Here is a 72,089-nt window from a genome sequence, read left to right on the forward strand (position 1 = left end):
GTTCAGTATGACAAAGAACACATCACCAAGTGAAATGTGATTAAGGTTCAGTATGGCAAAGAACACGCCACCATGAGAAATGTGGTTTTTAGTGTCTAGTGAGCAAGTATGGTGTGTATTCATCTGTAACTTGATTACATGGATTCAGGTTCAGCATGTCAAGAAAGAGCAGTAGTGCAACGTATTAATGTGATTGGATGACCATGACCAGTATGTCAAAAGCTTCATCTTACCAGTACACTTCAGATAGTAGTATAAACACTGTCCTTGTAGGACAACAAAGTGAGGAAGCCAGTCATCGACATCGGCGTCGTCTATGATAGGTGGCTCCCCAGGAAGTTGAGTCCATCTCTGCAACGCACAAGAGATCATTTAGAGTCACCAGTCTGTTGAACAGCTGTCACACAAATGAAGCTGTTTTGGGGGCAAGCAAACAAAAGTGCACTGGTTTCTTACGTACACTTCTGATATGGAGGTACCCGGAAAGGAGTGCATATCTCAAGGCTTCGTCAATATTTTCTAACCTGCAATGCTAAGGGCCTCTTTGATTCAAAGGATTTTCATAGGATTATTGAAGGATTAGAATCCTTAGGAATTTTTCCTACGTTGGTCGTTTGATTCGTCGGATTGAATACTATAGGATTCTTTCCTAAGGATTCATTTGTACTACATTTCACAAAAATTCTAACATCCACTTCAACCTCTTGGAAGAAATCCTTTGTTTTTTCCATGACACAATCAAACAAACTCAAATCCTATAGGGATCCAATGGACATGCCATTCCAATCCTACGTTTTTCCTATTCCTGTGTTTTTGCAATCCAATGAATCAAAGAGGCCCTAAATTGTATGAATCACATCTGACGGAGAACAAAACACTGAATATAAATAGACACTTAGGTTCAGGTGAAAATCCACACAGACGTTGAGGCTGAATATTGAAGGGGTACTTCATCATACCGGGCTTTTAGCTGGGACACCCTTTCATCGGCATCGGCAATTTCGCTTCGTAATGATTCTACTTCAGCTCTTGTCAATTCGGTCTGATAACAGTGAAAACCGTCGGTGTACTTGTAAGACAGGATTCGTGATACATGACAGAAACAGAGGTCCGATATAGTTAGAAAACATTGTAACCTTGTCATCATCCTTGTTGCTGGAAGACCACCTAATGCAAGGAATAGACAACAGAAGCGATAAACTCCCTTGACTCGTTTCGGGGTCCAAGAACGCCTATGTGGACTGTTTATTACAGGACAGGAACAGCAAGCTAAGCGTGTCAGTACACCCAGAATTAAAGGAAGAGGTTGAAAATTAAACAAGCCTTTGACAGCCATTGTTCGTTCTGCCATGAGTATCATCACCTTGGTGACGGATCCATGTTGCTCTTACTTGTGGACAGACCATCAGCACCGTCCATGGGCTCTTTCTCGGGCGTGAAGTGCTGCGGGAAGACCTCTATTCTTCCGTAAACACCATCCATCCAACGGCGCAGGTGCTAGAAGAAATTGCATAGTCTGTTTAACAATGATACAATGTAGCATAGAATTAAGAAGTGCAAGACAATATCGATAGTGAAGTGGTACGCCACATATTAGACTATCCAGTGCAGGTATTATCTGTTGAATGCATAGTTTCGGCAAAGGTATTCTACGCAAATAGGAAGGCTCGTAATATGGTCCAAGCATCGGCTGAAAGCCTCAGATTGCTTCCACGAGCATGTTTGGGTGTTCTTACAATGCTGAAATTCTATTATTAAGACCAGTGCAATAAGCCATTAATCGACAGTTTTATTTATTATTCTATCATAATGGCTATACTATCCAAGAGCTATCACTCCCCCTAATTTTCTGTCTCGGAGAAGATGCACATTGGTCCATCAAAATAAAACACTAAAGCCTGGAGCACATTAGTTTGCAGTGATATATATAAATGTAGGTTTTTGGAACCTAGCTAAATCTGAGAATTGGCTAGATAAGATAGATGTGCAGGGGTAAGAAGAGGGGGTGGAGCTCACCAGGTTCAGGAGGGTAGGAGGAGGGAGGAGCCATGAGGGCTCGTGCCTCGTCCACCTGCAGCAGTTGCTAAGAGGAGCAGGGACGCGTCCGTGCACCTGCGTGACCAAAAGCAGCAACAACGTGAGGGGAGGGGAGGGGATTAGGGTTGGAGCAGGGGGGTGGCATCCCGAGCAGGCCATTGCGTGGGCGCGGAGCAGGCAGAGCATAAGCACTCGGAGGCCAAGGTCGGACGACATTGCCGGCGAATCTACGAGCACCTTGGCCGCTGCCTGACCTGCTCACTCTCCCTCTTCTATTCCCTTCCCTTCTGATGACGAGAGGGCGAGGCTGCGGGCTGCTACGCCGCCTTGGCCTACTACTGCTACTCCCCGCCGCCGCCGCCGTCATGCTCCTCGTCCTCCCTCCTCTGCTGCTCGTCGTCGTTGGGGGGGCGCTCTGCTGCGGCGGATCTGGCCGCCGACGGCGCCGTTCGAGGCGGCAGCGGCGATGTGGGTGGGAGGAGAGGAGGCGCGCGGGAGGGGAGGTGAGGGGAGAGGAGGCGCGCGGGAGGGGAGCGAAGGCGGCGGCGAGGCGGGAGGAGCTGGGCGCGGGGCGAAGGCGCGAGCGAGGGAGGAGGGAGGCGGCTGCAGGAGCGAGCGAGGGAGGAGCGGCTAGGTCTCCAGCGCCCCCTTTTATCCCCCACCACGCGAAATGACCGAAATGCCCTGGTGGGGGCATGGTATTTACATTTTGTTGCCATTACTATTCATTCCAGCAGTGATTCTTCCGGATCCGACGGCCCAGATCCTCCCACCTCTCGATCCAACGGCCCAAAACCCATCAAGCATCGCGATCCGACGGCCCACGATCGCTGAACTCTGTGGAGCCTTGTAGGAACATCCTTCTCTTATCTCTTGATGTCCAAGAATCTCCAATAGCAGCCTTGTTTTTGGAAAAAATAAGGTGTTATAAAAAAATTTGGGCACGAAAACACGTTTTTTTTTGGCACAACAAGGCGATGTCTCCAACAGCTGCCCTAAAATAGGGCACAACTGCTCCAATAGCTACCCTAAAATAGGGCACCACACCACAAATTTGTTCTCCACAATTGCATATGTATTAAACAAAATATGAAGTTTGAAGAGAATTTAACTTTGCAAGATCACCGCGCACATAATAAAAAATATATTGAATTGAACTACAAATCCATCCATCAATTCTTTTTGCCATTCTCTTTTATTACACATCTACTTGAAGGAGTATATGAAACATGACATTCATAATTTGGTTGAATCAAGGTATTTGTGGCATGCATAATTACATGATTCGACAAAATAGAACCAAATGAGTATGTTCAGTTACTAAATCAAACAACAGCAAGGAAATCCTTGTCCAACGGATGATGAAACTTGATTTTAGAAAGCATGTGCAGCTTGGTCAACTTGAAAATTACTATTTTCTTGTCAGGTAAACTTACAAAACACCAAATTTGTAAGAACAAAGAACCAACTGAACGTGCAAAAACTCTGTACATTCGCTAGCCGGAATGTGCCAAAACTCTGACCACAATACTTTGTACTGAACTGAACACTAGCTAGCCTGAACTCTGAAGGTGCATCGGTTTAGTACTGAACTGAAAATGCATAGAAGGCAGCGGAGGTGCATGTCCGGAAGGGAATCCGAGGACATCTACGGACTGAACTCAAACAGCATAGAAGGCAGCGGAGGTGCATGCCCGGTTAGAGCCGCCAGATTTTTGATGCAGCAGCCGCAGTGCTGTATATTTGCAACACTTAGAGCTGTATTTTACGGTTTGGCTGTTCTTGGAGGATGTTGGAGTTGCTCGTAGCTGATGGCCAAGCCACCGCTAAATGACATATTAAAACTCTGGTGCCAACAAAGCCATGGTGAGTACTACAGTGCTACAGGGAGATCAGACCAGCGACTGAAAACTGGTGCAAAATGCAGCGCAAGACCAGCTCAATCGGCTCCACGCAACAGAGGACACAGGCACACGATGCATGAAGACAGTATGATTAGCACTCCAGTAGTCCCCGGCGCTTTCGTTGACCGCCATGGCCCAGCCTAACAAGCCACGAGACAAAACCCTATGCGCGCCACTGCCCACTGTGCCGCGCCACCACAAATCGACGAATCCTTGCACAAATCGACGTTACTACTTACTACTACAAAGCAGCAGAATTACGTACAGGGAGCGACCGAGCGAGCGATTAATCAGTGCGATTACTACATCATCAGCCATGCGATGCGGGTCTCAGAGCAAGAGGCAGCAGCAGAGCAGCGCGGAGGCCGACGGCCAGAGGGCGCCGCCCCTCGCGATGGCTCTGCCGGGGGAAGCGCCGGAGCCGTCGCCGCCACCGCAGACGCCCACGCCGACCTCCTTCGTGGCGGCCCGGTCGTCCACGCACAGCCCCGGGTTGCCGCTCAGGTCGAGGTTCCGGCCGAGACGCCGGAGGAACGCGCCGTCGAACGGCACGGCGCCGTCCAGCCCGTTCTTGCTCAGGTTCAGGTGGTACATGCGCTTCAGCCGGCTCAGCCCCGCCGGGATCCGCCCGGTGAGGTTGTTGTTCTGCAGCGACAGCGTCGTCAGGCTCGTCAGCCGCCCAAACGTCTCCGGGATGGACCCCGAGTAGCCGGAGTTGGCCAGCCGCAGCTCCTGCAGCCGCGCGATGCCGCCCAGCTCGGGCGGCAGCGGCACGCCCATCGGGTTGTTCTCCATGATCAGGTACTGGAGGTCCCGGAGGCCGGCGAGGCCTGCGGGCAGGCGGCCGCTCAAGCCGTTGTTGCTCAGCGCCAGGAAGGTGAGGGAGCTGAGACCGGAGAAGGTGGCCGGGACACTGCCCGTGAGGTTGTTGGAGCTCAGGTCCAGCTTCTGCAGCTGCGCGAGCCGGCCGAGCTTGCTCGGGATGGGGCCCGAGAAGGAGTTGTAGCTGAGGTCGAGGCCCTGGAGGCTCCGTAGCTCGCCGATGCGCGCCGGGATGGGGCCGGTGAGCGAGTTGTAGCTGAGGTCGAGGTGGACGAGGCCGGCGAGCTCGCCGATGCCCCGCGGGACCTCGCCGCGGACGAGCGGGTTCTGGGAGACGGTGAGCACCTGTAGCGACCGCAGGCTGGCGAGCTGCGGCGGCAGCGTGCCGGACAGCGAGGGGTTGGAGCGGATGCTGAGCTGCTGGAGGCGGGACGCGGAGAGGTTGGCGGCGGGCGGGAGGGCGAGCGCGGCGGTTTTGGCGGGGTTCTTGAAGCAGTCGACGAGGAAGAGCGACTGGAGGTGGGGCAGCGCGGAGAAGGCGTGGGTCGGGAACGCCGCGGCCTCCCTGCAGGCCGGGTTGGGCGGCACGCCGAAGTCGAGCCGGGTGACGCGCATCAGCCGCTTGTCGGCGGCGTCCGGCTTGCACTCGAGCCCCGGCCAGGGCGCGGCGCAGGGGTCGGTGCCCGAGGAGGAGCGCCAGTCGCGGTCGGAGGAGACGGCCTCCATGACGCGCAGCAGCGCCTCCCGCTCGGCCGGGTCCATGGCGGCGCCGGCCACGGCGAGGAGGGAGCAGAGGAGGAGCGCGACGGCGGTGGCCGGCATCGTGCCGCGCGTCCGTGTGGGTGCTGGCTGGGTGGCTGGGTGGCTGCGTCTGCGGCCCGGGCCGGGGGGTGTCGCTTTTTGACGTCGTCTCGTCCGTCCGTCCATGGTTTATTGATTGGGCTATGGGAGTGAGTGAGGGCGGTGGGGGCGTCTGACTGACTGACTGACTGACCTGAGGTGACGGGACTGGGGCCTGGCTGCCCCTGCCCGTGCAGGCTACAGAAACAGGCAGGGGAAGAACAGCGTTCGTGCGTGCGTGCGGGCTTTGCCGGGGAAATCCACTGTTACCGCCACCAACCTTTCTCTCCATTTGATTCGATCGGGGCCTCGCCGGCCGGCCGGCCGGCACCGGATGTGATCGATCGATCTGCTGAAAGAAACCATGGGAAATTCCAAGAAATGGCCCCGTCTTTCCCCGATTCACACGCGCGGAAATCGGACTGCTCCCCGTAATATTTATTCACACTGGCCGTGATGGTCTGTCTTTCGCTTGGGGCGTGTTTGGTCTCTCTTTCCTTGAGGCGTGTTTGGTTGCCGTAGTCTACAGTACCAAGGTGCACATGAAGAAGATTGGCAATGCTGTAAAGACAGATTTGATAAGTATCAATCTGCCATCATAAGAAAGCATAGTAGAGCATACAGTGAGCCTTCTTTCTATCCTTTGCATCATTGGAGGAAGAAGACAATGATGACTTCAAAATGGCCATTAGCATGGATCTTTAATATGGATTTTCGGCGGCCGAGAAGAGAATCACAATTCGGCCATATACACATGAACCGGGATAGAGCAGAGGGCCATGCCAAGATTGTGAGAGATTATCTTGATATCAATCCAACCTATCTAGAAAAGTATTTCCGCTTGTGACTACGGGTGCATACAAGTCTCTTTCTCACCATTGCAAAGCCGTGGAGAAGCATGCTGATTTGCTCAAACTCAGGAGGAGTGCATCGGAGAGATACGTGTGAGCCCTTTGATAAAGTGTATCACGACTGTTCGAGTGCTAGCATATGGGTGTTCGGCCAACGACGTTGGCGACTATGTCCGCATTAGAGAAGATACAATCTTGATGGCTGTTCAAATGCACCCAACGCCGTGATTGAGATCTTTGGGCCAGAGTACCTGATAGCACCATATGATGAAGACACCGGGCTTTAAGCCCGGAACGAGGATGACATAGGATGCTTGGATCAATTGACTGCATGCACTAGACATGAAAGAATTTTCCTACAAGATGAAAAGGTTAATACAATGGCCACTGCAACAATCCAACAATCATTTCTTGATGTTGTTGCATCGGACGATCTATGGATTTCACATTCGTTCTTTGGATTGTTTAGCTCTCATGCATTGGCGGAGCTATAGGCACAGCTCTGGGCGAGCCAGAGGAGGCTAGATCAAGAAAATCCTCTGAAATTTCGTACTCTGCCACAAAATTTGCTCTACTCTTCACTGAATTTTCGTTGGGCTGGGCAGGCCATAGCCTGGTTTGGCCCAGCCGTAGCTACGTCATTACTCTCATAATGACCTGAATGTGCTGTCGAGATCACCACTATTCGCTAGGCTTGGCAGAGATGCTCCTCTTGCAACTATGCTGTCAATGGTCACGAGTACACGAATGGTTACTACCTTGCAAATAGCACCTACCCTCCATGGACCATATTTGTCAAGACAATCCCACGTCCTAAAGGTAACAAGAGATTTCACTTTGCAATGCCTCAAGAGTCGACAAGTAAGGATGTGAAGACAACTTTTCGATGTGCTTCAGAAGAGCTTTGGCATCAGTCGTGACCATGCTGAGTATTGGAACCCCAAGGTGCGATGGCAAATCATGACATGTTGTAGGGATTTCCATGCTGCATCATCTTGCGTAACATGATCATTGAAAATGAGAGAGGCATGCCTGAGAACTTTGGGTACATTTTTAACTAGGATCATGTTGAGCCAGAGAACGATGAAAAAATGATATAGAGATTCCTCGCAAGGCATCGTAGCATTGGAAACTGAGAAGTTCATACCCAACTCGAAGATGATCTATTTGAGCATGAGTAGCATCTCCATAGCACTTTGTAGTTGCGATTTTATCATGCTCTTTAATTCATTTGAACCATTCATTGTGTTTGAATTTGAATAATTTGGTTTCTAAACTATGAATTTGTAATATCTGTGATTTGTGTGAAACTTATTTTTTTTTATATTTGGATTAATATGTAGTTGAAATGTAGTATGTAAACAAAAATTAGAAAGATTTGGCAAAACAAATTTACTCCGCTAACTTTGAGTGGGCCGTGTCGATTAGAAACGATACTTTTGTAAAAAGTAAGGGCTTCTTTGATTCAAAGGATTCTCAAAGGAATTTTGGAGGATTCTAATCCTTAGGAATTGTTCCTATCTTGGGCCTCTTTTGGTTTGTAGGAATTTCATAGGAATTCTAGAGGATAGGATTCTTATAGGATTTTTTCCTTTAGAGTCCTTTGGTTCGTAGGAATAGATTTCTATTCCTACATAGGATTGGTTCCTATCCTCCATATTTCATAGGAAAATAAGGCCTCCTTTGGTTCATAGGATAGAAATTTTATAGGAATAGGAAAATCGTAGGAAGTGAGATGACATGCATCTCAATTCCTATAGAGGAAGAGATGTCATTTGATGCATAGGATAGGAATTTTTTCATTGAGTCTAGGCTAATGTTTTTTTTCCTCCAAAATGTGAAGGATTGAATCCTATCCTACATAGGAATAGGAATCCATTCCTATAAACCAAAGGGCGTCAAAGGAATTTTTCCTTTGCAAATCCTATCCTATAGAATTCCTATAAAATTCCTACAAACCAAAGGAGGCCTAAAAATGAGCCTAGACTCAATAGAAAAATTCCTTTGGTGTCAACCAAATGACATCTCGTTTCCTATTCCTACTAATAGGATTTGAGATACATGTCATCTCATTTTCTACAAAATTCCTATTCCTACGATAATCCTATCCTATGAACCAAAAGAGGCCTTGGTTGTTTGATTCGTAGGATTGTAAACCATAGAAAGTTTTTCATAGGATTCATTTGCACTAGATTTCATATGAAACATCCCATCAATTCAAACCTCTTTAAAAGAATCATGCGTTTTTGTATGCACAATCAAACACTCGTACAATCCTGTAGGATTCAAGACGATGAAAGACGACATTCCACTCTAAGGCTTCATTAAAGGATACTAGGTTGCCTAGTGATGTGAGCCGGGACACTGGACAGATGAGGTTCGCATGGCTTGTTAATTGCAGTCTTGCTGTCTCGGCTCTTGCCTGGCCACAGCAACACGAACTGTGGAAACCCAACCCTGCTGAGTGGTACAGCTACAGCATGCAGACTACAGAGATCGATCCCGAACAGTGGCCGGTTTAGTACGAGCTAATATAAGTCGACATCTATCGATCGCACGCACGTACGCATTGTTTGCTTGTGCATGCATGTGGGGATGGACCGACCATGTATACAGTAGAGGGAGAAGCTAGTTTCGTAGCCATGCACATGCACGTGATCGATGTGCCTCTAGCCGCATGACTCTGAATTATTGAGGCGAGGGTTCCTTCTCTGTAGCCTGTGCTCTCTAGTCTGTAGACGTATCGACCGGCCGGCTCCACGCAACTGGAGCTCATCGACCCGTTGCTCATAGGGCTGGTCGACAGTATTCGTCGGTCGAGCAGTTGCAGTACGTGCCGCCGATCGATGAGTTTTTGTAGGATCACAGTACGGTGCATTTGCATGCGGCTGAGCTGAGAGATCACCGCCCGAGTGCCAGTGAGTGAGCGAAGCATCATATGATTGGTCATCTACTCATCTGGGAGCCACCTCCTGTCCTGGACGGCCGGCTTTCTCCTCATCGCTCGTTGCCACAACGAGAAGACTAGCTGCAGCTAGCTACATACTGGCTCTACGATGCGTACACACATACACATACGTATGCATGGAGGGTACGTGCGTGCACATGCAGTGTGGGATCGTACGTACAGGCGGGAGACAGGAGCATCTGGGGACACTGTAGCGAATTTTTGTTCGTTTTGGGCCGGAGTAAAGCATGCATTCAAACCGGAGGAGGGAGAAAAGGTGCCTGAGTTTTCCAAAGACAGATCGGCGCACATGTGGGTGTGGTGGATCACCCACTATCCGACGGACCAATCTCTACAGGGAAGACGCACAGTGCGGCGATCGATCGATCAGAGGCTCGTGCATTGAATCGCTCGTCCGATATACCCCCTCGACCCGGCCGTCGTACGCCGGACGCAGACGAAGCTAGACGAGGAGAGCTGAAGCTCGACCTGGAGCTCGTGTGTGTGCCGTGGAGGGGCAGGCAGGCATGCAGTGCAGACGCGGCGCCAGGGGGCCATCACCTCACCGGCCGGCCGTATCATGGGCATGCATGCATGGCGAGGCGAGGCGAGGTCCCAGGTGATGTGACAAAAGATACCTGACGGGCCCTCCGTGTTTGGCGAAAGTTGACCGGAAAAGCGGAGGCTGAGATGACCGATCGCGCCCTCACCTTCACGGCGTGCCGCTGCAGGCGCAGGCCGAGACGAGACGGACAGGCGCCATGTGCGGGCAGCGCGCACGTACCCGGACATGGAGCCATGGGCGTCGCGCGTCGCGGGCCGCGAATCATTCCGTCCATTCCTAGTTTTCTACGCCATGCCGGTCCGTCGACATTAACGCACGATTTTGGAGCACGTATGAGCAGCTGGGGGCCTGTGCACGTACCATTCCTGGCCGAGAGTAGCTGAGTTCCTGATAAAGCCAGGGATGGGGTAGGTATGCTAGTAAGTAATAGCCGATCTGAACTCAACTCCGGGAATGATTGTGCGTCGCGCTTCAGCGCTGAACCAGAGTTTCAGAGTCGGCCGGGCTTCAAGTAGAGTCATGGCGTGTCACATGAATGAGGTTCAGAGCTCGGCCATCCGACCTGTAAAAATCGATTCATCTCCAGCTTTTTTATGCACTGCTACGCTACTCTGACGAGTTGTCGATGGAATCCGGAGGGCTAGACCAGGCCCCTACCTCCAGCAGTCCAGAAAGAGGCCACGTATACATATCAATTTGATGGTAGGCCTTGTTTCAAGTTTGAAAGCGGAGGTGCACAGCGCAGATCATGTAGCATATGATATCAGAACGAGGCAGGCATGCTGAAAGTGGGCAGGCCATGTTTATACACGGACGCGGTCGACTGTGCATTGGCTCATTCAGATCCCATCAGCTGCACGCGAGCCTCATTCAGGGCGTAAACAGTCTCGTGCCAGCAAAGAAGAAAGAAGTTTCACCGGAGTGGAACCCGACGGCGGTCGGAGCAGGAACGGAAAGGAAAGGGAGGGTCGCAAGTCACGAGCTGCAGCGCTGTAGCAAAAGTAATGGTGCTACCAAGAGACATGTCTGAGGGCACATGATTATTCATTCAGTTGCAAAAAGCAATGGCTGGCGTTTGGCGCCGTAGAAAATGAAATAAGCTTTGGACGTATGATTTTCGCAGGAGTGTTTCGATCTTTCATTTCTAAAGCGACCATATATTTATATTTTTGTACAGAGCAAAAATGAACAAACAGGAGAACCTATAAGTAGCTATGAACCCATGCCTGAAAATGTGCATGGGCCTTCCCACTAGCTCTGTGTCTGTGGAGCTTAGCCTCGTTTCCGAATCTATGCCTACAGCTGTACAAATTAGGCACTTTCCCTGTAAAGATAAAATCATTTCTTGTGTACCAAATCGCCCAAGTCATAAGAAACACCACCTCCAAGAAGAATGGTTTTGCTAGATTCTGCCCGTTGCACTTTCTACCTTCGTTTTGATCTCGACTTCTTTCTTGGACATGTATCATTATTTTTCATGTCCATCTTCTTTTGTGTCAACGTTATACTGATAGTTTCTCTTTTTACTAGAGTCTTGGGGGAGGGGAGAGCTTACAAGAACGAGAAAAAACTCATCCAGAAAATTTCTTCCAGTTGGGAAAGAAGACCCCTATATATAGGCCAACCAAATCTGCCTCTTACCCAAACAAAAAATTGGTCACATCCTGTCAAGAGGTCCAAGCTAGATAGTCTGACCTAGAGACCGAGCGACCTACTGTTGCTTCAATTAATAAGACTAGTAGAATGCCCGTGCGTTGCCACGGGCATTTGAGTGCTTTTACCGGTTGCATATATGAACATATTGCATATCAAGTTTTACATGTAACAAAAAGATAGCTAGACAGAAAAATAATTGAAAATCCACTTCACATGCAATATTCTTGGAGACAAATGTAATTCGATGACGCATATACATAGAAAGACAAAATGTAATTCGATGGCGATACATAGAAAGATGTCAGATGCACAAAATAAAGAAAGTGGTACAGAAAGATAAAACTCTTTATTGTGCACTATATTACAAAAGAAAGATAGCATTTCAATTGTTGTTATCCATTAATTAAAGACAACACATGGGAGGATTTTGTTATTACCTTTGAACAAACACTTTTGCTTCGATCCCCCCCCCCCCCCCCCCCCCCCCCCCAAACACATTGACGACTGAGATAGGATGGTCTTTTCACCCGTCTTTTCCAGCTTCTTTTTAAGTGAAAGAATAGTGCAGGTAACATGAATCAAACTCAAGACCACTTGTTCTAAGGAGGACCACACTAACCAACTAACACATCATAATGCTTGTCCATATTTACTTTTTTTTCTTCTACTTCAGTTCGCGGCTGGGCCAGCCCATTGTTGAATCGATCATTTATCACTTTTTTCGTTTATTTTTTATTTTTCAAAAAATTCTCACGCTTATAAAATTTTGTTCAAAAATTTAAAAAATCTTCGCTTTTTAAAATTTTGTTCATAATGTACAAATATTCACATTTTTAGAAAATTGTACATATATGTCAAAATAATTGTGTCTTCCAAAATTGCTCAGAATGTCATAACACGAACATATTTTAAAAAGAGCGAACAAAATTTTGAAGACAATCATTTTTTGAAAAACACTCCGAAATTTGAAATGTCAAGCAAAAATCAGAAGATATGTACAAAAATTGAAACCAATTTATTTTGAATTTCTGCCAACATTTTTTGTATTTGTGTAGAAAAAAATTGAATACATGATTATTTTCTAAATTCCTAATAAAATTTGAAAGCACGAACATTATTTCAAAATGCAGAATTGTCGATATCACAAAAACTTGGCATGGTGCCTTGGAATGGTGATACAAGGCCCTAGAGTTTTTTTGGTCCATTTGAACGATGTCGAAAAAAGGTACTCTGAGACAGAACCTCCCGCCCAACCTGGACGCCCTACCCGAACTTTTTTCCATTTAAATTCATGAACATTTTCTTAAATTCGCAAACTTTGTTTTCAAACTTTTTTCCATATCCATGAAGTCTTTTCAACTTTTACACACGTTTTATAAAAGCTCGCAATTTTTTTTCAAAATCATAACATTTATAAAAGCACGTTGTGTCACATTCAACTAGTGGTGTAGGATTTTTTTTTTTGACCGGTCGACCGAGGAGTTGCAACTAGTGATCTGATTTGCTAGAACCGGCAAACGGTATTGCTAGAACTAAGGAGTGAGCCAATGATGATGGGGCGCGAGAATGTTGCAACCACGATGCTGAATTGCTGGAACCGGCAACGGCAGAAGCTAGCAACCCGCAGCGCCGTCGCATTTTTTGCTGCAACCGGCAAACTGAAATGGTACAACCGATGAGTTGTTTTGCTGCGATGGTGACTGTGGGAATGGTGACCCAGTAGACGACGGCGGTGCGTGTGGCAAGCGTCGACGACGAGGACGGCGGAGGGTGGTGCACCATGCTGCAACTATAGAGACGGCGAGCTGCAACAGCTGTCGGCCGAGGCTACGTGTCAGTGCCATCCACGGCTGGAGTTGCCGGAGCTGCAAGCAGCCATGGCCGAACCACCGCCCGGCGACAGCGGGGTGGTGCAGGGAGGGCAAACGGGCGAAGAAGATGGATAGCGAGGTGACGGGGAGGGGGCAGCGACGCGCGGGGATCCTGGAAGCTGGGCGGCGCTCTGTCCTCTCCTTTTTTTTTCTTCCTGTGTGCGCGTCGGGGAAGATGAAGTAAGGGGCGAAAGGAATAAATCAGACGGTCAGCAGTTGGTTGATCTTTGCTAAAAAAAAGCAGTTGGTTGATCTGACGGATCGCGCGCGACCGGCCTGAAATATTCGGCCGGCCAGCCGGCGCCTAGCGCGGGCCTTCTTCATAGCAAAACATGTCACGTCCTAGCCAACGCATGCACATACGCGCGGGTGCTGATGACGCCGCGAGCACGGCATGGATGCACGTTGCGTGCCCCAGAGGGAGAAGCGCGTGTGTGATCCCGGCGCCGCGTCCGGAGCCCGCGGCGGGACGGCGCCAACGGGATCCACACCTCTCCCCCACCGCCTTCATACCACCAGACGTGCGGACTCCGTCGAGCGAGCGCCCGGCCGCCGTCGCGATCGACCAGACGCGGTGGGACGGAATGCCATCCGTTTACCCCGCTGATATATAGCGCCGCGTCTCGAGCACTGCTCCATCGCAGCTCTGGGCACGCCTCCTCCTGGCTCTCGCCAGTGCCAGCCGCCACCCCGTCCGATCCTACTGTGGTGGCGGTTAATCAATGGAAGAGCTCGACGAGTTCGAGGTGCTCTGGCCGGAGTACTACGTGGGCCACGCTCACGCCGACGATGACCAGTACAAGACGCCGGCGCCGGCGTCAGCGAGCGTGCAGAGCCCGGCCACGTCGTGGCAGCGGCGCGCGGCACGGTCTCGGCCGGTGGACGTTCCTCCCACTCCCAGCAGGGCCGCCGTGCTGTTGCTACGGTGGAAAGACGGCACTGATCGTCAAGACGACTTGGCGGAGAAGGACGGCGGCGGCAAGATCGTCGTGCCGCCGCACCTGCTGGTCTCCGGCAGGCGGCTCTCCGACGGGGAGGCCGCCGCGGCGTACACGCTGCTGCGGTCGGGGGCGGCAAGGCACGGCAAGCGGGCGCGCGACCTGCGCCACCTGCGCAACTCCGTGCTGCGGATGACCGGCTTTATCGAAGGATGACACGTCCTATGTTTGGGGCTACCACTTCAATTTGTAGATCAGAAATGGTCAAATGGATTTGAACCGGTCTGTACGTGGCATCAATCTAGTCTATCTAGTAATTTAGTACGCGTAAGCACGTGCATAAATTCCTCGAAAATAATCTTATGCGTGCGTTCAATGAATATGTTATGAAAGTGCAAAAGAAAAAAAAACTTGTTGCTATCGATGGGATTTGCACCAAGTTCCGAACCAAGGTATACTACTTATCTTGCCGTGTGAGAATTCTGTCAAATATTGGTCAAACGAAGCAAGTTTACAAAGGAGAGAAATCCGTCATTGGTCAGTAGGACAATACGCGTGCAAATACGTACACGTACACGACTTACTCCGAGGCTCGGAGGGCTAGAGCGAGCTTGCACGTCCACGTGGCAGCCGAGGATAGGGTGCACCGCACTCCAACTCAACCCCTTCCTTCGCAGCCACAGCCACAGCTAGCAAAGTTTGTCCTAACGCGCCACTACTCCTCCGACCCAGTTGCCAACTCCCCAAGGAAGTCTGCTTGCTCACCAAGACACGCCAGCTTCTCCCTCTCCTTCCCCTTCCTTCCACAGCACACCTACCTCCGCTCGCTATATATCCCCCTCGCCATGGCAGCCCCAGCCCTTGCCTTCCCGGACACACGGCCGGGGAGGCCATGGATCAGGAGCTCCAAGAAGCCGACGTCCTCTGGCCTCAGCACAACTCCGACCACCGCCGCGACGGCGACGACGGCAGCAACGTCGACGGGGACATAACAAAGCTATCCTCGCCGGAGCTGTCTGCCCCGGTCCCCGTGCCTCACCGGAAGCGGCGGTCTCGCTCCTGGTCGACGTCCGACGGGAGCGGCAGTGGCAACGACGACTGCAGCGACGGCGACGTCCGATGCACCAACGACGCAAAGAGGAACGTGCCGCCGCACGTCCTGACCGAGCGGCGGCGGAGGCTCGCCGGGAGGTCGACGGCGGCCTACTCCATGTGCAGCGGGAAAGGGAGGACGCTCAAAGGGCGGGACCTCCGCAACATCAGGAACCTCGTCCTCAGGTTGACCGGATTCATCGAGAAATGAAATGGATTCAGCACCGTGGATGTGGATATATTGCTGCATTGCTTGGGAACGTCCATGTCCATGGACGTGTGTGAAAGTTTGTGGCAACCTAATTAGAGTTTTCAGTGAGCGCAGAGGTGAAGAAAGACAAGAAATGTAGCAATAACTCTCTGTTTAATTAATTAATTTTATCTGTTTAATTGAATTTAGCATGTGTAGCGTGCGAGCAGCTTGCTCAAGAATAAATGTACATTCATAAGAAACAGAGCAAAAGGGGTGGAGGATTAAAATGTTAACTGGAGCCGAATAATAGAGCTACTACTAGCTATGTAAAAGCATTTTATTAGCTTGTGATCCTTATGTAAGCCAATTGTATGTAAGCGGCCGGTGTTTACTCGTTGCTAAATACAGTATATTGAGAAGGTACTAAGTAGTGCAAAAAAAGAAGAAGAGGTAATGGCATTCTTCTGTAACATGGTTGCCACTTTTGCATCTCTTTTTGCCACAACTCCCATTTGGCTTCGTCCTCTTGAAAATTAAGGAAGAAGGTGAACATTCGTCGAGAGGAGTCTTGTTGCAGCATGGGGTGTGGGGAGCAATGCTACACCTACGTAATGTTTGTTACGTATCTTACGTATGAGCTAATTTGGCATATTTTTATTGGCCATTAGTTGGGGACACGGGTCTACCCTTGAAATCAGGGGGGCAGTTTGATTGGTGGGGAAAGAGATTACGCAGGTTACGTAGAAGTTGTATGTAGGTGTACCATTTTTGGGTGCGGGGGGTTAGGGTCGGCGAACTAGTTAGCGCTACAAGTATGGCTGATATGTACCTTCATCGGATAGATCATATCGTGCATGACACGCATCACATAGATTTACAGGTCGAGCCATACAATTAGAGAATTTATTATTTGGTGAACCCTATAGAAACTGGAAGACTTTAAAACACAAAGTGTAATTCATAATAGTACTGCAAAGTACAAGTTTTCTTTTTTCTTTTTACATTCACAAACAAACAAAAAGTATTTTACATTGAATTTGTAGTAAAATGAAAATTGGTCCTTTTTAATTCCTTGCATTTTCTTTATTATTCTTTGAGAACTACACCTTCCAAAAAAATGTAACCAACCAAACTTTTATTGCAATTATCTTACTTCCACAAATATGACAATCATGCTAAGGCCCCACAGGACCAATACAGCAGAACAGCTACCGCCGCCGATGAAGAGAAGTTTAGATCGGAAGAATCCGACTTGCAGACGCATGGACGCACACGAAGAAAGACCAGATGCAAGCGGATCCAACTTCGACAAACGCCGATCAGATCCCACTAGATCCGCCGAAGACGCGCCTCCACACGCGCTCCGACGACGTTAGAAGCACCATCGGGATAGGAATAGACAGGGAGAACCTTATTTCATCTTCAGAAAGTCGCCACCATTTCGTCTTCATGAGCATGACAAAAACCCTAACGAGGCTCGAAAAAACAAAACGGAGCCCTCTCGCCGGCAAGGGCCTAAATCCACCGTGTCTTCATGGTCCGAAGACCATAGGAGGTCTTCACCTCGCAGAAAACGATTCACAAAAAAGTGCAACTTGACAACACAACACCAGACGTCTTCAAACACTGGAATGCTCGTCGACCAAGGTTGATCCGGATGCAAAACCTAGAGGTGGTAGAAGGCTAACCGCAGGAAGAAGGGTTCATCGTTTGCTTCAAGCCAAGACATGCTTTCGAGCCACCACGTGTTGGACATGGAACGTTTGGGATGAAGAACCAGCAAGTATACTGTTGAAATATTATTGTCTGCCTCTCTCCATGGAAGCATTCCATCATGAAAAGAAGCAAAGCACAAAACCAGTCGTCGACGAAGCGGAAGTGAGAATGTCGAATGGTCTGCAGGTTCAGTTTTTTTGTTTCCGTTGTTGCTCTTCCGAAAACGAGTTTGGACTTCTGAAACAACTAATTGAAGCATGGATTCTAGTAACAAAAGAAAAACTGAAGACTGGATTCAGTGTATATATAATCCGGCACACATGACAATATAATGTTTTTTTATATAATTATGTAAAAAAGATCTGCAGCAACGCAGCCAATTATGCCGTACTATGACCATTTTAGGGAGAGGCCATGTTTTCTGAAGGAGAGGAAAGTTTGCCCGCGAGAGATTTCTTAGCGTAGAGTGATGCAGTTTCTCTCCAGCAATTCCGTAATTGAGGGGGGCAGTCTTTGGGCAATGATTTAGGGGACCCTGGCCTTGAGCTAGTGCGGCAGATTGCGTGTACGAGAGAGCACTCGATATGCACTGTAGATTATTCGTTCAAGGAATATCATGTTGCCAGATCGGGACGGAAGCGCGTCAGGTCTTGATCGCCACCGTGGCGGACGCAGCTCCATCAGCACAGATATAGCAATATTCTATCAAGCGCAAGATCACCCTGGCAGAAAATATAACCCAATCAAACAAGGAGAAACGAAAAGCTGCAGAAAAAAAAACAAGGAGGAACAAAAAGCTTTGAAACACAAGGAGATACGAAAGCAAGAGAATCAAATCAAAACAAAAATCCAGGTCCAAAACAAGCAAGGGAAGCAGGCAAACGAAAACCAAAGAAATCAAATAAAAAAAGTGTTCAAAAAGGAAAATATTCAAATTTTGAGTTCGGGATCAGATGGTGAATCACGGGGATGCCCCAGTGTCGTAACAGGCTTATTGGGGCGGGCACCCCTCTCGCATGATTAAGCGAGCCTGTACCACTCCTCATTTCCCTTTGCTGCCTGAAGGATCATGCTCTTCCACGGCGCACCCCGTCCCCTCTTTAAGCGCCTCGCCTCCACTCGCTCGCCCCCTGCGGCCGAGGTGGGACTAATAATCTTTCCAACCCCGCTGAACCCTCTCCTGGCCGGGTGCTGGGCGGTTTTTCAGGATGCCGCGGGCCGTCAAGGCCTGTAGAACAAGTCGGCCGGTACTCCCGAATCACAGGGTGGCCCATCGCGCTTTAGTCCTCGCGTAGCAGAAGTAAATTATGATTAGAACCGTTTTATCAAAGCTGCAACCAACGGGGATGTAGCTCAAATGGTAGAGCGCCCGCTTTGCATGCGGGAGGCACGGGGTTCGATCCCCTGCATCTCCAAATTTATTTTCGTCGCTGGTCTTTTTCTCTATAATTTTTCTCCTCTTGCCTTGTTGTTATCGTTCTCTTCCTCCTTGAGAGGTTTTTAGTTTTTACCATTCGGGTTTCACCTATCTATTTGTCATTTTTACCATGCCACTGTCAAGCTTCTCTTTTCCTATCTTTTCATGCCACCATTAAGTTTTGTTCCATCTATCATGTCATACCTTTTTATGCCACCATTAAGTTTCCTTTTCTCCTTGGTGAAAAAAAAACTCCTTTTCCGAGTTTTTGTTGTCAAGTTGGTGTCCTTGTTTTCTTCCTCTTTGAGAGCAGATGTTTCCATGGTTTGTGGATCCAAGCCTCCAACTTCTTTCCTTTTTTTCTGTTGCTATGGCAACTGATATTCTTTCTCTTCATCATGACATCCTGCATATACATAGGAATTGTAGAAAAGAAATCAATCCACGTATATAGAATACTACTGATAGCCTAGACAAACTAACGTCCGAACAACTATGCAAAAAAAAAAACTAACATCCAAACATGTCACTCCATGACGCTCAACTTTGACTAGATTGACCCAATTGAAAAAAGTTTTCTCCTTCTCCAACCACCTATGTCTATTTTGCCATATCTTTTTATGCTACCATTAAAAAATCATATCTATTTTCTCATATCTTATAATGTCACCTTTAAGTCTCCTTTTCCATACCATTTCATGTCGCCCTAGAGTCTCTCTTTTCCATGTTTGCTTTTTCGTATATACTCATGTCACCATTAAGTCTTGTTATTCCGAGTTCATTGTTGGCTCCTTTTTTTCTCTCGTTCTCTTACTCTTTGAGGGTAGATGTTCTCACCATCAGGTTGATTCCTATATGTTTTGTCATGTATTTTCATGGCAAATGTGATGTTTATCGTATTCATGCCATCATTAAGTTTATCTTTCCCTTCTATTGTGTCATATATTTTTGCCACCATTATGTAATTCATAAATGACACTCGGATATTCAATAAAATTATAAAGTTGGCTCCAGGTTCATTGATGCAACTTTTGTACTTCCTCAATTTTTGAAATTGGAACATCACTCGGAAGGGAAAATGTAATGCATATTTCAAAAAATTGCCTCCAAGTTCATTGATGCAACTTTTGTACTTCCTCAATTTTTGAAATTGGAACATCACTCGGAAGGGAAAATGTAATGCATATTTCAAAAAAGTTGCCTCCAAGTTCATTGATGCAACTTTTGTACTTCCTCAATTTTTTCTATACACTTGGCCAAACTTTATATTATTTTAAAAAAAAGAACCGAGGGCCCACTTTGGATTTTTTTTGAATGCCTCCATTAGATTTAACTCCATCATAATTCACAACAAATGTAGATGTCACTTTTTCTGTTGAAAACCGAGAATTTAATTGATCAGATAACAGGGTTGCAATCTGCAGCCAATAAAACAACAACACTAAGGAGTCGTGTAACCACATGTCGGTTGGATGACCCCTCCTTGAAAGTTTAGTTAAGAAAGTTGCAACCCTATTTTGAGTACAACCAGTCCTTACTAGATCAAGTTCTCGATCTCCTCTGACTAGTACCTTCATTTCCTCCACAAGGTGGCCAAGGCTGGATCGATCCAAATTGTTGCCCGACAGCGCCACTATAGTTTTGCCACTATCAATTTGTAACACCAATGGCAGGGATGTATATGGTTTTGCTACTAGTATGCCCTCTTTGATTATATTGCCAATAGATCCTCTTTAAAAGCATCATCACACCTAGGAAGATGTTTGCAGGCGCACACTATAGCTTGTTTCATATTATTTCTGACGATTACTAAGGGCCTGTTCTGATTCTCTCCAGCTCTCAAATTCAAAAACTCCACACGTGAAGTCCCCCCGAACGTCCGAGCTCCGCGGAGTGAACTTCTCGGAGCTGAGCGCTCGCGCAGTGCAAAAAACTGAAGCAGCGTCGGCCCAGCTCCACCGAAACCAAAAGCTGGAGTTCGCTCAAATTACACCTGAAATGCCACTGCCAAGTATAACTGGTTCTGGCCCATTATGGCGCCAAGGCAGGCCACCCATGCTGCAGCCCATAGTGTCAATGGGAGAAGCCAGCGATCGTTGTCGAATGAAGCTATCTCGTTGTGTGGAGTGAGAAGCTGGGATGGGAAGCTGGAATCGTGGAGTTCGTGGAGTTGGGAGGAGATCAGAACAGGCCCTAATACTCCACCATCTCTGGTCATTGCATCAAAAGATCCATCTACAGAAACAACATCCCAATCCGAGTTAGGAAGTGGCCACTTCGGTTCTATTTCATGATGATCATTTTATAACACGCTTGATTGTCATCTCATATGCAAGGACATTTTTTCCTTTGATTGGATCTTTGATTTATATTAAGTTACTCCAATAGCCGTTGAGAAATCTTTCGCGCAACTTCGACCGGCGGAACATCCTTTCCATGGGTCAATTTGTTCTAGAAGCGTGACCATGAGAAGAAGGGGGAGGTGAGGAAGGAGGATGAGGTTGGCCCCTCGATGTTGATGAACCTCGAGTCAGAGTTGGGGGAGGAGGAGGAGGAGAGTTGAACTCCTCTAAGGAGGAGACCATGTCGCTTTGGAACTCCGTCGACACCGACTATATGTCGGACGATTAGAACCTTTATGTTTTATAGGTGATGAAGAAGTAGTGATCTTTATGTCTTAGGGTGATCAAGTAATAGGATGAACTTTATGTTTAGGGTTTAAATCTTTGTAATGTTTGGATGTTTTAAATGTTTAAAATAATCTATGCAATGTTCTTTCAAAAAAAAGTTTGCATGTGCCCTATTTTAAGGCACATCTTGGGTTGGACGTATTTTAGTGCCTAAAAAGCATTGTTTTCGTGTTGTAAAATTTACACCAAGCAGTTTTTGGTGCCCTAAAAATAGGGCACCTATTAGAGAGGCCTAACCTGATGTGGATGTAAGTGGTATTGGATCCCACTGAGTAAATTGCTCAGAACCACCATATTTATGGCCAGCGTAACAGGTTGCCATCGTTTTTGCCAAAATCCACAAATAATCACCAACTTGTGACAAGTGAGTAACAAATCCATTGATCTGGAGTTGATCCGCGACTAAGCACGAAAATGACAGGCTAGTTCACCTGTGGGGTCCATGTGGCTCAGGCAAACGGAGGCACGCAAACGACCGTCACGGCCGGCCAGCACCACACCTGCCTAGCAAGGCTGGCGCAACAGCAACTGCAATGGGCAGCGGCGGCGCTAGCAGCGACAAACATCAACACCAACGCACATAGTAGCAGCGGGCAACAACAGCAGTGGTGAAAGGATTGATACGGTCGACTAGAGGGGGGGTGAATAGGAGACTACAAATTTTAATCCTTCTTGTAGATTTTAAGGCTTAGCGGATAAAAGAGTTCACTAGATATGCAACTAGATGAATGCAACCTATATGACAAGCAAGCTCCAAGAAGAAAAGCTAGGCAACAAACTACTTAGCAAGCCAACAAGCATACAACAACAAAGAAAGGTGCGGGAAATAATTAACCACAAGTGAGACGAGGACGTGGATTTTAACCCGAAGTTCACTCTTCCTTGGGGAAGAGCTAATCTCCGTTTGGAGCGGTGCCGGAGCCAAAGCTTGCGGAATGCCACCAAGGGCTCACTGTATTCTCCTTCGAGTCACCCCCAACGGATGAGCCTCGAACCACTCGGGGTTGGTCTTGAAGGCGACCACCACACCTTTACAAACTTCTCCGGAGCACACCACAAGCAAGGAAGCTTCCGGAGGAACCTCTAACCGCCTAGGAGCCCAAGCTCCAAGAGTAACAAGTCAATGGAGAAAAAATGTTGCGGGGAACGCGATTTGGTTTGGTCAAGTTGTAGATCGGGTCTTGCTCTCCCAATCCCCAAAGTTTCAACAAGTTTGGGTGGAGGGATTGAGAGTATTGAGCAAAATGGGGTGTAGCAATGGTGGAGCTCAACAAGACATTAGGGTTAAGGGTTGGAGGTGGAAGAAGGGCCTTTTTATAGTGTTCATGGGCTGGTGGGGATTTCTGCCCGTTGGACCCCGTGCGCACGGGCTAAGTCAGCCCCATGCGCATGGGGTATCTAGAGACAATCGCACCACCCCGTGCGCACGGGGGTCAAAAGACCCCGTGCGCACGGGGTACCCAGTAACTTACTGTTGCAACTTTCTGAGTACCACAGCACACACACTAGGTTCATTTGAGGTGGTCGGAGTGGGAAGTGTAAGAGAGTAAGGCTCGGCAAAGGCATTCCCACACGACATTTATCCACACAGACCCCTCTTAATAGTGCGGTCTTTCCTATGATTCGAAGCAAACCAAAACTAAACCTTCGAAGCGTCGAAAGACCACGCCTTTATCCTTTTTGAAATGGGGGGGTCGCACATCTCCATCGCGGGCACTTAGAACCAATAACCTGAGATAAAGTTTAGCAACCGATATTAGTTCAACTAACCACATTGTCATCACACCAAAATATAGCTTAAGTGCCATTAGCACTTTCAATCTCCCCCTTTTTGGTGCATTGATGACAACGTGGTTAGAGCATGGCAAAGAGGATAAATAGATAGAAAGCCATGGAACAAATAATGATCATGATAGCTCCCCCTATATGTGTGCCCGAAAACAAGAATGCATCTAGTACGCCCATAGGAGGTTCGACCAAGATCATTATTGATAAGTCATGAGATTCATCAAAATAAACCTATAACGGTGCCTAGATCTCATGACACAGTGTGGTGAGCAAATAATGTGAGACCCAATAAGTATAAGAGGATAATAGCAAGGTTCAATAATAAAGCTAGAGTCTCACAATAACGCTAGAGGCTCACAACCACACAGACGGAAAGGAAATAAGAGTATCTCAAGCCAACTAAAACCAACCAACAGCGAGAAACACGAGGCTTGAGATCTCAACACACCCACGAACACACAACCACACACACCACTTCTCCCCCTTTGTCATCAAGACAACAAAAAGGAGACAAATGGTGACTTGAGACCCACTAGACAAGAGGAGGAGCACTCGAGGCATCATCATCATTATCAAAACGCCACCCGACCATTAGGAAAGACTGAGCAGTGGCCTCACTGTCGACGTCCTCAGAACCTGGACCGACCTCCTCACCAGCAGCAGCCCTTGCTGCCTCCTGCTCACGCTGAACAAGCTTCTCCTTGTTGATTTCCTTGATCTGACGATGTTGAATCGACTGACACATCTTGAACATGTTGCTCAAGGTCTTGAACAACGACTTCTTCTCTCCCTTGGCAAAGATGGACTCAGAGCCAACAGACTTGGCCTTACCACGAGGGATCCGTGCAGTAGAGGACATGCCTGGAGTGTAAGTAGCATGATCCTCAGGCCTAGGGTTGCGCCCCTTCTTGATGGGCACATAGGGAGCAGGAGCAGCTGGGGTCCAGTTGGAGTTGCGCTTGGGAACAGCAGTCTTGAAGCTGGCAATGTACTTTGCTGGACAGACGGTCTCAATCAACGCCTGTATGAATGGAGCATAGATCAAAGTCTTGTTCTCTTGTACACACTGACACAACTTGTAGTACATGAAATCCAGAACATCCACTTTCTTCTTCTGATGAAGATATACAAAGACATCAAGCATGGAGCTCCGAATGTTATGGGAATCCCCGGCCTTTGGAGTGAGGGTATACTGCAGGATATGGCGCATGGTGTCATAGAGGGGCAAGAGGTCTTTGATTGACCCAGTGACAAACGACTTCTCTTGTTTGTAAGCAAAGGCAATCTCACCCTTAGTGCGCTTCCCACTTTCCCGAACAATGCCAAACTCATCAGAATCAGTCTCTTCATCCATGAACGGGTAGGGAATGATCTTGGAGAACTTTGCCATAGGAGCTGAGCACTGATGCGTTCCAGACATCCATGTGAGGGTGCGAGCAGAATCATTGGAGAAGTACAGAGTGGCAAAGAACTGCATCACTAGATCTTCATTGTAGGGGTGGTTGAAGGTGACAAACGGAATCAGACCCAGTCATCCCAGAGCGGAGTACAAACCGGGATACAGATGATCATTGTCGCGCAAACTCTCAGTGTTGACTTGCTTGTGAGGAGCAAACTTCTTTGACTTGGTCATAAGAAGCTCATGATAGATTCTTTGCTGAAACCCATTCTTGAAACGGGGATCCATTCCCATACTCGTGGCCTTAACATACGGATGGTTCTGTCTCTCAGCCCAGATCTCTGGCTTGGTCCACTTGACAAGAGGCATATTCTGGAGGTCACGCCTGCCCGGAGTGACTTTCTCCGGACTAGACTCCTCTTCCTCTTCTTCATCTTCCTCACCACGATCATCTTCTTCTTATATCTCATCATTTTGTGAGTCATATTCTTCCTCATATTCATCGGAAGCCTCAACAACGGGCCGCTTTGAGGCTGCACGACGAGCACGGCCCGGACCTGACCCAGACCCCTGACCCATGCCTTCGAACGGCTGACAACGAGCAATGGTGAAGTCCTTTGATCCTCCTTTTGCACGCTTGCGACGAAGCTCAGACCTCTTGTCAGCGGAGTCTGAAACACACACAAACACCCAACAACACAAAGAACGAGACACAAATGAGTACAAGTGCAAAATGAAAGGCAAGGAGATAGACAAAAATCTAGGCAAAAGTTCCTGGATAGCCCGTGCGCATGGGGGTTTAGACCCCGTGGGCACGGGGTCCCGTGCACACGGTACAGGACCGTGGGCACGGGGCCCCATGCGCACGGGGGTCAAACACCCCGTGGACACGAGGATCTCCCAGCGCCAGCCACTACCAGAAAGAACTCCGGGAGTGGGTGCAGCAGAGGGACCAAAGGATCTAAGCACTAGACTTCTATCTACAAACTAGTTGAGGCCAAACGAATCTAGGGAGCAAGAAACCCTAAAGATAGAAAATTAGATAGGGACTCAAGGAGATAGAACAAAGGAGACAAGACCAACTGGAGGAGGACCCCATCAGGATCCAGATCCACGGAGGAAGAACTCCGACAAGGCCCGGAGGAGCTCCGGCGAGTGGAGGCGACGACGGCGGCGCTGGAGGCTTCCTGGGGAGTGGAGGGGGCGAATGGGTGGGAATGAACCCGAGCCCCCCCCCCATGCCCCACCTCTTCAGGACCAGAAACCGCAGACCCCGTGCGCACGGGCTAAGTGAGCCCCCCGCGCATGGGAGTCCCGTGCGCATGGTACAGAGCCCGTGGGCACGGGGGCCCCGTGTGCACGATACAGGCCCGTGCGCACGGGGTATTCAGGAACTTTGACATGAGTGGATTTTTAAATACAGGGCTGAGTGTATACTCTTACCCCTACTTCACAAATCACTCGGTCTACATTTCTAAACACGCCGCGAGGAAAGTCCTATCACTATGGAAAGGGTATATGTGGAGCACTTGTACCAAAAGAGAAGCGAGGAGAACCAACCACATAAGAAAAGAAACACCACACCACACACATGAAACAAATACGGTTGAAAGGGCATTTCCCTACTTTATGTTTTGGATGATGATGACAACCCTTTGTGGTCTAATCGTATGCTATATGTTTCAGGTTCTCAATGCTTAGGCTTACATCGGATTGCTATTGCCTCTCGAAGGAAAAGATCGAAGACGTGTCCTCTATGCTTTTATTTTCTTTGGTCGTAGAGTACCTGTACTATCAAGAGGGAATCCTCATTAGGAAGCTCTGGGGGAATCAGTTCACGTACACTTTCCTCACCCCTTCCTTGTCTTCCTCAGTTGTGTGAGAGAGAGAGAGTTCCCCCTGTCTTTCCCTCTTGTTTCTGCTCTTCCCAGCGGTTGTACCGCTCCCTGGAGCGGTTGTACCGCTGGACCTTGACGCTCTCCAGCTTTGACCGAGCGGTTTACCGCTGCCTCCGGGTGGTGGTACCGCCACCTTGCTCAACAAAGGCTAGGACGGTGGTTCCGACCATGCACCGCTCAAGTACCGCTCAAGGCTCTGTTCTGATGCGGTTCTCGGGCGATGGTGGCCCGGTTGATCCGGTCGATCCTCGTTGACCGGTACCACCGATGGTCTGAGTGGTTCTTCCACTCAGAACTTCGCCGTCCAAGAGCTCAGAGCCATGCGGTTGTTCCGGTCTTACACCGCTCAAGTACCGGTCTCGTCTCTGTTTCGAGGCGGTAGTTGTGCGGTGGCTGGGCGGTTGGTCCGGTCATTCTCTTAACCGGTACCATCGCCTAGTGGCCCGGTTGTACCGCCTGGTAGGGTTTTGCAGCTACACCGTGAGTCCCGGTTGTATCGGGACAAGGACCGGTTGTACCGCTGCAGGGCTGAAAGCGCGGCAACGGCTGGATTTTTAGGGTTGGTATTTAAGAGAGATTCTCCCACCTACCACACTCGCCTTTGACCCCTCTCACTCCACCATTAATGCACCTCAAGCTCTCTTGCCCGATCTCTCTCTAGCCACCCAAACTTGTTGATTTGCTAGGGATTGAAGGAGGAGACCTAGATCTACACTTCCACCAAAGGATATTTGCTTCCCCCATACTTTCTTGTGTGGATTTTGTTACCCTTGGGTGTTTGAGCACCCTAGATGGTTGAGGTCACCTCAGAGCCATATTCCATTGTGGTGAAGCTTCGCAGTTTTGTTGGGAGCCTCCAATTAAGTTGTGGAGAGAGCCCCAACCTTGTTTGTAAAGGTTCGGTCGCCGCCTTCAAGGGCACCAATAGTGGAATCACGGCATCTCGCATTGTGTGAGGGCGTGAGGAGAATACGGTGGCCCTAGTGGCTTCTTGGGGAGCATTGTGCCTCCACACCGCTCCAACGGAGACGTACTTCCTCTCAAAGGGAAGGAACTTCGGCAACACATCCTCTTCTCCACCGTCTCCACTCTTGGTTATCTCATGCCCTTACTTGAGCAAGCTTATTTGTTTCATATCTCTTGCTTGCTTGTGTTCCTATCCTTGTTGCATCATATAGGTTGCTCACTTAGTTGCATATCTAGACAACCTACTTTGATGCAAAGTTTAAATTGTTAAAGAAAAGCTAAAAATTGTTAGTTGCCTATTCACCCCCCCTCTAGTCAACCATATCGATCCTTTCAATTGGTATCAGAGCCTCGTCTCTTTATTAAGGACTTTACCGTCCAAAGAGTATGGTTGATACCGTAGACAGTGTGGAGGAACACTCCGGTGTGAATCCGGTCTCGTCTACGGGCGATGGGGGAACCTCGGTCTCTCGTGAGGAGTTCAATGTGGCCTTGGAGACATTGAAAACCTCCATGACAACCGAAGTTGAGAGCATGTTTACTAAATTTCTTGAGGGGCTTAAACTATCCACCGCACCGTTGAAAGTGGGTGATCCCGCCAACAAGGTGGCGGATGCTATCCCCGACAAGGGGGAAGCTAGTAGTGAAAAGGCTCCTTCTTCTAGTGGTAAGAATGGCACCGGCATCTTTGCCCATGTGGAACCACCACTTGTTTATGGTGGACCGATTCCTTCCACTCATTTGAATCATGCCGGTCCTCCTCCTAAGATTGTGAAAAATGAGGACTTTGATTCTTGGGTTTACCGCTTTAAACGTCATTTAAATCATGTGAACACTATCCTTTGGAGAATCATTGAAGAAGGTTTCTATCCACATGATCCAAGCAACTTCACTCCTCGAGAAGCTGCAGACAATCAATTCAATGAGAATGCTCTCTTCATCATTCAAGATGCAATTCCACCCGAAGACCTACCTCATCTTCGTCCCTTCTCCTTGGCCAAGGATGCATGGCATTGTGTTGTCTCTCTCTATCGGGGAAGTGCAAGCATTCAACCCTCCAACTATGAAGTGGTACAAGATGAGGCCGATGAGTTTGCAATGAAAGAAGATGAAGAACCTCGTGAGCTTTATCGGAGAGTAACCAAACTCGCGGTCTCACTACGAGATCACGGGAGCAAGGACACGGATGACAATTGGATCAAGCGCAAATTCCTCAAGGCAATGATGCCCTATCACAAGGCCATGTCCTCCGTCATTCGTCAAAGACCGGACTTCCACACTTTGACCTCAAGCGAAGTGTTGGATGAGTTTGTGGCCATGAACATTCTGGACAAGACCGCTGACAATGCGGTGCTTCGTTCCCAAAGGGCAAAGAGGCCTAATCTTGCATTGAAGGCCAAGCTCACCATTGAAGAAGAAGAAGAGGAAGAAGAGGAGAGAAACCCCGATGATACGAAGTATGCATATCATGAACACATGGCACTTGCTTCAAGGCAATTTTGGAGCAAGAAAAACTCGAGGCCAAACTTTAGCAAAAACAACTAGAGTGGCACAAGGGTCGAGCAACGTGTAAGGACTTGCTACAATTGCGGCAACGTGAGTCATTTCGTTGCGGAATGCCTGTATGAGAAGAGGGAAGACAATGGTGGCAAGCTCATCCGAAAGGACAAGGCCAAGTCGTTCCCCAATAAGAACAACTTCACCAAGAAGACTCCTCCCAAGGCTTTGGTTGTGCAAGAAGAGTACAATGAGGATGATGACGATGATGAAGATGATGAGTCAGTTGCCATGGCCTCCGTTGCCATTGCAACAACGTCATGGGTGTCTCTCTTCGACTCACCCAATGAGAGCATCACCGCCAAGTGCCTCATGGCTAAAGCCACCAACAAGGTAACCTCCAACATCAAAACTATCATCATTAATCATCCTTCCCCGACGGATAGCATTTGTAACATCCCAAAATTCTAAATTTTGGAATGTTAAAAAAAAGATAGATTGATTGATTGTTTGATTGTTGTTTGATTGATTGTCTGAAAGTGAGTGAATTCAAAACTTTTTGAAAGTTAAATGAGAGGGAATAAAAGGACTTTCCCAAACTTTCATATTTGCTTTCTGATCTCCATGAATTCAAATTATTTTCAAATACAAAACCCTTGAGCGAAGATGATATGACTTCTTCCATTTAAATTAAATGAAAGGGTATTTGAAAATAATTGAATTTCATTTGGAAATATTTCAATTCATAAACTTCATGCAGCTCAATGATTTTCATGAGAGAAGATAAAATGACTTCTTCAAATTATATGAAATATGAGTTGGGAGTTTCAAGGATCAAATTCAAAGTCCTTTTGAAATTATTTTCAATTTGGAATTATTTGAGTTTTATTCAAATTATTTTTCTCCAAAAATAAAATATATGGAAATTAGGGTAACATGATTCCCTACAATAGAAAATTGGAGAAAAATTAATTTGAAATCATTTTGGTTTTTTTTAAAATGATTTTTTGTTGGATTTTAATAGACCAGTAGCACTCTATGAATTATCTGAATTTGTGTGGATTTTATTTGGCATTATAAAAATGACCATGTTGTTGGAAATCTTTTTCTGAAAATTTTGGTATATTATATGCCTATATAATATTTTCTTTTAAATTTGTTTTTATTATTTCTATTATCTGGAAAATGTTTTTTTAACTTCCCTTCGCCGAACTGGGCCGGCCCAGCTCCTGCCAGGCCAAGGCCCAGCCCAGCGCGCCAGCCTCGCTCCCGCCCCCGACCGGGACTTCTCCCGAGTCCATCGCCGCCACAACATCGCCGCCGCCGCCGTGACCGCCCCGGCCTTCGTGCCCCTTCCCCACGCCACCGCCCTCCCTTGCCCCTTTAAAAGGCCACCCAGGGACCCCTGGGTCCCGTTTTCGCCGCCGCTGCCGCTCCTCGTAGTCGCGCCGCCACCGCAGATCTTGCCGTCACTGGCACTCGCATCTCCGCCGCCCTGGTCGCACCTTGCCGCCACCGCCCTCCACCTGCCACGCCGCTCGCCGCTCCCGACGCCGCTGCCCACGCTGCGCCGCCCCACGCCACCGGAGCACCGCCGGCGACCACGCCCGACGCCGGACTCGCCGGAGTTCATAGCCGCCACTGTCGGTTTTCGTCGAAAAGCCGAACCGGTAATAAACCACGCTGGTTTCTTTTCAAAAACCCTAGAACATTTTTTCCTATAAAACCGGTTTTGTTAGGGTTTACTTATTTAGAGAACGCTCGTCAGATTAGATCTGGAGCGAACGGTTTTTCGTTCGTTAGCGAACGTTCGTTAAATAGCCTTTTCGTTTTATTTCATATCTGCCAGGGACCCGTCTGTGATTTTTTTACAGATTAGTCCCTAATCTTAAAACAACCACATCTTTTTACTCGTTATCCCAAATTCAACGAAACCAACGCCCACGTCTTCGTTATGATCTCCTCTATCCAGTAAAACAACTCAAACATGTTTTTGAAAGTTTTAAAATTTGGATTAGACCAGATTTCAATTCAAACTTCGTTTGATCATAACTTGAGTTTCGTAACTCCGATTTAGTTGATTCTTTTTGCAAATCGAAGCTCTTGACCTAAACATTCTAATAAGGCCAAATTCACATAATTTTGGTACTGTTAGAAATTGTTTTATGTTGCAAGAGTTATTTGCTTGGTTTTGAAGTTTTCCGAATCGTCTTCTTCGTTCTTTCTGATCTTTTGAGTGATTGCTTATGTGTGGTTACTATTGCTTGCTTACGATAGATTGACCGGAGTGTGACGAGTAGAACTATCAAGAGTTATGAGTGCGAATCATCTTCATCAACATTGCAGGCAAGTTCACACTTTGATCATACTCTTTATCACCCAATTTTATGCATTAGTTCCAATCCTCAAACATTGCATGGTTAGGATGTCATTAACTGGTGGGTTGGGAAGTAGTTGGTGAGGTAGGAACCTATTACCTGTTTATTATCAAACCCTTGGGAGTTACTATTACGTTATGCTTATATTGCCATGCTATGCTCGTAGACGTGGATCGGGTTTGAGAGTATTTCATGACAGATGTGAGAGATTATTGTTAACTAAGGTTTAACTTAAGGTGGCTACTTTAATACACATGTGGGTGGATTGGTTGGGGCACCCTGGGGATATACCAGTGGACTTGCCCGGACACCTGGGGATATACCAGTGTTGTCCTAGGAGATCCCGGGGTTACCGTGTGATCCTCCTATGGTTCGCCACCCAGGCTCAAAGGGATCATAAGATTATTCATGCTAGAAACTTCCGTGTGCAGCCACAAGCTATTATGGGCTCTAGCATAGTTGATTAAGACGTGTGAACTCTTACAGTGGTAGACTAGCAGATGTAGGGGTTGTAGGTGGTACGGTCTACCCATCGTAAGGTGCAAACGCTTGTGAAAGACTATGTCTCGGTCATCCGTTTCTCAAACACCATGTAGTGCGAGAAATCCAACGGGGGAGATCGAGTCTTGTGGGGAAAAGTGCGCAAACCTCTGCAGAGTGTATAAACTAATCATGGTTAGCCGTGTCCCCGGTTATGGACATCTTGAGTATCTAGTACCTGGATTATCATGTGAATCTCATCACGTTACTTTAAATGAATATTGTTGGGTCTTAATGATGTTACTTAATTGGGATTGAGAATGCTGTCAACCATTCTCAATGTTTAACAACCACCATGATAGTAAATTAAAATGTATTCCTTTGCAGTAGGAAAAAATTGGCTTTTCGCAAAAACAGTATAACCATAGAGCTTTTCCACCAGCGAAATATGCATGTAGTGATAGCCTTTATTCATCATTATCCTCTGGTGTGAATTTGCCAGTACATTCAATGTACTGACCCTCTGTGGCTGCAACGTCTCATGTTGCAGGATTTCTTACGACGAGTAAGTGATATGTTAGGGTTACGATTTCTACACTCAACTTTGCCGTTGGTGTTGATGGGAATCCACAACCTTGTTTCTTCCGCTATTTTGGATTGAGGTAATAGTATTTATGTTACTTGTACATGTGATTTACCTCTGTTATAAATCCTCGAGTACTGTGTGTGTCAGCATACCGATCCAGGGATGACACTTAAGCACAGAGACTTGATCCATTCGGGTCGGGTCGCTACAAGATGGTATCAGAGCACATGTTGACTGTAGGACGTGGCCCTAGAAACTGGCAAGCCCATAGGAAAAAATTTCTCTACAACTTCATTTTTTCAAAAGATCTTTTACCTCTCTTCTCTTCTGAGCTTATTCAAATATCCCCTTTTTAGTGAGACTATACCCTTTTTCCCCTTTGACCACACGAAGATTCGACTGATGAGACCACTCCAAGAAGATACAAGATATCGGACAACTAAGACCACTTCGGAATGAAGAGTATCTTCCGTGCATCTGAAAAATGGAAACTACAACGGTTGAAGACCGAGGACAAGTAGAATTTGAAGGCTCTGAAGAATTCCCAGATTTCTATGACCTAGGAAGGCTACCCTTATGGAACTTGGCAGACTATGGAAGTTGTCAATACCCGAGATCAAGGTGTATCGGAGAAAGACTGAAACAAGGAGCATGAGAACTCGAAGTTTTGTCAAAGAAAACCCTAAGGCAGGAGATATCAACTATGGAATGATAGCTCATGGAAATGACAAGAGCAGAAACACGGTTATCCGTGATGTCATCGCCCGCTAATGCTATTGTCACTGTGCTGAGTTAAGGATGCATTTCTTCAGAATGGATTTGATGGAAGAAGGCTGATGGAGGACCTATTAGTAAGATGAAGTTTTAACCTTAGCTGGTGTATCACCAGGATCTGGAGTGTTACATCAAGAAGTTAAGATGGAGCTACATGAAGCCGTATTAGACAAGGAAGCATTTCGTGAAGAACTCAGGAACCAAAAGCTAAAAGTAGCCAAGATGGAGGAGCTACAACCTCGAGATACCGGAGATTTTTCAGGAACTGAAGGACAGTATGACCATGGCTCATGTCAAGGATGTTGAAACCCAGAAATTGGAATGCAACTCCAGAATATTCAAGGATGTCACGAGAGACTTTGCTACAATAGAGATAAGCTGGCAAAAGGACTTGAGAAAGACAAGCATGATCGGAAGAAGCCATTGGAGGCATGAACAAGGCTTGAAGAGTTGGGAGACGTTGAAGATTTATTGACCTTTAGAAGACCAAACCCCTGTTATATACCTACATTAGATGCGACGTTTGTGAGCTGTCATTTGTTTGATGTTTTTCCCGATAGCCACAAATAAAATCTGTCTTTTCAAAACTTTTGTTTGTGTTGTGTGTATCCCTCTCTATCTCTCTTATCTCACCCCATAACCCATGGACCCAATAGATGATGAATGGAGATGAGCTTGTATTTTCTGGACCGATGCGTCAGTTGGAGACAGACCGATGGATTCAGAACATGGAGGATCACATGGAGAATAACCCTATAGTTGGAAAGGATATGATCCAGCATGCTCTTCAGTGCTTTGAAAGAGGTGCTGCTACTTGGTGGAGGATGTACCAAACCATCAATGGATGGCAAGGAGTAACCGCTTGGAAAGAATTTAAGTTGACTCTGCCAACGTCTCGGCTTGTGTCCCAGAAGTTGAAGTCTTATGGAAAGGATATGAAGAAACCTTGTGCATGCAGGATTTGTGGAGAAATAGGACACACCCATAAAGAACACAAGGATGAATGCCCTAATTGTGAAGGAAGTCACCCAGTTGAAGAATGCCCAATTAGGCAGATTTCTTGTTTCTTGTGTGAAGGGACTACCCACTATCCTGCTCAGTGTCACATTTACCCCATGGTACAACGAACCATCCAACAGAAGAAAGAAGAAATGAAAGGAGCCCTCATGGAAATTTTAGAAGAAACTTTGATGAAGGAAGAGATGGAGGACACACCCAAAGAAGAACCAATTAAACCCTGCACCAAGTCTTGCTATTCATGTGGAGAAGAAGGACACATCTCCCAGAATTGTTTGAATGGGGATCTAGTAGAATTCCTGACAGAGGAAGTAGAGTATGACCCACAGGAAATAGAAGCCTTAATTGGAATGGAAAGGTCTAGGAAGAGAAGCAGATTGGATTCCAAGAAGGACCTGAGTCGTATCACCTATTACAGGTGCAAGGAGTCAGGGCACTACCTCAACAATTGCCCAAAAAGGAAACCTCGATACTTGTCAGAAGTAATATGTTTTAGTTGTAATGGAGCAGGGCACTTTGCCAGAGAATGCCCCAAGGAGAAGGAAACTTGTGCTAGATAGTTGAGTTTGCAACAAAAGAAATGGAGTAGTAGAAGTGAGAACATTTTCTTTTATATTGAGGTGTTGAGTTGAGACATGTAATGGAAAAGCAAGAGATTGTAATCATTGGAGAATCAATAAAGTTAGCATCGTTGGTAAAGATTTGGGTTTTATGAGTTGTTACTCTATGAAGAAGGATTTTGACCATTTTGAGGATATGAGAAATATGGTCTATGGAAGATTTGTGCATTTTAAGGGTGGTAGTACCCTGTAAGAACCCTTGACCCCTGGAAAAGATAAGGATACTCCACTGAGTGGATTTCGGACAAAATGAATACGAGTTTTGTCTCGACATGTGTGATGCCCCAAGAGTATGTGGGATGAAGTTGGAGACCGTCAGTTGTTTGGACCAAATGTGATCAAGAAGTCAGAAGAGAATGTTAAGTTGATTCGAGATAGACTGAAGGTAGCTCAGTCCAGGTAGAAGAGTTATGCAGACTTAAAAACGCAAGGAGGTAGTCTATGAAATTGGAGACAGAGCATGTCTTCATGTGTTCCCTCTGCGAGGAGATAACAATTTGGAGTTAAGGGAAAGTTAGCCCCGAGATTTGTAGGACCATACCGACTCTTGGAGCGTATGGGAGAAGTGGCCAACAAGTTGGAGTCACCCGAAGGACTGTCAGGAGTTCATGATGTGTTTCACGTTTTCCCAGTTGAAGAAGTGCCATGCAGAGATGGCTAATATTCCCCTATAAGGACGCTTGACCCTGGAAAGGAAAATGATGTTCCACGAAGTAGAATATGGATTTCATAAGTATAAGTTTTTATTTCGGTATGTGGGATATCCCACGAGGATGAAGAGATGAATTACTATTGGATATAAAGGAGGTATGATGTTGGAAATATGGATCAATGGAAATTCCATGATGAGTCTGAGTACTCACGTCTTGGGTTTGGTGCCAATAGAAGGAAAAGAGATAGTACAATTGGATGAATTTTAAGGATGCTAAGAAGTTGGATGTTGGAATAATGATCAGTTGCCCCGAGGATGAGTTCAAGGATCACAAGTGATGAGATGGGCCATAACCCATAGGCCCCAGGACCTGCCAAGAAGCAAGCACACTCTTGCTGAAGGAAAAAACCCTGGAAAGAGTTACGACTTTATCAACCGACGATTTTATAGGAGTTTACGCAAAACCTGAGAGTTGTGAAGGAATGATAGATGTTTGTTTGGCTTGTAGAATCCATGGAATTATTCGAACCCAGTCCGTCGACAAGAGAAATTCTGCAATGCTTGTGAGGATGACCGAGTGTTAGAATGCGAGATTCGCTAAACCGTATACAAGGTAATGATTTGGGTGCGGGATGGATTGATCACCATACCGACTTACTCTTATTATTCGCCTTGCTATATGGGATGGTAAATCTGAGTGACTTACCTATAGTAAAGAGATGACGATCAAAACCCTGTTTAAACTTAGAATGGTATAAGTATTTTTCCCTTGTACACGGCAGTTGTTGCCAACCGTAGGTTATACGGTGAGGATCAACCCAGACCCATTTCCTGCAGGAGAAACCATTAATGGTTGACCACCATGAGATATCGATAGTTGTTTAGTAATGGCGCCAGACCCGTTAGCTAAGAAGACCCAATCTCGGAATAACCTTACCAAGATGAAAGGATAAAAGAATTGAGGAAAAGGTTATGCCGTTACCGGAAGAGCTCAAAGGAGGAGTTTTCTCGAGGATCTGAGAAGACCGACACTGTCAAGAATAAGGATGGAGTATATGAGTTTTGATGGAACAGTAACCATGCTTCTAAGGGTGGTAGCACCCCAGACCCCGTGTGATGATCGATGGATTTTGAGGAGACCCCCAAACCCTAACCTATTTCTTGCTAGCCTCTCTGAATCTCGAGGACGAGATCCATTTTAAGGGTGGTAGGTTTGTAACATTCCAAAATTCTAAATTTTGGAATGTTAAAAAAATAGATTGATTGATTGATTGTTGTTTGATTGATTGTCTGAAAGTGAGTGAATTCAAAACTTTTTGAAAGTTAAATGAGAGGGAATAAAAGGACTTTCCCAAACTTTCATATTTGCTTTCTGATCTCCATGAATTCAAATTATTTTCAAATACAAAACCCTTGAGCGAAGATGATATGACTTCTTCCATTTAAATTAAATGAAAGGGTATTTGAAAATAATTGAATTTCATTTGGAAATATTTCAATTCATAAACTTCATGCAACTCAATGATTTTCATGAGAGAAGATAAAATGACTTCTTCAAATTATATGAAATATGAGTTGGGAGTTTCAAGGATCAAATTCAAAGCCCTTTTGAAATTATTTTCAATTTGGAATTATTTGAGTTTTATTCAAATTATTTTTCTCCAAAAATAAAATATATGGAAATTAGGGTAACATGATTCCCTACAATAGAAAATTGGAGAAAAATTAATTTGAAATCATTTTGTTTTTTTAAATGATTTTTGTTGGATTTTAATAGACCAGTAGCACTCTTTGAATTATCTGAATTTGTGTGGATTTTATTTGGCATTATAAAAATGACCATGTTGTTGGAAATCTTTTTCTGAAAATTTTGGTATATTATATGCCTATATAATATTTTCTTTCAATTTTTTTTTATTTCTATTATTTGGAAAATGTTTTAAAAAAAATACTTCCCTCCGCCGAACTAGGCCGGCCCAGCTCCTGCCAGGCCAAGGCCCAGCCCAGCGCGCCAGCCTCGCTCCCGCCCCCGACCGGGACTTCTCCCGAGTCCGCCGCCACCACAACATCGCCGCCGCTGTCGTGACCGCCCCGACCTCCGTGCCCCCTTCCCCATGCCACCGCCCTCCCTTGCCCCTTTAAAAGGCCACCCAGGGACCCCTGGGTCCCATTTTCACCGCCGCCGCCGCTCCTCGTAGTCACGCCGCCGCCGCAGATCTCGCCGTCGCCGGCGCTCGCATCTCCGCCGCCCTGGTCGCACCTTGCCGCCACCGCCCTCCACCTGCCGCGCCGCTCGCCGCTCCCGACGCCGCTGCCCATGCTGCGCCGCCCCACGCCTCCGGAGCACCGCCGGCGACCACGCCCGATGCCGGACTCGCCGGAGTTCATAGCCGCCACTGCCGGTTTTTGTTGAAAAGCCGAACCGGTAATAAACCACTCTGGTTTCTTTTCAAAAACCCTAGAACATTTTTTTTCCTATAAAACCGGTTCTGTTAGGGTTTACTTATTTAGAGAACGCTCGTCAGATTAGATCTGGAGCGAACGGTTTTTCGTTCGTTAGCGAACGTTCGTTAAATAGCCTTTTTGTTTTATTTTATATCTGCCAGGGACCCGTCTGTGATTTTTTTACAGATTAGTCCCTAATCTTAAAACAACCACATCTTTTTACTCGTTATCCTAAATTCAACGAAACCAACGCCCACGTATTCGTTATGATCTCCTCTATCCAGTAAAACAACTCAAACATGTTTTTGAAAGTTTTAAAATTTGGATTAGACCAGATTTCAATTCAAACTTCGTTTGATCATAACTTGAGTTTCGTAACTCCGATTTAGTTGATTCTTTTTGCAAATCGAAGCTCTTGACCTAAACATTCTAATAAGGCCAAATTCACATAATTTTGGTACTGTTAGAAATTGTTTTATGTTGCAAGAGTTATTTGCTTGGTTTTGAAGTTTTCCGAATCGTCTTCTTCGTTCTTTCTGATCTTTTGAGTGATTGCTTATGTGTGGTTACTATTGCTTGCTTACGATAGATTGACCGGAGTGTGACGAGTAGAACTATCAAGAGTTATGAGTGCAAATCATCTTCATCAATATTTGTAACGCCCTCGATGCGGCTATAGCTCCCACGTGTCGAGGCATGACTTAGAGACATAACCGCATTGAAAGCAATGTCGCAAGTCAGGCAATCATTACAACATCCCATGTAATACATAATAAAAGGGGGATATAACATAGTTGGCTTACACTCGCCACGTCACATCAGAGTACATAAATAACATCCATCAAACAAACACTCATGGCCCGACTACGGCGCCAAAATGGAAAAGAACCCAACATGCGACAAGGCCCTGAATCAAACCCCAACTAGGCACCACTACTGATCATCGGGAAAGGAAACATAATAACGCTGAGAGTCCTCGTCGAACTCCCACTTGAGCTCATACTCGTCACCTGGAGCGGAATCACCTGGACCTGCATCTGGAATTGTAGTATCTGTGAGCCACAGGGACTCGGCACTCTCGCACCCTCGCGATCAAAACTATTTAAGCTCATAGGAATGGATAAGGCAAGTATGTGGAGCTGCAGCAAGCGACTAGCATATGTGGTGGCTAACTTATCCGCAAAAGAGAGCGAGAAGAGGAGGCAAGGCGCGAGCGAGAAACTAGAGGAACAACCTGCGCAAGCATAACTCCAACACCGTGTCCACTTCCCGGACTCCGCCGAGAAGAGGCCATCACGGCAACACACTCAGTTGATTCATTTTAATTAATTAAGGTTTAAGTTATCTACAACCGGACATTAACAAATTCCCATCTGCCCATAACCGCGGGCATGGCTTTCGAAAGTTCAATCCCTGCAGGGGGTCCCAACTTAGCCCATGACAAGCTCTCACGGTCAACGAAGGAATAGACCTCCACCCGAGTCACACCGATCAGACTCGGTAACCCGGTACAACAAGACAATTCGACAGGTTAAAACAAGACCAGCAACACCGCCCGAATGTGCCGACAAATCCCGATAGGAGCTGCACATATCTCTTTCTCAGGGCACACTCAGATGAGACATCCTACGAGTAAAACCAACCCTCAAGTTGCCCCGAGGTGGCCCCGCAGTCTACTCGGTCGGACCAACACTCAGAGGGAGCACTGGCCCGTGGGGGGGCTAAAAATAAGATGACCCTTGGGTCTGCAGAACCCAAAGGAAAGAAAAGGGTAGGTGGCAAATGGTAAAACCAAGGTTGGGCATTGCTGGAAAAGCTTTAATCGAGGCGAAATATCAAGGGGTTCCCATTATAACCCAACCGCGTAAGGAACGCAACATCCGGGAACATAACACCGATATGACGGAAACTAGGGCGGCAAGAGTGGAACAAAACACTAGGCGAGAGGCCGAGCCTTCCACCCTTTACCAAGTATATAGATGCATTAAGATAACATAGTAATATAGTGATATCCCAACAAGTAAATAGATGTTCCAACAAGGAACGGCTCCAATCTTCACCTGCAACTAACAACGCTATAAGAAGGGCTGAGCAAAGCGGTAACATAGCCAATCAACGGTTTGCTAGGACAATGGTTGGTTAGAGGTTCAATCATGCAATTGGGAGGCTGACAAGCAAGTGGTAGGCATCGTAGCAGTGGCAAAGCAAAAGAGCGAGCAAACTAGCATAGCAAAGATAGTAGTGATTTCGAGGGTATGATCATCTTGCCTGAGATCCCGCATGTAAGAAGAACGAGTCCATGAAGAAGACAAACGAACGTAGACGAACGGGTCCTCACAAACACGACGTTATCGGAACCAACCCGAAGAAGCAATCACCGGAAAAGAAGCACACAACATAGTAAACAACCAACACATCAACATGGCATGATGCACAAACGAGTATGATGCATGTCCGGTTTAATGAAGCATGGCATGGCAAAGGGCCCAAACAATCCTACAAATTAGTGGAGCTCAATATGCAACGGGTTGCATATTGACGAAACACCACATCAATTATTTAGTTCTGTCTCGTTTATGTACCCAACAAGATTAAATGTTGATTAACATGGCAAGAGGTGAAGCACAACAAAACTACCTATCTAGGCAAATTTAAATGAGGCCGGAAGCAACGAACAACAATTCCGGAAACTCCTCATGAGCATAAATTAGGTTTGGTACTGTTCTGCCCTAAACAATATTTTAGAGTTGTTAAACATGCAAGATGATGCCACCACGTTAAACTAGGCATTTTTCTACCCCATTTACATATAAAGTTTATTAAAAACGGAGCTACGGTTATTTAGTTATGAATTAAATCATTTTAGCATGGCATAGGAGAAAATTAATGCAAACAACATTTTAAATATTTCAAACATAGCTGAAAGTTGGATATTATTAATCTACACAAAATTGTGAGCAAGTTTCATATATAAAACATTTTAATCCGATGCACGGTTCATGAGTTATTAAGTGCATGAACTAGGGGGACTATACTGCGAAACTGCTGTCTCGGGAATAATAGGAAAAATCCCAGGCGCTGAAAAAAAACACATCACGGGCCGAATCTGGCTTAGCCCAGCAGCAGGGAAAAAAATAGCAAGAGGAGGGGGCGCTGGGGCGGCTCACCCTTGGGCCTGGCCCAACAGAGGAGGAAGGAGGCCGAGGGAGGCCGGCTGGAGCTGGGCCGGACTCGGGCGCTGGCTGCGGGAAGCTGGGCCGGACTCGGGCGCTGGCTGCGGGAAGCTGGGCCTTGGAGCTTCGGCCCATGCGGAAGGAGGCAGGCTGGTGCGGAAGGCTGGGCCGGCGTGGAAGCTGCGCAGGGGCCCACGAGGCGCATGGCGTCCTCCTCGATCCCGCCTGGATCGAGGGAGGCAGGGGGGCGGCGGCGGCGCCGTTCACCGGCGGGCAGCGGCAAGGAGGGGCGGAGGAGGCCGGCGAGGGCAGGGAACGCGCGGATCCGAGGAGGATGGCGCCGGATCCAGCCAGGGCGAGGCTGCGGAGGTCCGGCGACGTGCGGCAGACGGCGGCTCCGGCCGGTGAGCTCAACGGCGGTGGAGCAAGGACAGCGAGGCGCGAGGCGTTGGCGACGGGCGACGCTCGGGCTGGGTGGCGGCGCGGTCGGGCTCGCGCGGGCCAGATCTGGGCCCCGCGGGCCGGCGGCGAAGTGGGGCGCTGGGGAGACACGTGGCGGCGCGCTAGAGGAGGAGGGAGGCGGCGCTGCTGAGGTGGCGGCGCGCGATTGGTCCGGGTGATGTGGAGGCTGGACGCGTCCAGCGGGCACGGACACGTCCGGCGGCGGAGTGGGGAGAAGCTAGGGTTTCATCCGCGAATTGATCCGAAATTTCGGGGAGGGGTGCTCTTTTATAGGTAGAGGGAGCTAGGAAGCTCCAAATGAGGTGCGGTTTTCGGCCACGCGATCGTGATCGAACGACCGAGATGATGGAACAGAGTTAGGTGGGTTTTGGGCCAAAATGGAAGGGTGTTGGGCTGCAACACACACGAGGCCTTCTCGGTCCCTCGGTTAACCGTTGGAGTATCAAACGAAGTCCAAATGGTACGAAACTTGACAGGCGGTCTACCGGTAGTAAACCAAGGCCGCATGACAAGTCTCGGTCAAATCCGGAAATGTTTAATCCCCACACAAGAAAGAAAGGTAGAAATGACCACCGGAGGAGAACGAAGCGCCGGATTGCAAAACGGACAACGGGGAAAATGCTCGGATGCATGAGACGAACACGTATGCAAATGCAATGCACATGATGACATGATATGAGATGCATGACACGCAAGCAATGAAAACGCAACAACAGCGAATAACTGCACGACACTTGGCACATCGGTCTCGGGGCGTTACAATATTGCAGGCAAGTTCACACTTTGATCATACTCTTTATCACCCAATTTTATGCATTAGTTCCAATCCTCAAACATTGCATGGTTAGGATGTCATTAACTGGTGGGTTGGGAAGTAGTTGGTGAGGTAGGAACCTATTACCTGTTTATTATCAAACCCTTGGGAGTTACTATTACGTTATGCTTATATTGCCATGCTATGCTCGTAGACGTGGATTGGGTTTGAGAGTATTTCATGACAGATGTGAGAGATTATTGTTAACTAAGGTTTAACTTAAGGTGGCTACTTTAATACACATGTGGGTGGATTGGTTGGGGCACCCTAGGGATATACCAGTGGACTTGCTCGGACACCTGGGGATATACCAGTGTTGTCCTAGGAGATCCCGGGGTTACCGTGTGATCCTCCTATGGTTCGCCACCCAGGCTCAAAGGGATCATAAGATTATTCATGCTAGAAACTTCTGTGTGCAGCCACAAGCTATTATGGGCTCTAGCATAGTTGATTAAGACGTGTGAACTCTTACAGTGGTAGACTAGCAGATGTAGGGGTTGTAGGTGGTACGGTCTACCCATCGTAAGGTGCAAACGCTTGTGAAAGACTATGTCTCGGTCATCCGTTTCTCAAACACCATGTAGTGTGAGAAATCCAATGGAGGAGATCGAGTCTTGTGGGGAAAGGTGCACAAACCTCTACAGAGTGTATAAACTAATCATGGTTAGCCGTGTCCCCGGTTATGGACATCTTGAGTATCTAGTACCTGGATTATCATGTGAATCTCATCACGTTACTTTAAATGAATATTGTTGGGTTTTAATGATGTTACTTAATTGGGATTGAGAATGCTGTCAACCATTCTCAATGTTTAACAACCACCATGATAGTAAATTAAAATGTATTCCTTTGCAGTAGGATAAAATTGGCTTTTCGCAAAAACACTATAACCATAGAGCTTTTCCACCAGCCAAATATGCATGTAGTGATAGCCTTTATTCATCATTATCCTTTGGTGTGAATTTGCCAGTACATTCAATGTACTGACCCTCTGTGGCTGCAACGTCTCATGTTGCAGGATTTCTTACGAAGAGTAAGTGATATGTTAGGGTTACGATTTCTACACTCAACTTTGCCGTTGGTGTTGATGGGAATCCACAACCTTGTTTCTTCCGCTATTTTGGATTGAGGTAATAGTATTTACGTTACTTGTACATGTGATTTACCTCTGTTATAAATCCTCGAGTACTGTGTGTGTCAGCATACCGATCCAGGGATGACACTTAAGCACAGAGACTTGATCCATTCGGGTCGGGTCGCTACAAGATGGTATCAGAGCACATGTTGACTGTAGGACGTGACCCTAGAAACTGGCAAGCCCATAGGAAAAATTTTCTCTACAACTTCATTTTTTCAAAAGATCTTTTACCTCTCTTCTCTTCTGAGCTTATTCAAATATCCCCTTTTTAGTGAGACTATACCCTTTTTCCCCTTTGACCACACGAAGATTCGACTGATGAGACCACTCCAAGAAGATACAAGATATCGGACAACTAAGACCACTTCGGAATGAAGAGTATCTTACGTGCATCTGAAAAATGGAAACTACAACGGTTAAAGACCGAAGACAAGTAGAATTTGAAGGCTCTGAAGAATTCCTAGATTTCTATGACCTAGGAAGGCTACCCTTATGGAACTTGGCAGACTATGGAAGTTGTCAATACCCGAGATCAAGGTGTATCGGAGAAAGACTGAAACAAGGAGCATGAGAACTCGAAGTTTTGTCAAAGAAAACCCTAAGGCAGGAGATATCAACTATGGAATGATAGCTCATGGGAATGACAAGAGCAGAAACATGGTTATCCATGATGTCATTGCCCGCTAATGCTATTGTCACTATGCTGAGTTAAGGATGCATTTCTTCAGAATGGATTTGATGGAAGAAGGCTGATGGAGCACCTATTAGTAAGATGAAGTTTTAACCTTAGCTGGTGTATCACCAGGATCTGGAGTGTTACATCAAGAAGTTAAGATGGAGCTACATGAAGCCGTATTAGACAAGGAAGCATTTCGTGAAGAACTCAGGAACCAAAAGCTGAAAGTAGCCAAGCTGGAGGAGCTACAACCTCGAGATACCGGAGATTTGTCAGGAACTGAAGGACAGTATGACCATGGCTCATGTCAAGGATGTTGAAACCCAGAAGTTGGAATGCAACTCCAGAATATTCAAGGATGTCACGAGAGACTTTGCTACAATAGAGATGAGCTGGCAAAAGGACTTGAGAAAGACAAGCATGATCGGAAGAAGCCATTGGAGGCATGAACAAGGCTTGAAGAGTTGGGAGACGTTGAAGATTTATTGACCTTTATTGAGGAAGAGCGTGGTCTTCGTTTGGCTCTTGAGGAGTCACACAACGTTGATCATGCTAAGTTAAAGAAAGGTTATGATCATGTCCTCATTGTTTCTCGTGTGCTAAATTCCGAGAAGGCCAAACTCGGGGTTGATCTTGCTAGACTCAAAGAGGAGTTTGATATACTTGACAAGGCCCACAAGGCCTTGAAGGGTATTCACGCTAGTCTCAAGGAGTCTCATGATCAACTCCAAGTGAAGCTAACTAAGGAGAAAGCAACTTTTCCTCATATGGTTTTAATTGATAATGCAAATGCTACTAACCCGTGTTGTGAGCATATACATCTTGTTGAGAAAAATGCGAAGTTGAAGGAGCAACTTGAGAGAGGTATTGCGACTTGCATACAAGGCAAGAAGAACCTCAACGATCTCTTGATCAACCAAAAGGGAGGTGTGGCCAAGGAAGGGGTTGGGTACGTGCCCGACTCCAAGAACAACTAGAAGAATGACAAGATCAAATGACCTCCTCCCCCCATGCAAACCTTTCTGAGGGAGGGAGAGAGTGCCCCTGAGGAGAAGAAGAAGAACAATTTCAAGAAGGGCAATGTCACCCCTCTCAACAAAGCCGGCGATTTTAACCCTTCTTATGTGTTATGTCGTGCTAGTGATGGGCATGTTTATGCCAAATTTGTTGGTTCTCTTCATGAGTACATTGAATGGTCTATTTGGGTTCCTAAGACCCTTGTTACTAACATCAAAGGACCCATTACAAAATGGGTACCTAAAACCAAGCATTGATCTCTTGTAGGTGTTTGCTTCCGGTGGTGGATCATGGTTGCTCGATAGCGGAGCTACAAATCATATGACCGGAAGCAAGGACTTGGTGGTGGACGTGCACAAAGTTCCATCTATGCCCACCAATGTCGAGTGGGGTGACGCCTCATCTTCTAAGGTATTGGGACTTGGCAAGGTGGTCATCTCTCATGATCTCACGATCGAGAAGGTCATGCTTGTTGAGTCCCTTGCATACAATTTACTTTCCGTTCGTCAACTTGCAATCATGGGCTTTGCCACGTTCTTTGATATCGATACCGTGGCCCTCTTGTGGAGCAAGACTCTTAAAGTAGCTTTTGTTGGGCATGTCGAGAACGGTCTATATGTGATTAACTTTTCGAAGCGACCCACTAAGACCGCGACATGCCTAATGGCTAAAGTTGATATGGGATGGCTTTGGCATCACCGTTTAGCCCATGTCAATATGAGATCTTTGCAAATTCTCCTCAAGGGGGACCATGTCCGTGGACTAACGAATGTTAGTTTTGCTAAAGATCGTGCTTGCAGTGCCTGTATCGAAGGAAAGCTACATGAGAAGGCTCACCCTCCCACGACTATCATTTATTCAAAGAGGCCCTTGGAGCTCCTTCACATGGATCTCTTTGGGCCCCCATCCTTCGATAGTCTTGGAGGTAGGAAGTATTGCTTGGTGATTGTGGATGACTACTCAAGGTACATGTGGGTGTATTTCTTTAAGAGGAAGAGCGAGACCCAACAAACCGTCATTGACTTTGCAAATGAAGCACAACGTCAACACAATGCAAAGATCTTGACAATAAGAAGTGACAACAGCACCGAGTTCAAGAACTACACCTTGGATGAATTTCTTAGTGATGAGGGAATCAAGCATCAATATTCCGCACCATACACCCCTCAACAAAACGGTGTTGCGGAGAGGAAGAACTGGACGTTGATGGATGCGGCAAGGACCATGATGGCGGAGTTCAAGTCTCCGTACAACTTTTGGGCCGAAGCCATCAACACCGCATGTCATGCATCCAATCGGCTCTACCTCCGCAAGGGCTTGAACAAGACTCCATACGAGATACTCACCGGTAACAAGCCCAACCTCAAGTACTTCCGGGTATTCGGGTGTAAGTGTTTCATTCTCAAGAAAGGTGTTCGGTTGTCTAAATTTGAGGCTAGAGCTTATGAGGGCATATTTGTTGGTTATGCTACAAACTCTCATGCTTACCGTGTCCTCAATAAATCCATGGGACTTATTGAGGAGACGTGTAACGTGGAGTTTGATGAGAATAACGGCTCCCAAGTGGAGCAAAGTGGCACTTATGATGTAGGTGATGAAATTCCTCCCTAAGCCATAAGAAGAATGGGTGTTGGCTTTATCCTACTGACGGTGTCCTGGACTAGGGGGTACTCACCACGTCGTCTCCCGATCTATTAGATTGGGCCGAGGACCCCCGTGGCCGTATACTCATGGGCCAGTTCGGACGGCTACCGCATACAAGGAAGATTCCACAAGACTTGGCGATCAAGACAAGGACTTCTCCCCACCGGCGTATTCGGCTAGGACTCTTGTTATCCTAGGCCTCTGGTGCATTATATAAACCGAGGCCAGGCTAGTCGATAGATATACAATATATACAACAATCATACCATAGGCTAGCTTCTAGGGTTTAGCCTCCTTGATCTCGTGGTAGATCTACTCTTGTACTACCCATATCATCAATATTAATCGAGCAGGACGTAGGGCTTTACCTCCATCAAGAGGGCCCGAACCTGGGTAAAACATTGTGTCTCTTGTTTCATGTTACCATCCGCCTAGACGCACAGTTCGGGACCCCCTACCCGAGATCCGCCGGTTTTGACATAGACACCAGCCGTTCCTCCGATGCTCCTGCGCCGGGGTATGAGATGGTGGACCGCCGGGACTGGAGGAAGGGCTGCATGCCAACCTTCATCCTCCCCACCACCAGCTACAGTGCGCCGGAAAAGCGGTTCACGTTCGTCAAGGTGGCATCCACCGATTTCTACGGCTACGACATCGGGTACAACATCACCGTCACGTTTGAATACTGCAAGAGCCTCTGCTTGAGCATGTGCTCGTGCGCCGCCTTCGCCTATAAGAGGAATGGCCAGGGTCAGTGCTGCACGAAAGGGGTCCTCTTCAACGGTTACACGTCGCCCATCGCCCCCAGAAACATATATCTCAAGGTGCCTACCGACCTCCACGCCTCGGCACCGCCGCCGTCCATGGTCCTCGACTACAATCTTAATGGCTCTGATGTGGCCATCGACCCGCCATACGTCAACATGTATGGGGCACTAAGAAGTGGCCCGAACTTGTCCTACCTTTGCTGGTTTGCCGTGGTGCTGGGATTTCTCGAGCTACTCTTCGCCGCCACGGCATGGTGGTTCATGTCTGGCCAGGAGAGCATGCCCAGCTCGCTGGAGGCAGGCTATCAGCTGGTCATGGGGACCCAGTTCAGGAGGTTCACGTATCGAGAGCTCAAGAAAGTCACTGGGGACTTCAACGAGGTTCTCGGCCGCGGCGGCTCCGGAGTGGTGTACCGCGGCATGCTTGACAAGACCACCGTGGTGGCGGTGAAGGAGCTGACAAACATGCTGCAGGGCGAGGAGGAGTTTTGGGCGGAGATGAAGGTGTTTGGGAGGATCAACCATATCAACCTGGTGAGGATATGGGGGTTTTGCTCTGAGGGCAAGCACAAGCTGCTGGTGTACGAGTACGTGGAGAACGGGTCGCTCGATAGGCACCTGTTCAGCGAGGACAGCAGCAAGGCACTGGCATGGAGAGTGTTGGGGAACGTAGTAATTTCAAAAAAATTCCTACGCACAAGCAAGATCATGGTGATGCATAGCAACGAGAGGGGAGAGTGTTGTCCACGTACCCTTGTAAACGGAAAGCGGAAGCGTTAGCACAACGCGGTTGATGTAGTCGTACGTCTTCATGATCCGACCGATCAAGTACCGAACGTATGACACCTCCGAGTTCAGCACACGTTCAGCCCAATGACGTCCCTCGAACTCCGTTCTAGCCGAGTGTTGAGGGAGAGTTTCGTCAGCACGACGGCGTGGTGACGATGTTGATGTTCTACCGATGCAGGGCTTCGCCTAAGCACCGCTACAGTAATATGGAGGTGGACTATGGTGGAGGGGGCACCGCACATGGCTAAAAGATCAAACGATCAATTGTTCTCTCTCTGGGGTGGCCCCCTGCCCCCGTATATAAAGGAGCAAGGGGGGTGCGGCCGGCCAGGGAGTAGGCGCACCAGGAGGAGTCCTACTCCCACCGGGAGTAGGACTCCCCCCCTTTCCTAGTTGGATTAGGACTTGGGAGGGGGAAAGAGTGGAGGAGAAGAAGGAAGGGGTGGGGGCGCCACCCTCTCCTTGTCCTATTCGGACTAGGGGGGAGGGGCGCGCGGCCCAGTCCTAGCCGCCACTCCTCTCTTCCACCTAGGCCCACTAAGGCCCATTAAGTCCCCGGGGGGTTCCGGTAACCTCCCGGTACTCTGGTAAAATCCCGATTTCACCCGAAACACTTCCGATATCCAAACGAAGGCTTCCAATACATCAATCTTCATGTCTCGACCATTTGAGACTCCTCGTCATGTCCGTGATCACATACAGGACTCCTAACAACCTTCGATACATCAAAACATATAAACTCATAGTATAACTGTCATCGAAACATTAAGCGTGCGGACCCTACGGGTTCGAGAACTATGTAGACATGACCGATACACGTCTCCGATCAATAACCAACAGCGGAACCTGGATGCTCATATTGGCTCCCACATATTCTACAAAGAATTTTATCGGTCAAACCGCATAACAACATACGTTGTTCCCTTTGTCATCAGTATGTTACTGTTCCGAGATTCGATCGTCGGTATCTCAATACCTAGTTTAATCTCATTACCGGCAAGTCTCTTTACTCGTTCTGTAATACATCATCCCGCAACTAACTCATTAGTAGCAATGCTTGCAAGGCTTAAGTGATGTGCATTACCGAGAGGACCAAGAGATACCTCTCCGACATTCGGAGTGACAAATCCTAATCTCGAAATACGCCAACCCAACAAGTACCTTTGGAGACACCTGTAGAGCACTTTTATAATCACCCAGTTACGTTGTGATGTTTGGTAGCACACAAAGTGTTCCTCCGGTAAACGGGAGTTGCATAATCTCATAGTCATAGGAACATGTATAAGTCATGAAGAAAGCAATAGCAGAATACTAAACGATCATGTGCTAAGCTAACGGAATGGGTCATGTCAATCACATCATTCTCCTAATTATGTGACCCCGTTAATCAAATGACAACTCATGTCTATGGTTAGGAAACATAACCATCTTTGATCAACGAGCTAGTCAAGTAGAGGCATACTAGTGACAATCTGTTTGTCTATGTATTCACACATGTATTATGTTTTCGGTTAATACAATTCTAGCATGAATAATAAACATTTATCATGATATAAGGAAATAAATGATAACTTTATTATTGCCTCTAGGGCATATTTCCTTCAGTCTCCCACTTGCACTAGAGTCAATAATCTAGATTACACAGTAATGATTCTAACACCCATGGAGCCTTGGTGTTGATCATGTTTTGCTCGTGGAAGAGGCTTAGTCAACGGGTCTGGAACATTTAGATCCGTATGTATCTTGCAAATTTCTATGTCTCCCACCTGGACTAAATCCCGGATAGAATTGAAGCGTCTCATGATGTGCTTGGTTCTCTTGTGAAATCTGGATTCCTTCGCCAAGGCAATTGCTCCAGTATTGTCACAAAAGATTTTCATTGGACTCGATGCACTAGGTATGACACCTAGATCGGATATGAACTCCTTCATCCAGACTCCTTCATTTGCTGCTTCCGAAGCAGCTATGTACTCCGCTTCACATGTAGATCCCGCCACAACACTTTGTTTAGAACTGCACCAACTGACAACTCCACCGTTCAATGTAAACACGTATCCGGTTTGCGATTTAGAATCATCCGGATCAGTGTCAAAGCTTGCATCAACATAACCGTTTACGATGAGCTCTTTGTCACCTCCATAAACGAGAAACATATCCTTAGTCCTTTTCAGGTATTTCAGGATGTTCTTGACCGCTGTCCAGTGATCCACTCCTGGATTACTTTGTTACCTCCCTGCTAGACTTATAGCAAGGCACACATCAGATCTGGTACACAGCATTGCATACATGATAGAGCCTATGGCTGAAGCATAGGGAACATCTTTCATTTTCTCTCTATCTTCTGCAGTGGTCGGGCATTGAGTCTTACTCAACTTCACACCTTGTAACACAGGCAAGAACCATTTCTTTGCTTGATCCATTTTGAACTTCTTCAAAACTTTGTCAAGGTATGTGCTTTGTGAAAGTCCAATTAAGCGTCTTGATCTATCTCTATAGATCTTGATGCCTAATATATAAGCAGCTTCACCGAGGTCTTTCATTGAAAAACTCTTATTCAAGTATCCCTTTATGCTATTCAGAAATTCTATATCATTTCCAATCAACAATATGTCATCCACATATAATATTAGAAATGCTACAGAGCTCCCACTCACTTTATTGTAAATACAGGCTTCTCCAAAAGTTTGTACAAAACCAAATGCTTTGATCACACTATCAAAGCGTTTATTCCAACTCCAAGAGGCTTGTACCAGTCCATAAATGGATCGCTGGAGCTTGCACATTTTGTTAGCTCCCTTTGGATCGACAAAACCTTCCGGTTGCATCATATACAACTCTTCTTCCAGAAATCCATTCAGGAATGCAGTTTTGACATCCATTTGCCAAATTTCATAATCATAAAATGCGGCAATTGCTGACATGATTCGGACAGACTTAAGCATCGCTACTGGTGAGAAAGTCTCATCGTAGTCAATCCCTTGAACTTGTCGAAAACCTTTCGCAACAAGTCAAGCTTTGTAGACAGTAACATTACCGTCAGCGTCAGTCTTCTTCTTGAAGATCCATTTATTCTCAATTGCTTTTCGATCATTGGGCAAGTCAACCAAAGTCCATACTTTGTTCTCATACATGGATCCCATCTCAGATTTCATGGCCTCAAGCCATTTTGCGGAATCTGGGCTCACCATCGGTTCTTCATAGTTTGTAGGTTCATCATGATCTAGTAGCATGACTTCCAGAACAGGATTACCGTACCACTCTGGTGCGGATCTTACTCTGGTTGATCTATGAGGTTCAGTAGCAACTTGATCTGAAGTTCCATGATCATCATCATTAACTTCCTTACTAATTGGTGTAGGCGTCACAGAAACCGGTTTATGTGATGAACTACTTTCCAATAGAGGAGCATGTATAGTTACCTCATCAAGTTCCACTTTCCTCCCACTCACTTCTTCCGAGAGAAACTCCTTCTCTAGAAAGGATCCATTCTTAGCAACGAATGTCTTGCCTTCGGATCTGTGATAGAAGGTGTACCCAACAGTCTCCTTTGGGTATCCTATGAAGACACATTTCTCTGATTTGGGTTCGAGCTTATCAGGTTGAAGCTTTTTCACATAAGCATCGCAGCCCCAAACTTTCAGAAACGACAACTTTGGTTTCTTGCCAAACCACAGTTCATAAGGCGTCGTCTCAATGGATTTCGATGGTGCCCTATTTAACGTGAATGCGGTCGTCTCTAAAGCATAACCCCAAAATGATAGCGGTAAATCTGTAAGAGACATCATAGATCGCACCATATCTAGTAAAGTACGATTACGACGTTCGGACACACCATTACGCTGTGGTGTTCCGGGTGGCGTGAGTTGCGAAACTATTCTGCATTGTTTCAAATGTAGACCAAACTCGTAACTCAAATATTCTCCTCCATGATCAGATCGTAGAAACTTTATTTTCTTATTACGATGATTTTCAACTTCACTCTGAAATTCTTTGAACTTTTCAAATGTTTCAGACTTATGCTTCATTAAGTAGATATACCCATATCTGCTTAAATCATCTGTGAATGTGAGAAAATAATGATATCCGCCACGAGCCTCAATATTCATCGGACCACATACATCTGTATGTATGATTTCCAACAAATCTGTTGCTCTCTCCATAGTATCGCAGAACGGCATTTTAGTCATCTTGCCCATGAGGCATGGTTCGCAAGTACCAAGTGATTCATAATCAAGTGGTTCCAAAAGTCCATCAATATGGAGTTTCTTCATGCGCTTTACACCGATATGACCTAAACGGCAGTGCCACAAATAAGTTGCACTATTATTATCAACTCTGCATCTTTTGGCTTCAACATTATGGCTATGTTTATCACTACTACCGAGATTCATCAAAAATAGACCACTCTTCAAGGGTGCATGACCATAAAAGATATTACTCATATAAATAGAACAACCATTATTCTCTGATTTAAATGAATAACTGTCTCGCATCAAACAAGATCCAGATATAATGTTCATGCTCAACGCTGGCACCAAATAACAATTATTTAGGTCTAATACTAATCCCGAAGGTAGATGTAGAGGTAGCATGCCGACCGCGATCACATCGACTTTGGAACCATTTCCCACGCGCATCGTCACCTCGTCCTTTGCCAGTGTTCGCTTAATCCGTAGTCCCTGTTTCGATTTGCAAATATTAGCAACAGAACCAGTATCAAATACCTAGGTGCTACTGCGAGTTCTAGTAAGGTACACATCAATAACATGTATATCACATATACCTTTGTTCACCTTGCCATCCTTCTTATCTGCCAAATACTTGGGGCAGTTCCGCTTCCAGAGACCAGTCTGCTTGCTGTAGAAGCACTCAATTTCAAGCTTAGGTCCAGACTTGGGTTTCTTCTCCTGAGCAGCAACTTGCTTGCTGTTCTTCTTGAAGTTCCCCTTCTTCTTCCCTTTACCCTTCTTGAAACTGGTGGTCTTACTGACCATAAACACTTGATGCTCCTTCTTGATTTCTACCTCCGCAGCCTTTAGCATTGCGAAGAGCTCGGGAATTGTCTTATCCATCCCTTGGATATTATAGTTCATCACGAAGCTCTTGTAACTTGGTGGAAGTGATTGTAGAACTCTGTCAATGAAACTATCAACCGAAAGATTAACTTCCAGCTGGGTCAAGTGATTATGGTACCCAGACATTCTGAGTACATTTTCACTAACAGAACTATTCTCCTCCATCTTGCAGCTGTAGAACTTATTGGAGACTTCATATCTCTCAATCCGGGCATTTGCTTGAAATATTAACTTCAACTCTCGGAACATCTCATATGCTCCATGACGTTCAAAACGTCGTTAAAGTCCCGGTTCTAAGCCGTAAAGCATGGCACACTGAACTATCGAGTAGTCATCAACTTTGCTCTGCCAGACGTTCTAAACATCGTCAGTTGCATCAGCAGCAGGCCCGGCACTCAGCGGTGCTTCCAGGACGTAATTCTTCTGAGCAGCAATGAGGATAATCCTCAAGTTATGGACCCAGTCCATGTAATTACTACCATCATCTTTCAACTTTGCTTTCTCAAGGAACGCATTAAAATTCAACGGAACAACAGCACGGGCCATCTATCTACAATCAAACATAGACAAGCAAGATACTATCAGGTACTAAGTTCATGATAAATTTAAGTTCAATTAATCATATTACTTAAGAACTCCCACTTAGAAAGACATCCCTCTAATCTTCTAAGTGATCACGTGATCCAAATCAACTAAACCATAACCGATCATCACGTGAAATGGAGTAGTTTTCAATGGTGAACATCACTATGTTGATCATATCTACTATATGATTCACGCTCGACCTTTCGGTCTCAGTGTTCCGAGGCCATATCTGCATATGCTAGGCTCGTAAGTTTAACCTGAGTATTCTGCGTGTGCAAAATTGGCTTGCACCCGTTGTAGATGGACGTAGAGCTTATCACACCCGATCATCACGTGGTGTCTGGGCACGACGAACTTTGGCAACGGTGCATACTCAGGGAGAACACTTTTTATCTTGAAATTTAGTGAGAGATCATCTTATAATGCTACCGTCAATCAAAGCAAGATAAGATGCATAAAAGATAAACATCACATGCAATCAATATAAGTGATATGATATGGCCATCATCATCTTGTGCTTGTGATCTCCATCTCCGAAGCACCTTCATGATCACCATCGTCACCGGCACGACACCTTGATCTCCATCATAGCATCGTTGTCGTCTCGCCAATCTTATGCTTTCACGACTATCGTTACCGCTTAGTGATAAAGTAAACCATTACAGGGCGATTGCATTGCATACAATAAAGCAACAACCATATGGCTCCTGCCAGTTGCCGATAACTCGGTTACAAAACATGATCATCTCATACAATAAAATTTAGCATCATGTCTTGACCATATCACATCACAACATGCCCTGCAAAAACAAGTTAGACGTCCTCTACTTTGTTGTTGCAAATTTTACGTTGCTGCTACGGGCTTAGCAAGAACCGTTCTTACCTACGCATCAAAACCACAACGATAGTTTGTCAAGTTGGTGTTGTTTTAACCTTCGCAAGGACCGAGCGTAGCCACACTCGGTTCAACTAAAATTGGAGAAACTGATACCCGCCAGCCACCTGTGTGCAAAGCACGTCGGTAGAACCAGTCTCGCATAAGCGTACGCGTAATGTCGGTCCGGGCCGCTTCATCCAACAATACCGCCAAACCAAAGTATGACATGCTAGTAAGCAGTATGACTTATATCGCCCACAACTCACTTGTGTTCTACTCGTGCATATGACACCTAGGCATAAAACCTGGCTCGGATGCCACTGTTGGGGAACGTAGTAATTTCAAAAAAATTCCTACACACACGCAAGATCATGGTGATGCATAGCAACGAGAGGGGAGAGTGTTGTACACGTACCCTTGTAGACCGAAAGCGGAAGCGTTAGCACAACGCGGTTGATGTAGTCGTACGTCTTCATGATCCGACCGATCAAGTACCGAACGTACGGCACCTCCGAGTTCAGACACGTCCAGCCCGATGACGTCCCTCGAACTCCGATCCAGCCGAGTGTTGAGGGAGAGTTTCATCAGCACGACGGCGTGGTGGCGATGTTGATGTTCTACCGATGCAGGGCTTCGCCTAAGCACCGCTACAGTAATATCAAGGTGGACTATGGTGGAAGGGGGCACCGCACACGGCTAAAAGGTCAAACGATCAATTGTTCTCTCTCTGGGGTGCCCCCTGCCCCCGTATATAAAGGAGCAAGGGGGTGTGCGGCCGGCCAGTGAGTAGGCGCGCCAGGAGGAGTCCTGCTCCCATCGGGAGTAGGACTCCCCCCCTTTTCGTAGTTGGATTAGGACTTGGGAGGGGGAAAGAGGGGAGGAGAAGAAGGAAGGGGGGGCGCCCCCCTCTCCTTGTCCTATTCGGACTGGGGGGGGAGGGGCGCGCGGCCCAGTCCTAGCCGCCTCTCCTCTCTTCCACCTAGGCCCACTAAGGCCCATTAAGTCCCGGGGGGTTCCGGTAATCTCCCGGTACTCGTAAAATCCTGATTTCACCCGGAACACTTCCGATATCCAAACATAGGCTTCCAATATATCAATCTTCATGTCTCGACCATTTCGAGACTCCTCGTCATGTTCGTGATCACATCCGGGACTCCAAACAACCTTCGGTACATCAAAACATATAAACTCATAATATAACTGTCATCGAAACGTTAAGCGTGCGGACCCTACGGGTTCGAGAACTATGTAGACATGACCGAGACACGTCTCCGGTCAATAACCAACAGCGGAACCTGGATGCTCATATTGGCTCCCACATATTCTACAAAGATCTTTATCGGTCAAACCGCATAACAACATACGTTCACTACACCACAACACTGATGTAAGGACAGAAAAACTGCCATGAGAAAGCTCTTTAAAGGGCAGATAAACTGCCGGGAGAATGGTTCTCCCGGCAGATAGAACCACCACAAGAACGACTGCCGGGGATTACTTGTCCTGGCAGATAAACTTCTCCCGGCAGATTTTCTGCCCTAGCCCATCTATTTGCCGGCAGTTTAACTGCCAGCACAAATAGGTTGGCCTGGCAGATAATATGCCATCCTGTTTTGTTTCAAAAACAATCTGGCTGTTCTGGGCAACATATCCCCGATTTAGAATCCAATCACAATATGCCCAGGCATCATACATCATTTCACTCAAGGTTCAATTGTAGACCTCAAACACATTAAGACTAAAAATTCAAGATCTCAACATCCATAGATGTGTTCAGTAACAACCAGCCACATTGGTAAACATAATTTACATCAGATAATAAGATGTTATGTCTTCAAACTAAGCTACACTAACAGTATGAGCTTGACTTACGGCTACAGCTATGTCTAGGAAACAATGGCAGGTTCACACTTTTGTATATTTCTGCTCAGCCGTTTGTTGAATGGCATTGCCATATTCATGAGATGTTCTGAATACCAGACTCGCCGCCATCATGTGAAGCTGCATTATTCAAACAGGGCCACGTGTCTCCAGCAGAAGAGTCATCAAACTTGTACTGCTTGAAAGACCACAGACAAGCCTCACCCCACTTGATCGTGTTGTCACTGAACAGAAGAATCACCATGTAGACATCCTAGTTGACTTGTACAACTACGTGTTGACCAAAAGATCTTCCAGTGTGATGCCAACCTGAACAGATAAGATGGTACAAATGAAGAAACAACTTAGCCTGTGTTTGACAGTAAAGTATTGCAAAAACCAAAGTATCAAAAAACTATAGTAATTTAGCTAGTAGGCATGAATACCGTGGTATTGACATATCAGAGTATTTTAAAGTATTAATACATAGAAGCCGTTTGACACAGCATTGTAAAATTAGTTGTACTAGCTGCGAAATGTCTGTTTTTCTAGCGGAGCTAGCCGTTGCATGTAGCGACCGGCCAAAGAACGGCCAAAGAACATCCATGCACACGGCTATAGAGCAGCACATTTTTCTAGCTAGCTAGCCAGCTGGCCAGTCCTTACCATCCGCATGCATAACAGCCGAAGCTTGCATAAACTCAACTCCACTGAACAGCCATGCTCAAGGCTTGTGGTTATCAAAAAGGACACTCGGTCAGGGGGGCAGGGCGTGGGAGCAAGGGGAGTTTTCTTGGAGAGCGAGGCGAGCTGCTGAGAATAGAGGGGGAGAGGATAACAGGGTGCCATGCCCGTTCTTTTCGGCTGCTCTATTTTTTAAAAAGAGGTCCAGGGCTCTTTTTTTAATATAGAGGTAAAACCATGATTTACCAAATACTGTAGTATTAAAACCACAATTTTAAGGGAAACCAAACACCTCATTGTAAATAAAACTATGGTAATCTCAAAAACTGTAGTATTTCTCAAAACAGAAGATGTTGGATCTCTAGGGAAAATAGTAAGGGGTGCGACGCTGACCTGCACTACATGTGGCGAGGATGAAGAAGGGTTTACTCTTTGGATGGGTAGCAGAAGTGTTGTGTCGCTACAGAGCTGCTAGTTGTGCTCTGCTCTACGGACGATGCAGACGGGTTTGCAGCGAGCAGAGGAAGTCGCATTGTGCTCTACCCCATGGATTGCAGAAGATTCCTCTCTATTACCCCCCCTCTCTCTCTTCATGTGTTCAATTCCTCCTTCTAACTCCTTTATCTACGTGCATAGATCAAACGAGGAAAGCAACGGAAAGCTGGAATAAGTGTGAGCAGGATCAAACTCTGTTAGGTGAGTAACTGAGTATTACAACCACAATGTTTTTTCCATATCAATGGACTCTATGCAGGCTTGAGTATCTTTTTATTTGCATTATCTTCTTACTTAGAGTGAAACAGGTTAATGAATATCATCAATTGTTAGCTCATAAATATTTTTCCATGATCTACAATGGGATGGCCTCTTTCCAAAAACTGTGACTACAATCTAACTCATTTGTTCAGAGTTCATGAAGTTTCAGATACCAGAAAGAATGTTCAATTGCATATACAGCTGGTTGGAAATCTGTAATACCTGGTGATTGGTATGTGTACATCAATAGTGTCTCTACTCCAAATTCATCAGTTTGAAAATCACAGGCGAACATGTAATGGTAGAGGCTGCATTGCTCGTGGCCTCGTTCAACAATTAATAGTAAAGCTCTGTTTCCTGCACAATGTCAAACGAGGCCGCAAAGCTGCACAGTTAGTTTCTATCTATCTATCTGCATATTTCATTTTAGGATCTTTGCGACTGAAGGATCAAAATAAGACGAGGAACATGATTGGTAGATTAGATTGAAACAACAACAGAATCATTGCAGATTGATAGAAAAATCCAAAACAATCCTAACAAGTTCATGCACAAGTCTGTCTAGAAGAAGCATGGGTGAAAAACATCAACACAGATGGTGTGCACTGGCTATCACAAGATCTCGCGTTAAAAAGCATCTCCCTTTTTTGAGATAAAAACATCTTTTGTAATTTCCAAGTGTACAAGGTCCATCTCCCAATAGAAGAAAATAAAATAAAAGGGAGCACCTATTTAACATGGGTCTGGAAAAAATTCTAGGACGTTCGGTCACCGTCCGACGGCTAACGTGCAAGCGACACTATTCTTCTTCTTCCTCTATTACTTCTTCCTCCCGCGCACTCTCCCGGTCGGCAGGCACTGCCATGTGCCACCCAATCTCCCCTCAACCTCCACTCACTACTGTGCTTGCCACCGCCGCGGAGTGGAGCGGATCATATAAGATGTGCTTATTACCAAACATAGGAGACACTAATGTGCAGAACAAAAAACAATTAATATTAACCATAACTTCTGATGAAACAGACAACTACAAAGCGTGTTGTAACCCATTTACATGTCAGACTGGAAATGTGATGAGCTTCTAGACGTTTTTTTCTCTCAAACATGAGCTCGTAGAAGATGTTAATCCAGTGTTCATGTAAGGAGATTGATGACTAGATTAATTCACATGCTAATTCTGTGATTTTTCATTTATAGTGACCAAAAGAACTACCTCAGTTACACAAATGAACCAAGCAATTCTGGTGGCAATCAATTCTACTTGATTTTTTCTTACAGAAATGTGGTATAAATTAACTTAATCTTGTGCTTACATCAACTTGAAGGTGTATCGTCCACTGAGAAAATTAGTCGGTCTGTGCAGTCCATAAATTATACTACTAATGCAAGAGAACATTGTATATCTAAAACTGTATCTGTAAAGTCCAAATGCAAGGAAATAACATAGGACCGAACACTAACCAGTGAAGGTTTTAGTGGCTAGAATACATCTTGAGGTCCACTTTTCATGAGGTAAGGGGCGCATCCATACTCAGCCACTTTCCTTGTGCTGCACCCTGTTCCATCTTTGTATCTCACCACTATATAATCAGATAAGGGGATAAATTCTTGGGAGGTCTAAAAAGGCCCAAAGCAGGCAACAATCAGTAGCGACAGTAGCATCTCAGATTGCTGCAAAAAAAGTTGCATCTCAGGTTGAGCCTCAATCAATGCCAGCTATAGATAGCGCATATGAAGAAGTCCACATCTCCAACAGGGATTGGCCATGGAGCTAAAGCAGCCAGAAGGGCTGATGAGGCAGGAGCATGTGGTGGAAGAAGGGGAAGGAAGGAACAGACCTGCGAGGTGGGACGGCAGAAAGAGTGGTGGCGACCGGCTCGCTGCTCGGGTGAAGCTTGCGGGGAGGACGCCTGCTTGAGATAGGAATCTCGCGATGTAGCGATGGAAGGCGTTCGACGGAGGAGGGTGGTCGGCAGTGGAGTGGCTCGGCGACGGGGCCGGTCGGTGCCGGTGGTGCTCCATGTCCGTTCGGTGCTCGGCGGCACTGCTGTGGGGTGATTGGGGCGGCGTCGGCAGTGGACGGAGCGGAGGACGGTCCGCGGCGCTGGGGTAGTTGGGAGAGGCGACGAGGGCGCGGTGGGTGAGAGGCGACGGCGACAGTGGTCGGCGGCGATGGATGGTTGGGGGCAGTGGTGGTGGTGCGGTGCTTGTGGCGGCGGTAGGTGCGGTCTGGTGTAGGGCACGGCGAGATTTGGGGGTGAATTTGGATTGGGCCGATTTGGGGGATTGGGGCGCGTCTTGTGCCAAAATTTTAGTCTCTCGCGCCTATTTTCCATCGCTAGCGCGGGCTTGGGCCCAGTACAATTTTGGACTTGCGCTAAAGACACTTCCCGGCACAAAACATGCTGTGGTTTACATGTCCCGGCAGAAAACGGCCCCTAGAATTTTACCGGCAGTCTGTGTGCCCTTGTTCCACAAGTTCTACCGGCAGGTTCTGTGCCCTGAAGTATTTCTCCCGGCAGTAATAGATGTCCCGGCAAATATTTTGCCCTTGTTCACGTATTTCTCCTGGCAGTTAATTGCCCCCAATCAAAGGTTGTGGTGTAGTGGTTGTTCCCTTTGTCATCGGTATGTTATTTGCCCGAGATTCAATCTTCGGTATCTCAATACCTAGTTTAGTCTCGTTACCGGCAAGTCTCTTTACTCGTTCTGTAATACATCATCCCGCAACTTACTCATTAGTAGCAATGCTTGCAAGGCTTAAGTGATGTGCATTACCGAGAGGGCCCAGTGATATCTCTCCGACATTCGGAGTGACAAATCCTAATCTCGAAATATGTCAACCCAACAAGTACCTTTGGAGACACCTATAGAGCACCTTTATAATCACCCAGTTACGTTGTGACGTTTGGTAGCACACAAAGTGTTTCTCCGGTAAACGGGAGTTGCATAATCTCATAGTCATAGGAACATGTATAAGTCATGAAGAAAACAATAGCAGAATACTAAACGATCGTGTGCTAAGCTAACGGAATGGGTCATGTCAATCACATCATTCTCCTAATGATGTGACCCCGTTAATCAAATGACAACTCATGTCTATGGTTAGGAAACATAATCATCTTTGATCAACGAGCTAGTCAAGTAGAGGCATACTAGTGACAATCTGTTTGTCTATGTATTCACACATGTATTATGTTTTTGATTAATACAATTCTAGCATGAATAATAAACATTTATCATGATATAAGTAAATAAATAATAACTTTATTATTGCCTCTAGGGCATATTTCCTTCAGAGAGAGCGGTTCAAGATTGCGCTGGGCGCGGCCAAGGGCCTAGCCTACCTCCACCACGAGTGCCTTGAGTGGGTCATCCACTGCGACGTCAAGCCGGAGAACATCCTGCTCACTCAAGACCTCGACCCAAAGATCGCCAACTTCGGGCTGTCCAAGATGTCCGGGAGGAAAGCCGTCGGCGACGGCATGCAACTCTCCCAAATGAGGGGGACGACAGGCTACATGGCACCCGAGTGGGTGTTGGGCCTGCCGATCGACGCCAAGGTCGATGTGTACAACTATGGCATCGTGCTTCTGGAGATCCTGATGGGAAGCAGGATAACAGAACAGAGGACTGTGGATGACAAGGAGTGGCTACAGATGAGCCAGATCATGCAGGCGCTGAAGCAGGTGGTGGCGAGCGGAGACATCACGTCATTGGTGGATAGCAGGCTGAACGGGCAGTTCAACCCTCGACAGGCCATGGACGTCATCTTCAAGGCTCTTGGAGCTTGCGATGATGAGGACGAACACCCTACGTACTTGTTGTGACTTCGATTCCTTTGCTATATTTGTTAATTCATTTATTTGAATGAATGTTGAACACAAAAAGTACTAGTGAGATGTTGAATATGGCTGTCCACATGCGTGATGTAAAAAGGAAAGATTGCAGCTAGCTGTGCGCTACTTGATTACTACCTTCTTTCCGGTTTATATGACTCAATTTAAAAATCTTATCAACCAAGATAAATGGTGAGTGGTGAAACAATTTTTATAGTTTGCAAATGTGCTTGTTTTCTTAAAAAAATTGTGTTTAGCAATGCATACATGCATAAAGTACATGCATTGGTCAATTTTCTCTTAATACTTGCATTTAATGATTTATTGCATCTTAAAATCCGAACATATGATAGGGAACAACCAAATTGAGACTTATAGAATAAGAAAACTAAAATTTTAAGATAAGCTTTATAGACCAGAAAGAAGGAAATACAATTGACGTATGGTTTGCACCAACCTATAGCACTACTCGTACTTGTTTTCTTTAGCTATTTTCCGCGAAGCAGAGACCAAGGACACACGGTACGGAATATGATCAAGTAGTATTTAATTTGACTAAGACGTATAAATGTTGCCTGTCCGTGTCACGCGAACAATTGTTTTTGAGGAGTCTCTCTTGGCAGGCGGTGGCACGAAGCGGACTCGATGGGATGTGCCTACAAAGTAATTTTTTTAACATTAATACAGACACAGGCGCTCATATACATGTGTATGTATTTATCTCTATGAACACACACGCATTCCTTATCCCTATGAGCACCTCGAAAAGACTGACCCGGCATATCATCTTGAGATTTACGAAGTCATCGTAGACGCCTCGTCGTCGACAGGAACATCTCCTCCCACTGAATGCACATCGACGAAAATTCTGAAATAAATTTAAGAATAAATGCGAGCACCAGATGGGTGTGGGTTTGGGTACACGTCTTGGCTTTTTCGTGACTGTGATGTTGGACTTCTTTTCTCTTCTTTCTTTTAGTTAGAAAAAAAGACGCAATGTTGGACTTCTATATCCTTGATTGATGATGTGACGGACCAGTCACATATCTTCTCAACGAAACTCCTCCTCATATCGCGTCATACCTTTTGGATCGGCTTACAACTCTGCAGCCGAGTTGGCGCCATCGCCGATAGTAGAGTCCCGATCGATCAACAAGAAGAAGAGTTGTGACACAATCAGATCAGGGCGCCGACTCGTAACAGTCCGGGAATTGCAACACGGGCGGTGCAAATATAAGGTGGAAAAGATAACCTCACGCAAAAGGTATACGTATACGCACATATATACTCCGATCCAACCTGCGTTTGCCTCCAAATCGCACGTGGATGGCACACGTGGCGAGCCGGGCGAACACGATGGAGGGGCTGCCGGACGAGGTCGTGATGGAGATCCTGTTGCGTGTGCCGGACGTCCCGGACCTCTTGCTCTGAGCGGGCACGTGCAAGCGATGGCACCGCATCCTAGGCGACCCTTCGTTCCTCCTCCGCCGCTAGCCGGCCGGTGGGCGTGCGCCGCCCGTCCATGGCTTCTTCCACGAGCAACGGCCCCATCACGGACGGCAACGGCAAGACGTATGGACTGGACGGCCTTCTTCATGTCCCGCTTGCTGGGTAGTAGTAGCATCGAGCGAACTAGATTGGGAGGAGCCATGTTGGACTCTTTTTTTAGAAAGCTATATGTTGGACTCTTGTTGGGAAGAATAGTTGAGTTAGTTATTTTTTGGGCCAAATTGCTATGAGTTGTCCAGTGCCTAGGAAGAGCTACGGAAGTCTTCAAGCTTTGTGTGTGAGAAAAGCTTTGGGAAAATTTATATTTTGGTTCACCCAAGTTACAAAAGTTGACATCTAGTTGCGCAAATTTTTAGCCTGATAGTTAGTCCCTCAATTTATAAAACCAACGCGTTTTATATACAACCGAAAACGAGTGGGGAACTGTCTCGGTACATCAGTTTTCTCTCTCCTCACTTGCCACGTCAGGCGGGCCATTAGGTTACTTTGGCTCTCCTCCGTTATCTCTCTCCTCATCACTTCTCTCTTCTGATGCACTCTTCATCTCTACCACACCTACTCTCTCTCTCTCTCTCTTTGCCCAAAGACGGCGACCTCATCAGTCTCTGTCACCATCGCCACATGCACTCGAGGATAGTTTTTTGATGTGGATGAATGAGGATATATACAAGCATCTCAACTTAGCAATAGATAAGGGTTGCGGTTTGAAATTATGGTTTTCGGATTTATGAATCAGAGTTTTGGATTTGTGACTTTGAACTTAACTAGGATTCTTCGGTCATAGCTGCCATCCCGCCATGGCACCGGCGAAAAATAGGGACTTCCAGGTAACGCCGCGGGGCTTGCGGCCCGGCCTTCTTGTGTGCCTCGTCCCAAGTGACATACCAATTCACATGTTCGACGGGCAGGTTTATGTCTCACTTCATTTTTTAGGGCTTGTGTCTCGCTTCATGTGCACCGGTAGATCGTGTCATCTGCAGGGAACCAGTAGTGGGCCGGCCCACTAACCATGTGGTCCCATTACACTGACATTGCATGCATGTATTTATTTTATTATTTTTATTTTAAAGAAATACTAAATGCATATATTATGAAAAATAATTTTGTTAATTTCCTAACAGTGTTCATCGCACATTTACAAAAATGTGAATGGGTGTAAAAAATGTTCGCTCAACATTTAGAAAATGTTTGTTCCAGTCAAAAACAATTATGTGACATTTGCAAAAATGCACACATGTTTCAAACAAATGTACATCACATTTTATTAAAATGTTATACGATGTAAACAATGTTTGTGTAACTAAAAAAAGTTTATACCATCAAAAAATGATTACATTTATAAAAGTGTGCATGAGTTTCAAACAAAATGTTTGTAACATCTTTCAAAAAATTTGTCCAATGTAAAAAATGTTTGTATGGTTTGCAAACATGTTTTGTATCATAATAAAACATGTTTCAATATGTATTTGAAAAAAGTGTAACACATATTCAATTTGTTTTTCAGAACAAGTATTTAAACAACATGTGTAAAAAACATTTTAGATGTATAGGAAAAATGTACAATGTGTATGACAAGAAGTAGACATCAAAACATATATTTCAAAAAATGTAAATTGTGTACTTGAAAATATTAAATGTGTATAAAATAATATTTCTGATGATAAGAAACATGTACAGTGTGTATGGAAAATATAAACATGTGCTGAAAAATAAGAAAATAAGGGAAGGAATAATAGAAGAAAACCGAAGAAAGAACAAAAAACCGAGACAAAAACAGAGAAAACCGATGGAAAGAGCAAACGAGAAAGGAAAACCAAAGAAAAACAAAGAAAACCATAGAAAAAAGGAAAAATGAAGAAAAACGAAAGAAAATAACGGAAATGGAAGAAAACCAAAGTGACAAAGTTTGGTGTTGTGAGCTGAAGTAGACAATATAACAAGCTGCAACAAAAGAGTGCATAGGTGATGTTTTAAAATTATTTTTTAATATTTTATCAACTAACTAAGCAATCAAACATTAAATAAAAAGTAACTACGCAAAATAGATAAGAAGTAAGAAATTCTCATGCAACAGCGCCAGAAATTTTGTATTTGAAATTTTTTAATCTTGTATTTGAAAAATATTAATCAAGCACTTGAATAGTGTTATAAATATTTATAGAAAAAATATTGACCATGAACTAAAAAAATGTCAAATTTGCATTGGATAAATTGTTAATGGTGTATTAGATTTTTTTTGCTGATATATACAAAAAGATAGAATGAAAAATAAAAGAAACAAAGAAGAGCAAAAAAATAAAAACCAAAAAATAAACGAAATAAACTATAAAAATGAAAAATAAAACCAAAGAAACAACTTCAAAAAGAATGGAAAAACTAAAAAAGCAAAGAAAAAAGAAAAGAAGAAAAAAACAAAATACCGGGAGAAAACCGAATAAAACAGAAGAAAAATAAAGAAACCGAGCTCTTTCAAATGGTTCGCGCTCATGAACTCGATGATGGCGTATTGACAAGCAACACTACAATCAAATCCTCGCACAATTCTTTTTCTTCCCTTGCGCGCAAGTGCTGAAGTGCCAGGCGGTTACCCATAGCGCTCGACGCGAGAGATCCTTCTGTCTCGCTCAATACGAGATATACCTTCCATGCGTCTCTCGACCCAAAATAGCGTCTGGAAGAAGAGTACACTACCCCAAACTAACTTTGTAGGGCTCGTTTGGTTTAGAGGAAACCAAAACTTAGGCATAAGGAGTTGTACATGATTTTGAAGATGACGCTTGTCATTTTAAGGATTTGCCTTGCCTCGTCCCTACACAAAAAAATGAGTTTTAAGTGAACGTATAGTTTCCCTGTATACATTTTTTATAAACCAAATGCATCTATAGGAAATTTTCTTCTCGAATTCCTTGTTCATATGTTCTTCGTACGAATATCCTTGAATAAGGCCTTAGTGACGGCCCAGGATATTTGTGAAGGGCCCAAGGCCTCGAATTAAGTTGATGGGCCCAACGTCAGGAAAAGGGTGAAAATCCCTAGAAAGACTCTCGGTCGTCCTTCTCCTTCATCCCAATCCCCGCGATGGACGCCGCCTCCCGTCCGGCGCCGCCGCACCCCACTTCCGGCGCTTGATCCCACGCCCGCTGCCGCCCCCACTCCTCCAGCGCCGTCTCCCTCCCCGCCGTCGTCCAGCCACTCGAGTGCGCCGCCAACATCCCCAATCGACCAGCGCCTCCCGTCAAACGCTGCCCGGTCGCCGTCCAGCCACTTCAGCGCCGCTTCCTTCCCCATCGACCGTCACCTCCTCGTCGTTCCAGGGCTAACCCTTCGACGTCCAGCAGCCCCCCTCACCGTCGAGCACTCCAGCGCCGTCTCGCTCCCCGTCGACCGGCGCAGGGCCTCCCTCGTCTGCCGGATCTGCCTCACGGCCTCGTCCTCCTGTTTCCTCCCAGTCCAGCGCCTCCAAACAACACAGAAAAGGTAGCAGCTTCCACACTTCTTCAGCGCGCACGATTAACCCGGGGATCGACTCGGGTTCTTGGTACCTCAGATCGAGACCTAATTAACCTCGGGTTGCCCACAATCGCAGGTCGCAAGTACCGCGCGCCGGCCCCCAAGGAAGATCGATGGAGACGCTGCCGGACGACGTTGTCGTGGAGATCCTGGTCCGCGTGACGGAGGTGGCAGCCCTATTCCGCTGCACCGCAACGTGCAGACGATGGCGCCTCCTCATAGCTGACCCGTCTTTCCTCCGCCGCCGCTGGCCGGAGGGCGTGAGCCTCCAGTCCTCCCTGCTCGGCTTCTTCGCCTTGCAACAGCCCCGTCAAGAACCAACAGAAGGGAGCTCTACAATGCCGCTCTTCACCCCGGTGCCATGCTCCCCCCACCGCTTCATCGCCATCCCTGATCAGCCTCGAAGCGGCCAGGCAGTGGTGCTCGCCTCGCACCGTGGCCTTCTTGTTGTGCGCTTCGTCCCACTCGACGCCATCAGCATGTTCGAGAAAATCATGATCCTGGCTGTGTGTGATCCAATCGCCGGCACAAGCCGCCCGCTGCCTCCGTTGAAGTGCAGTAGGTCTTTCCGAATAGAAGGATGCGCCCTTCTAACTGGTGCGGATTGTCGCGTGACCAAACGGCGAGGGGCGTCGCCGTCAGTCTACTCGTCCTTCAAAGTGCTAATCATCAGTTACGACGGACGGTACAATCTCCATGTGCTCGCGTCCAATGAGTTGAGCTGGAGGACGTCTAGAAACTGGTTTGAACCTGTTGAGTATGCCGGACGTGTGGTGCCCCAGCAGATCAACATCGTCGTGTGCCGAGGCATGGCACACTGGCTCTTCAAGTACTCGTCAGACTTCTACACACTCAACGTGTGCGCTAAGACCATGCAGATGTCTATAACAAAGCTCCCTCTCACAAGGAACCCCCTCGGCTTCAAGTTTTCAAGTGCACTGCTTAATGTCACCAACGATGGAAGTCTATCGCTGCTTGGTTTATACAGGGACTGCAGCTGGCTGGAGATGTGGACACATGAAGGTGACAACAAGAGTGTAGATGGCATGGCAGACTGCTGGCACCAAACCAAGATGATTGAGCTGATACAACCCAAGGAGAGTACGGTTGGCCTGGTGCAATGCGTGTGCGTGAGCGAGATGAGCGGTAAACTGCTCGTAAAGGACAATCAAGATTGCGCGTACATTGTAGATCTCCAAACTGGGGCGATGGAGACTGTCACCGACTGGTTTTGCGGCATTGTCACGATGGCTGTCCCATTTGAGAAGGATTGGCCGACCTTCTTCATGTCTCGCTTGGCGGGTGGTAGGATCAAGCGGAATAAACTGAGAGGAGCTATATCGAAAATTGCTTCCACTTTTTGCAAACCAATAGTTGTGGCAATTATCTTTGGGTTAATTGTTATGAGTCTGGATCATGAAGAGCTACAGGAATCTTAAGATCTGTGTGTGGCAGACTTAATGAAGATGCAAGTTAATTTATCACGTGTACCTGCGCATATTTGGGTTAATTATCTTTGGGTTAGTTGTTATGAGTCTGGATCATGAAGAGCTACGAGATTGATCATAGTGCAACGTCCAGGCAAGGAACAGATGTTGCAAGAGTTGCCCTGCTAAATCAGATCAATAGGATAGAACTGCCTTGTGCAGAATAATTTGGTCTAGTGGTGTAGAATATGGCCTCTGTATTTTATTTTCAGTTTTAACATGTGCCTGTTTAGACTTGGTGTGCTACTGCTAGCTGAACCTTTGATGTTCTGTTGAACAAATACTACCTCCGTAAACTAATATAAGAGCGTTTAGAATACTAAAGTAGTAATCTAAACACTCTTATATTAGTTTACAGAGGGAGTAGTAATGAGGTGCTGAGTAGTCGTTTGTATTATTATGAGAATCCCCATTATCAAAGAAGAAAACATCACAGCTAATTATGATCGTAATTGACATTTCATTTGCACATGTAGCATTATCTCCTGGATTGCTGCTTAATTTGCTTTTTACGTTCTTTGCTATAAGTAGAGATTAAGGTAAAACTTGTGGCAGATGACCAGGACGCATGTATGCATTGAGCAAGCATTTTTAAAAACCTAAAATCAGATATTTTTGTATGCAATTATATATTGGATACCTGAATTATGGCCTTATGGGTCTGATTGTGTTGGTGGGATCAATACACATGCCGATGAATTACGCGGCAAGCACATCATGCAAATAAAAAAGAGGAAATGGGCGTGAATATATAAGGGGACATCAAGTTAATATTAGAGTGAAGATGAATTTTGTTATGATCCTGTTTGGCATTCACCTGAACCTTGTTGTCTCTTTTCCTGTTGTGGGGCCCTAATCTTGCTTGCCAACTGAGCAAAGTATCACAGCAGTTCTCTCTGATTAATTAGGTTGTTTTCCAGGAAAAGCTTCAATTGGAGAAGCTGGCATCTTTCATTCAGAAGTTTTTAGATGAAGATCTTCAAGTTTGATCAGTGTCATTGGTTGCAGGATATCTTGTTTAACCACTCCTTAGGATCTGGCAACTATCAGCCTAAATTGTTGTACACAGCATGCCACCCGATTTTTTTAGTTGATCCGGTTCAGCATTGTTCACCCAGGTTCGCTTGTACCTTCTTTTTTTAGGGTTGAAAAGCACTTTATTCAATCAGTTGTTGGACGGGATACAAATAATGCCGGACCTACTAGATAGCCATATGTGCCTTCCAAGATCTAAAGTAGTAGCTGCTTTAGACAAATTATGAGCTTCAACATTACAATATCGCTTCTCATGGATGATATGCACCGAGGTAAAATCCTCCCATCTTCTTCTGAATTCCCTTGATGATTACTCCTGATTTTCCCAGATGGACACCTTAGATATGCTTAACTGGAGCTGCACAAGCAGTAGATATATCAAGACGCTGGCAACGAATATCTGCAGCCAAAGATAGAGCTTCACTGCACGTCGTCGATTCCAGGATTTCCGGATCAATCATATCAGCTATACATACCGCCGAAGCTCCAAGATATGTATCAGTTTCATCTCCACAGATCGCCCCTATTGGACCCCTGTCTCCATGTCTTCCCACAGCTGCATGGACATGTATTTTGACTGATCCCCGGCTTGGGGCACACCATTTTCTTTCGGCTGGAGAAGGTTTCGATTAAGTCGTACACCATATAGCATTGTATAAATGAGAAAGTGGAATGGCATGGTGACATAGTTTCAAGACGTTTCATCCTTGGTGTTTCAGGCCATGCCCCGTTCCTTTTCTTTTGCCTGTTAATAATTTTTCGCTGGTAAGCTGTTACAACACCTTGTATCTTTGCCGTTCTCTATCTTTTTTCATTTCTTTGTAAGTGGCTCTTGTTGTAATCATGGCCTGTTGATGGCTTTTCAATTTCACTTCTGGACAAGATTTATTCCCTACACGCAGACTGGCTCCACACTTAGGCGTTGAGCTAAACTGACCCCAACAAGGTTGGATCGTCCTGGCGCAATGCATCTGCATGGGTGAGATGGGCGGCGCATTGCTCCTCAATGACAACCAAGGCTGTGTGCACATTATTGATCCCCAAACAGGGGCAATGGAGATGGTTCAAAGCTGGTTTGGTGGTGTTGTTGTCGTTGCTATCCCGTTTGAGATCTACTGGCCGGCCTTCTTCATGTATCACTTGCAGGCGGTAGCATTGAGAGGACTAAATTTGGAGGAGCTATATTGGACTCTTTTTGGGAGGAATTGCTTGGGCGATTACTTTTGGGTTAGTTGTACTTCATGTGGCGCACAAGAGCTACAAGAGTGTTAAGTTTTGTGTGTGGCAGATGTTCTTTCTTTTGAACGTGAAGTGTGGCAAACTTGATGGACTCGCAAATTAATTAATATCATGGACACCGGCTACGGCTTCTTTGTCGGATCAAGATGATGAAAATGCACAAGAGCTACACAGTTTAATTTGTGCTCTCTGGGTTCTTTCGGGCTGTCTGTTTTGACATGTTCTTGTTTAGACATGGTGTGCTAGCTGAACAAATAGTAATGGATGTTGCCGTCTGTGTTATGTGAATCTCCATTATCTAAAGAGGAAAGTTTCCAGTTAATTGTGATTAAAATTGATATGTTTGCACCTATAGCACTATCTTGTTTCTTAATTCGTCAATGCTTCTAGATAAACAAAGCTTGGTAAAATAGAGGATCATGTTGATCCCATCTCATACACGAGCACAAGATTATGAAACATGCAAGGTTGTAAATGAGTTCGGATGTAGGTACACCTCATCTCAAAAAATCCACTCTCCGGTTAAAGATAGTCGGTAGCGACGCAAAATGGCCTCCTTCCTTTTCACTACGATAGAAGGCACGAATAGATTGAACCAGTTGCAGTGACATGAATCTGGATAGAAGGCTACAAAAGATAGATATACAACATTGATGCAAATGAAGATCACTGGACTGAAACTAATAAACAAGATCAGAATTTTGTAGGATGAAGTGTGTCAAAATTGTTCAGATGAAATTATGTGCAGTAACACATGCAACAGCAGAGTGTGCATGAAGTAGTTCAGAGAACATCTAACATGAAACAAGAATGGGTAAGTTAGACTTAGATTATTTTGCAGATTTCAGTTGAAGCGTTTTCATCCTGCATTCACTCCACCATTTACTTACTCAAATTTTCTTTTTTTGCCGGGTCAAAACTCACAAATAACTGAAGAAAACCTCAAACCTAAGAAAAGATCGAGCGCGACATCCTCTTCTATCTTCACATTAATTTGTCTCCTTTGGGGTGCCATCCTGTGATGTTCGCCCCTCAAGTACATCTCTATTCACCCTGAGCCACGAACTCCATTATATGTTGAAAATCCACCAACTAGTCGATTGTTTTCCCCTTG

The 72,089-nt window shown here is 46.2% G+C and overlaps 4 protein-coding genes, 2 non-coding genes and 1 pseudogene across 6 annotated transcripts; 4 read left to right on the plus strand and 3 right to left on the minus strand.

Moving 5' to 3' along the window:
- The window catches only part of LOC125537611, a 1,831-nt pseudogene extending 349 nt beyond the window's left edge, over window positions 1-1,482 (minus strand).
- A 2,419-nt stretch (window positions 1,483-3,901) lies between these two features.
- Window positions 3,902-5,680, minus strand: LOC125525867 (receptor like protein 29-like). Its single transcript, XM_048690877.1, has one exon. The coding sequence runs from the start codon at window positions 5,583-5,585 to the stop codon at window positions 4,272-4,274; it is 1,314 nt and encodes a 437-aa protein (XP_048546834.1). The 5' UTR covers window positions 5,586-5,680; the 3' UTR covers window positions 3,902-4,271.
- A 9,590-nt stretch (window positions 5,681-15,270) lies between these two features.
- On the plus strand, window positions 15,271-16,139 carry LOC125525877. Its single transcript, XM_048690887.1, has one exon. The coding sequence runs from the start codon at window positions 15,324-15,326 to the stop codon at window positions 15,732-15,734; it is 411 nt and encodes a 136-aa protein (XP_048546844.1). The 5' UTR covers window positions 15,271-15,323; the 3' UTR covers window positions 15,735-16,139.
- A 2,238-nt stretch (window positions 16,140-18,377) lies between these two features.
- LOC125533288 lies at window positions 18,378-18,483 on the minus strand. The gene has a single exon (XR_007294211.1). It is a non-coding gene; the product is annotated as a small nucleolar RNA Z279/snoR105/snoR108 (small nucleolar RNA).
- Window positions 18,484-18,774: 291 nt separating this feature from the next.
- On the plus strand, window positions 18,775-18,847 carry TRNAA-UGC. The gene has a single exon. It is a non-coding gene; the product is annotated as a tRNA-Ala (tRNA).
- Window positions 18,848-47,826: 28,979 nt separating this feature from the next.
- On the plus strand, window positions 47,827-62,186 carry LOC125537621 (putative receptor protein kinase ZmPK1). Its single transcript, XM_048700949.1, has 2 exons — window positions 47,827-48,389; window positions 61,658-62,186. Exons 1-2 carry the CDS (start codon window positions 47,827-47,829, stop codon window positions 62,184-62,186), a joined length of 1,092 nt encoding a protein of 363 aa, XP_048556906.1.
- Window positions 62,187-66,783: 4,597 nt separating this feature from the next.
- Window positions 66,784-69,375, plus strand: LOC125537629. Its single transcript, XM_048700960.1, has one exon. The coding sequence runs from the start codon at window positions 67,328-67,330 to the stop codon at window positions 68,651-68,653; it is 1,326 nt and encodes a 441-aa protein (XP_048556917.1). The 5' UTR covers window positions 66,784-67,327; the 3' UTR covers window positions 68,654-69,375.
- The last annotated feature ends 2,714 nt before the right edge of the window (window positions 69,376-72,089 follow it).

Source organism: Triticum urartu, chromosome 1, assembly GCF_003073215.2.
Source record: "Triticum urartu cultivar G1812 chromosome 1, Tu2.1, whole genome shotgun sequence".
Classification (NCBI taxonomy): Eukaryota; Viridiplantae; Streptophyta; class Magnoliopsida; order Poales; family Poaceae; genus Triticum; species Triticum urartu.

Excerpts from the sequence above, each read along its gene's own strand:
- LOC125525867 (XM_048690877.1), bottom strand. The coding sequence starts at position 5,585 with ATGCCGGCCACCGCCGTCGCGCTCCTCCTCTGCTCCCTCCTCGCCGTG.
- LOC125525877 (XM_048690887.1), top strand. The coding sequence starts at position 15,324 with ATGGATCAGGAGCTCCAAGAAGCCGACGTCCTCTGGCCTCAGCACAAC.
- LOC125537621 (XM_048700949.1), top strand. The coding sequence starts at position 47,827 with ATGGTCCTCGACTACAATCTTAATGGCTCTGATGTGGCCATCGACCCG. Across the intron at positions 48,390-61,657 it reads AAGGCACTGGCATGGAGAGT|AGAGCGGTTCAAGATTGCGC; the intron begins GTTGGGGAACGT and ends TTTCCTTCAGAG.
- LOC125537629 (XM_048700960.1), top strand. The coding sequence starts at position 67,328 with ATGGAGACGCTGCCGGACGACGTTGTCGTGGAGATCCTGGTCCGCGTG.